General features: G+C 34.3%; 14 protein-coding genes across 14 annotated transcripts in view; 7 read left to right on the top strand and 7 right to left on the bottom strand.

Annotated features, from left to right (window-relative positions):
* Nucleotides 1–4,135, bottom strand: part of TRIADDRAFT_26322 (uncharacterized protein) — a gene marked incomplete at both ends in the record, with an annotated part of 10,463 nt that extends 6,328 nt beyond the window's left edge. Inside the window, 9 exons of the mRNA XM_002113248.1 lie at nt 1–165; nt 273–546; nt 611–778; nt 1,017–1,175; nt 1,347–1,496; nt 1,770–1,829; nt 2,286–2,334; nt 3,068–3,279; nt 4,013–4,135. The exon at nt 1–165 is cut by the window's left edge and continues 212 nt beyond it. Coding sequence (XP_002113284.1) covers nt 1–165; nt 273–546; nt 611–778; nt 1,017–1,175; nt 1,347–1,496; nt 1,770–1,829; nt 2,286–2,334; nt 3,068–3,279; nt 4,013–4,135 — 1,360 coding nt within the window. The remainder of the gene's footprint in view (nt 166–272; nt 547–610; nt 779–1,016; nt 1,176–1,346; nt 1,497–1,769; nt 1,830–2,285; nt 2,335–3,067; nt 3,280–4,012) is intronic.
* A 4,262-nt stretch (nt 4,136–8,397) lies between these two features.
* TRIADDRAFT_26735 (uncharacterized protein) lies at nt 8,398–11,606 on the top strand (the record flags this gene model as incomplete). Its single annotated transcript, XM_002113605.1, has 10 exons — nt 8,398–8,589; nt 8,917–9,180; nt 9,455–9,543; nt 9,641–9,693; nt 9,946–10,017; nt 10,177–10,403; nt 10,540–10,709; nt 10,828–11,050; nt 11,156–11,299; nt 11,382–11,606. The coding sequence occupies 10 exons, from the start codon at nt 8,398–8,400 to the stop codon at nt 11,604–11,606; spliced, it is 1,659 nt and encodes a 552-aa protein (XP_002113641.1).
* A 688-nt stretch (nt 11,607–12,294) lies between these two features.
* On the bottom strand, nt 12,295–13,350 carry TRIADDRAFT_3259 (uncharacterized protein; the record flags this gene model as incomplete). The annotated part of the gene is made up of 1 exon (XM_002113247.1): nt 12,295–13,350. A coding segment is annotated over one exon (1,056 nt), but the record flags the coding sequence as incomplete, so codon positions are not given.
* Nucleotides 13,351–14,736: 1,386 nt separating this feature from the next.
* On the top strand, nt 14,737–15,537 carry TRIADDRAFT_14906 (uncharacterized protein; the record flags this gene model as incomplete). Its single annotated transcript, XM_002113604.1, has 1 exon — nt 14,737–15,537. A coding segment is annotated over one exon (801 nt), but the record flags the coding sequence as incomplete, so codon positions are not given.
* Nucleotides 15,538–17,655: 2,118 nt separating this feature from the next.
* TRIADDRAFT_57273 (uncharacterized protein) lies at nt 17,656–22,741 on the bottom strand (the record flags this gene model as incomplete). The annotated part of the gene is made up of 20 exons (XM_002113246.1): nt 17,656–17,747; nt 17,886–17,941; nt 18,037–18,148; nt 18,271–18,367; nt 18,438–18,630; nt 18,762–18,898; nt 19,041–19,339; nt 19,462–19,663; nt 19,760–19,828; nt 19,949–20,094; nt 20,179–20,243; nt 20,342–20,474; nt 20,616–20,945; nt 21,057–21,121; nt 21,240–21,355; nt 21,434–21,559; nt 21,688–21,748; nt 21,868–21,958; nt 22,072–22,139; nt 22,398–22,741. The coding sequence occupies 20 exons, from the start codon at nt 22,739–22,741 to the stop codon at nt 17,656–17,658; spliced, it is 2,802 nt and encodes a 933-aa protein (XP_002113282.1).
* A 13,645-nt stretch (nt 22,742–36,386) lies between these two features.
* Nucleotides 36,387–37,669, top strand: TRIADDRAFT_26517 (uncharacterized protein; the record flags this gene model as incomplete). The annotated part of the gene is made up of 3 exons (XM_002113603.1): nt 36,387–36,704; nt 36,932–37,209; nt 37,360–37,669. The coding sequence occupies 3 exons, from the start codon at nt 36,387–36,389 to the stop codon at nt 37,667–37,669; spliced, it is 906 nt and encodes a 301-aa protein (XP_002113639.1).
* A 625-nt stretch (nt 37,670–38,294) lies between these two features.
* On the bottom strand, nt 38,295–40,269 carry TRIADDRAFT_57271 (uncharacterized protein; the record flags this gene model as incomplete). The annotated part of the gene is made up of 7 exons (XM_002113245.1): nt 38,295–38,337; nt 38,577–38,641; nt 38,796–38,847; nt 39,000–39,152; nt 39,242–39,309; nt 39,613–39,703; nt 40,043–40,269. The coding sequence occupies 7 exons, from the start codon at nt 40,267–40,269 to the stop codon at nt 38,295–38,297; spliced, it is 699 nt and encodes a 232-aa protein (XP_002113281.1).
* A 2,300-nt stretch (nt 40,270–42,569) lies between these two features.
* Nucleotides 42,570–43,511, top strand: TRIADDRAFT_57270 (uncharacterized protein; the record flags this gene model as incomplete). The annotated part of the gene is made up of 1 exon (XM_002113602.1): nt 42,570–43,511. The coding sequence occupies one exon, from the start codon at nt 42,570–42,572 to the stop codon at nt 43,509–43,511; it is 942 nt and encodes a 313-aa protein (XP_002113638.1).
* A 215-nt stretch (nt 43,512–43,726) lies between these two features.
* On the bottom strand, nt 43,727–48,042 carry TRIADDRAFT_57269 (uncharacterized protein; the record flags this gene model as incomplete). Its single annotated transcript, XM_002113244.1, has 18 exons — nt 43,727–43,841; nt 43,933–43,990; nt 44,071–44,143; nt 44,232–44,261; nt 44,349–44,477; nt 44,546–44,605; nt 44,701–44,870; nt 44,958–45,047; nt 45,123–45,237; nt 45,358–45,419; nt 45,497–45,577; nt 45,656–45,695; nt 45,783–45,898; nt 45,984–46,124; nt 46,647–46,751; nt 46,883–46,985; nt 47,623–47,762; nt 48,024–48,042. The coding sequence occupies 18 exons, from the start codon at nt 48,040–48,042 to the stop codon at nt 43,727–43,729; spliced, it is 1,647 nt and encodes a 548-aa protein (XP_002113280.1).
* A 953-nt stretch (nt 48,043–48,995) lies between these two features.
* TRIADDRAFT_57268 (uncharacterized protein) lies at nt 48,996–55,759 on the top strand (the record flags this gene model as incomplete). The annotated part of the gene is made up of 27 exons (XM_002113601.1): nt 48,996–49,061; nt 49,316–49,384; nt 49,567–49,644; nt 49,731–49,834; nt 49,891–50,020; nt 50,117–50,197; nt 50,273–50,350; nt 50,427–50,471; nt 50,557–50,680; nt 50,796–50,871; nt 50,976–51,044; nt 51,289–51,421; nt 51,521–51,576; nt 51,831–51,890; nt 52,053–52,132; nt 52,214–52,353; nt 52,514–52,687; nt 52,768–52,911; nt 53,116–53,198; nt 53,294–53,360; nt 53,597–53,668; nt 54,053–54,144; nt 54,242–54,370; nt 54,537–54,642; nt 55,011–55,101; nt 55,251–55,385; nt 55,527–55,759. 27 exons carry the CDS (start codon nt 48,996–48,998, stop codon nt 55,757–55,759), a joined length of 2,715 nt encoding a protein of 904 aa, XP_002113637.1.
* Nucleotides 55,760–56,876: 1,117 nt separating this feature from the next.
* On the bottom strand, nt 56,877–59,187 carry TRIADDRAFT_57267 (uncharacterized protein; the record flags this gene model as incomplete). Its single annotated transcript, XM_002113243.1, has 3 exons — nt 56,877–57,271; nt 57,434–57,821; nt 58,165–59,187. The coding sequence occupies 3 exons, from the start codon at nt 59,185–59,187 to the stop codon at nt 56,877–56,879; spliced, it is 1,806 nt and encodes a 601-aa protein (XP_002113279.1).
* A 2,489-nt stretch (nt 59,188–61,676) lies between these two features.
* Nucleotides 61,677–64,026, top strand: TRIADDRAFT_57266 (uncharacterized protein; the record flags this gene model as incomplete). The annotated part of the gene is made up of 5 exons (XM_002113600.1): nt 61,677–61,743; nt 62,168–62,235; nt 63,357–63,523; nt 63,777–63,880; nt 63,983–64,026. 5 exons carry the CDS (start codon nt 61,677–61,679, stop codon nt 64,024–64,026), a joined length of 450 nt encoding a protein of 149 aa, XP_002113636.1.
* Nucleotides 64,027–65,203: 1,177 nt separating this feature from the next.
* TRIADDRAFT_57265 (uncharacterized protein) lies at nt 65,204–68,354 on the bottom strand (the record flags this gene model as incomplete). Its single annotated transcript, XM_002113242.1, has 6 exons — nt 65,204–65,353; nt 65,619–65,759; nt 65,974–66,067; nt 66,239–66,291; nt 66,599–66,687; nt 68,150–68,354. 6 exons carry the CDS (start codon nt 68,352–68,354, stop codon nt 65,204–65,206), a joined length of 732 nt encoding a protein of 243 aa, XP_002113278.1.
* A 1,259-nt stretch (nt 68,355–69,613) lies between these two features.
* Nucleotides 69,614–71,722, top strand: TRIADDRAFT_57264 (uncharacterized protein; the record flags this gene model as incomplete). Its single annotated transcript, XM_002113599.1, has 3 exons — nt 69,614–70,367; nt 70,830–71,038; nt 71,396–71,722. 3 exons carry the CDS (start codon nt 69,614–69,616, stop codon nt 71,720–71,722), a joined length of 1,290 nt encoding a protein of 429 aa, XP_002113635.1.
* Nucleotides 71,723–72,089: the final 367 nt, after the last annotated feature.

The raw sequence follows: 72,089 nt of genomic DNA, 5'->3' as shown, positions 1-72,089 counted from the left end.
TTGGTAATAGCATTACAGAGCTTATTGATTCTAAGACAGTATTACTACCAGTATTGGTACTTTCCGTTAAGAACGGATTCGAGATAGTGCCTAAGGATTGGATTAAATTCCCAACCTCAAGCAAGCCGCACACAAGAACATGCGAAAGGCCAATAAATTCGGAACCTACAATTTTTAATAAAAAAAATGAAAGAATAAATTTGTATTCAAACCGTTGCACAATTGACATTAGCCAGTAAAATCCAATTAGTGCCAAATATCCTTGAATTTACCACTATCACTATCGCTAAGCGATAGAGCAGAATTTGCTTTCTTGAAAATGATATTAAACAGCTCCCTAACAGCTACCAACTGAGAGGACTCTCCAAGCATTTTATTAAGTACATTTCTGAGTATGAAAAGGATGCATTGCCTAAGATATACAGCCTGAACATGACTAGATGCAGCCTTCGGCATAGATACAATTTCTATGACATGATTAATTATTTTTGACATATTTTGCTCAATCCATCTTCTACCCATTAGTTTAAAGAAGGCTACATAACCCTATGAATTTAAAAATACGTTATTAGCATTTGCACTCCAATACAATCGCTTTCATTAATCATACCTGAGCAACACCCACACGAACTTCTGAAGCTGTATTACCCTTTAGTGATTCACTACTGCCGCTTTTTAGAAAACCAGTTCCAGTTTTCATAAAGCCAGCAGACAGCAAATTTAGTACATCATCCAACGAAGCACGCTTAGTTTTGGTAGAAACACTGCGGATAGGAGCCTTAAAATTTAATTGAAAAGATATTTACTACACAGATTTAACTTTATGTAATATTACAAGTGATAATATAATTAGGCCAAATTTATCAACAAAAATAGAGATAAAAACAAGTTTAGTAATGTTGTAGCCAGTGGAAGTACAAATTCATAGAATTGTTATAACTGTACATTTCCTGTAAGATTACAAATTTAAAATTTTTTTATCATAGTATGCGTACTGCAAATTCTAAGAGTCATACCATATGCTGAGTCATGGCAGCAAGTTGGCCTAATAATTCCGCAACTGCACAGCGCACATCATAATTTGAACCTTCTAGAACACGAAAGCATAACGATACCATATTATCTAGCTCTGTAGTATATAAGAACGGAGCTTCCTTTGCCATAGCAATGGCCACCTTTTCAGAAAAATATACTTAATTAGGGCTCAAACATACCGTGCATACACTTACATAGTCAATGATACAAAAGAGATCGTACTAAGTATAGATTAAATCAGCAGAACTGCATTAAAAGGGTAAAATTTTAATGATATCGAAATTGCATAAATAGGTCTCTCTGTTACTTACGTTTATACTTGCGGCACGTACAATTAATGCACGATCACAAGCATAATATTTAATAGCTTTATAAATATCTTTATACACGGAAGATGCTGAAGCCCCCAGATCGGATAAAATTTTTTCTAATGCAACCATAACTTCACGACGACCTTCCGCCTGAATTAACAGTTCAAAGCTCATTAGTTTACACAGAGGTAGTGTACGTTACCTAATAAGTTTACCGTATTATTGATAGTCTTATTTAAGCAAAGATACTATAAATGAAAGTTAATTTATAAGTTGTAATAGTCAAACATTGAGAATGATTTAAGGTAGAAAGATAAAGTAATTTTGAAACGATTATTTTATATTAAATTTTTGCAATATTTGCTTAAATATTTATTAAATTATAGCAATTACTGTATCTACATTTATAACTTATTAGAATACCTCTGCTACTTTCAAGTATCGAAGTAGAGATTGTACAGCATCATTTAGGGTGAATCCAAACTAAGACGATCAGAAAAAGTATAATGGTTTAAATATCATAATAATTCATATGATTCAAAGAAAGTTTGTTCATTGTAAAATACACAAATACATATATCAAGTTTTAGACTAATTTTTGATACATTACAGTGACTTGTATCCCTTTATTGCAATAGTAGATCGTCAATAAGTTGTGCACAGTGTTACCTAATCATTACATCACCTGCTATATAGATATATCTCGGCTACACTGATGAGAAGGGACGTTTATACTTTTAATGATTATAGCGATTAACTAGCAATGACATGCTACTAGAACTCACGAAGTAATATTGTTTCTTACTCAATGAATTATTAATGATCAATTATATCCAATAATTTGTCCAAGATAGTTTTATGATACAAAAAATAATTAATACATGCAATACTATCTTACTATACTCATATGTCAACAAATTTTATTACGGAGAAGCTTACCATTTTGCCCATTTTCTCATATAAACATCCAATACAAATCACTGCTGCTCTATAATGAGGTGAAAAAGGAATTAATTAGATGCATTCAAGAATGATTTATATCTTGGTCAATTTGAGAAGAGCTTTATTTCATTTCAATTCTTTCGCCATACTGTATTAACAAGAAAGCCATTAAGACTTAGCTTATACAGATATAATTAGTTATACTGTATTATACCTTGCAGTTGTTTTAAAATTGAGTTTTTATTGTAATGTACTTATCACAATGTGAATGAACTAGACTATTACATTAGCAGATTTAGAATAACATTATTGAATTGAACTTTAGACATTTGATTTAAATTATAGAGTACATGAATGAGCAGCAATATATACTATATATTATCATCATTATGCAATTCATCTGGTCATAAAGGGTTATTTACAGACTATTTTACTCAATGAGAAAGAAAGCTTAGAGTAATACTAGGCAATTACAATGACAGGCGATGCAGTATCGATGTATTAGTATTACAAGTACTTTAACTAGATTAACGAAGAAACGGGCGATGGACAATATTGTACTTTACTCTATGCATGTTCTGTGCATCTTTTGTACCTCTGTCCAATCTAGATTCTAGAGTATAGTACAGTATTGTGTTTAATCGATAATTAATTTATATACCGTAGGCGAATAGGTATGGAAATGTAGGGCAAGATTTGTATAACCTTTAGCAACTATTATAAGACAAAGTTGATTTCGACTTATGTTATACTATTGCATGAATTAATTAAGTACTTACAATTTACTACCAAGGATATTAGTTGAATCATCTTTTAGGCGCATAATATCGACACAGTAATTGATCGACTCTAATAATCGAGATGTATCTCCAACACTGTAAACTGTTGCCAAACATTTACCAAGTAAATGAAGAACAGGTTGACCAACAGGTTCAGTAAATAGAGATTGCAAAGTTTCGACAATCTCTTTCTGTTTAGGCTTGATATTAGCCTTGAATAAAACAAGTTTGAATGCATGTTATTGGTATTTCAAGAGAATTTTATCAATCATCCTTGATCATCATTGATAGGATATGTGTCAAGGTAAAAATTTACAATTTAGTTCAATTTGGCTAGTTTAAAATGACTGCAATCTACCGTAAATGAGCGTCATATATTATTAATTTACGGTGATGATCCACTACCAGGAATGATTACGTCTTGTATAATATGATCAAGTGGCGGAGAAGGCATACTTTAGAGGTCAGTAAAAGACAAATATGGTATGGAAACTAGTAGCATCAACATCATCCTCCATTGAAATTGGAGATTACTTCTGTTTAAGTAATCTCGCAGTCGATACAAGTTCCATGACTTTCACTACTGTTGACTATGAATACATGAACAAGCAGATAGAGTCTTTTACTAGATTGTATGCAATGTTCTTTCCTGCCTCCATCAACACAATACTACATCCACTCTACAGTAGTCTACAAGATGTCGATGAATAAAAACACTGTTGTGGAAATACTGTCATCTTCAAAGCAAAGGGAGAAATTCAATTTCCTGCCGATGTTTTTGATCTTATAACTGCCTAGTGATGATTGATCGACATTCAAGAATGGATCACTATAATCATATTGAAGATGAACTCTTTCCATTTAGCTTAAGAAATAGCGTAACATCTATGTATCCTATCAGTGGGCTACCTCCTACAAGAAGACACCCTATCGTTACCGTCCTACCTTGGGTGCTGCTATAAGCCATTGATGTAAATTTTGCAACCATTGGCAGGCATAACTTGATCGTTTTTCACCTGGTAAATTCTCATATTCCTTTTTATTAAGCGGTAGGAATCCTCTTTCCATGATTGTTGCAGTCTATTTGGTAATATTATTGATTTAATCTTAGTTAATGTTGATATTCCAGGATTAGGTAGGAAATTTTCGTCTCCATGCAGACGGCTTGAACACGATCCACATTGAACTGACGTGCAACGTCCAGTCAGTCCATAGACTCGCTTCGATACGATGGTTGAAGCGATCGTCGAGTGAATGATGCGTGACGGTAGAGTAAGCTGTACAATGGACGACTTCCCAGTTGATAGAAATCGTATGCCCATGGACGTTCAGCGTGCGCACACTAGCAAGATGAGACAGCAGACGCTACACTACCACGCCGCCCACTACCTCTGCTACGCGTCACCTTGATGCGACACACCTGGCAGACTGTCGCACCGACTCTAGTGTTGACAGTCATAGATGGAGGATATTAGTAAGGGTAGTGTTCCATGTATAGCAGCATAGACTAGTCGATACTATGCTCGAGTAGACAGACTCCAATCATCTCCAGTGGTCGTCCATGGCAAGTCAAGCCAAGCCCGGGGGTCAAGGCTCTCTGTACAGTTGGGCAAGAAAGACTCTGGCAAGATTTCTCTCTCAAAATGAAGCCGCAATTCGCGAAATTTTCCCTCTACTAATAAAAAAAACAAGTCTTGCCAAGCCGGTCAAGACTCTGTACAGTTAGGCACGAATGACTCCGGGAAGCTTTCTCTCTCAAAATGAAGCCGTAATTCAAAATTTTCCCTCCACTAAAAACAACAACAACGTCAACCCAAGCCGGAGGTCAAGACTCTGTATAGTTAGGCACGAATGACTCCGGGAAGATTTTTCTCTCAAAATGAAGTCGCAATTCGAAATTTTCCCTCTACTAATAAAAAAAAACAAGTCTAGCTAAGCCGGTCAAGACTCTGTACAGTTAGGCACGAATGACTCCGGGAACATTTCTCTCTCAAAATGAAGCCGTAATTCAAAATTTTCTCTCTATTAAAAACAAACAACAACAACGTCAAGCCAAACCGGTCAAGACGCTGTACAGTTAGGCACGAACGACTCCAGCAAGATTTCTTTCTCAAAATGAAGCCACAATTCAAAATTTTCCCCTATACTAAAAAATAATAACACGGCAGGGACTACTCAACTAAGATTTCTCTCCTCAAATTGGAGGGGAGAAATCATAGTGAAGTACTTCCTGGTACAGTACTATACTGTTAGGGGCTTTTAATGGCTCAAAACAACCTGGAACAAAGTGGAGAGTGGGAGACAAGGAGTAGAACTATGATGGAGTCAGACTCACTTGGCTACATTTTGCCGATCAGATGAGGAGAAAGAAATTAGTATTTCACTGAAATTAGGCCGTAGGTGTTACTTTGTATACTGGCTTTTGCGATGAGAATTGGGTATTTGCTAGAACTTTGATGTATAATACAGTCAAGGATTTGGGAAAAAATTCATGATTATTTTCCTTATGTCCCTGCAGCATACACTATAGCAACTACAAAATTGGAGTATTTCAATGCAAGAAGGTGCTTCCTTTAGCCACTCTTGTTACATAAAAGTGCATTACTCTTATTACACACCACCTTTGGAGTAAGAACTTTAGATATTTCAAAAAAAATCTAGTACATTACTCCTTATGACCCTATATAGCAACTACAAAATTGATTTATGTAAGGTATAAGTATTCACGATCTGTAATTATACTATTAGAGGTATTCCCGAGCCGCTCATGGAACTAAGAAAAATGAACATTTCACAGAATGTTAAGGCATTGGATCTAATCTAAACATCTGCAGATTGGGCCTCGACGAACGTATTGTACATCGACGCATATAGTGTGTCGGTAGTTTACTGTGATAACTTCAACATTCCATCCATTTTTGGGTTTATGAAGACGATAGTCATATCGTATTCAACAAGATGGTACAAGAGGATAACAAGTCAGAAACGATCCAGTAACCTTATGCTGCAAAACAAATAAAAACAAGTACGATCGTATCGTAGGAAAAAAATAATAAATCAATAAAATCAGGATGGGCCAGGCCAGGACTGGTGGACGAGTATCGATTCGTAGTCCAGCATGATTATATCATTAATGATGTTAGCTTGAGTTACTATAAAATGTTTGCATACTGTCGATGAAAATATGCTGTGTAAATAACGTTAGTATTGATGCGTAGAATGACATGATTTCACCTATTGAGTGGCTGATCTTAGACTCTACGTCTACACTATTTGCTATTTGCATGCTGCTAGTGAAAATGTGGATATCGAGCTGTCTAGCATGGAATGATTTCATCTAATGAACCCAGACCTTAGCCAAGTCTATGCATAGTACGCATATAAGAGTATATGCACTATTGTATGTTGATGGCGAATATTCTTGAGCCGTCTAGTATGGAATGATTTCATTCACTGAATCCCAGACCATAAAGGTTATCTATCTGTACGATGTTTTAGCCCTGCATGTCTACAAGTATGTATTCATTATTGGCGTATTCTTGGTGAAAATATTGGCAATTAATATGGAATGATTTCATTCATGGAATCCGGTAGACCTTCATGTCAATGCAAAGTCATGGACCACCAGAAGAATACCAAAGATTTCTTCTAGTCATCCACAGCATCGTATTCGCAACGAATATCCAACACTATCTACAGTATGGATTCAATTCATTCGGTCTGTTATTTGCTAGCAGCTTCCATACTCGTCCATGCACTTTTGCATACTCCTAAACACTTATGAAATCAATCAATAATGTATTGGTATTGAGCAATTTAGTATAAGATAACTAACAGCTTCCATACTCGTCCATGTATTTTTGCATGCTATTAACTCTTGATGAAATCAATCAATATTGGTATTAAGCAGTTTAGTATAAGATAACTAACAGCTTCCATACTCGTCCATGTACTTTTGCATGCTATTAACTCTTGATGAAATCAATCAATATTGGTATTAAGCAGTTTAGTATTAGATAACTAACAGCTTCCATACTCGTCCATGTACTTTTGCATGCTATTAACTCTTGATGAAATCAATCTATATTGGTATTGAGCAGTTTAGTATAAGATAACTAACAGCTTCCATACTCGTCCATGCACTTTTGCATGCTCCTAATGACTTATGAAATCAATCAATAATGTATTACGGTATAAAGTTACTAAACCTCTGCCAGGTCTATCAAATGATAATGCTATCTGTTAAATGAGCACATTATCGTAAACCGTCAGCAAAGCGACGGGAGTTTGCACTAGTGACTTGTGAAATCAATCAATAATGTATTGGTATTGAGCAGTTTCGTATAAGATAACTAACAGCTTCCATATTCGTCCATGCATTTTTGCATGCTATTAACCCTTGATGAAATCAATCAATATTGGTATTGAGCAGTTTCGTATAAGATAACTAGCAGCTTCCATACTCGTCTATGCACTTTTGTATGCTATTAACCCCTAATGAAATCAATACTGTACTGGTATTGGGCAGTTTAGTATAAACAGCTAGCAACTTCCATACTCGTCCATGCACTTTTGCATGCTATTAACCCCTAATGAAATCAATCAATCAATACTGCACTGGTATTGGGCAGTTTAGTATAAACAGCTAGCAACTTCCATACTCGTCCATGCACTTTTGCATGCTATTAACCCCTAATGAAATCAATCAATCAATACTGCACTGGTATTGGGCAGTTTAGTATAAACAGCTAGCAACTTCCATACTCGTCCATGCACTTTTGCATGCTATTAACCCCTAATGAAATCAATCAATCAATACTGCACTGGTATTGGGCAGTTTAGTATAAACAGCTAGCAACTTCCATACTCGTCCATGCACTTTTGCATGCCATGAAAAATAATTTATACATAATTCTATATCATCAATTAATTAGTCTTGATTTTTACGATCAGCAGTTTAGTATGGAATGATTTCATTCATGGAGTATCGTTGATTATACCGTAGTAGTACAGTAACAGTATTGGGACCATAGTTGTAACCAACGACTCTTTCGGTACTATACGATTTGCTTGTACACTCACTAAATGTACAGTTCTGTACGGCATCAGACAGAGTTTTGGAGGTTGCAGCTGGCCTTGTTTACAGTAAAATAGCGAAGAAGATCAGCGCAAAGCACTTCTGCTTGCTGCAGATACTATCGTAACCACTAATCCAAGAGAGAACCAGCGAACAGACTTGTGGTCATCGCACAACTTGAGAATTGTCATATTCTATTGGAAGTGATAGTGCACACCGATTCATTTGAAAGCTTCTTTTAACCTTTCAATTCATGGAATTAGGCCAATTTCGATATTTCATCGGTGTTGATGTGGGCACAACCAGCGTAAGAGCTGCATTGATCGATCACAAAGGTTGTATCAAATGTAGAGCCACTCAATCGATACAAATATGGCAACCTAAAGAAGATTATTATCAACAATCTTCAGAAAATATCTGGCAAGCATGCTGCTTAGTAGTCAAGGTTTGTCAACAAATTCCCATCATGTTGATTAAATGTGTTGTTCGATAAGGCAATACGATATTAAGGAGCTTGTTGCAATCGTTGAAATCGCCAACCTGGCGTGGTAGTGGAACGGATTGTTTTTCGTGTTACAAGCAACGGTCTGCGTGTATATTCGAATAGATACTGATTAAATAAAATAACGATAATGTATGTAACGCATTCTGCTATGATGCATCACCACTCTAATGTGCATTTCATCGTAGTAAACAAGTATCACTGTTACAAATAGATCATTGAATCTCTTTATAGCATTGATTGCCATTTCTACTACCACTACGTATTTAGGAGGTGACACAAGGTATAGATCGAGATGCCATCGGTGGCATTGGCTTCGATGCTACATGTTCTATGGTAGTTCTAGACGAGCAATTACAACCTGTGACCATATCCCCAGATGCCAATCCTGATTGCAATATTGTAATGTGGTTAGATCATCGAGCTATTAAAGAAGCGGAATTAATCAATGCTACAGAGCATCATCTCCTAAGTTATTTAGGTGGTACGATATCACCTGAGATGCAAGCTCCTAAATTGCTATGGTTGAAAAAGGTAACATACACATAAGAACAGTAAACAGCTTAGTAGATAGTTTACGGTAACACATTGGTTTGAGTATTGCGATTACATAATGTGGAATGATGTACTATAATATATTGCATGTTTCTAAAATCGATGCACAGTACAGTACTACAGTACTCATAAAATGGATTACTGTACATCGCTGATGTAAACAAGGTATTACAAGATACAGATCATTACAATAATTACTATACATGCATGATAGCAATTGAAGAAAAAAAATTTTCATAAATGATCGCTTTAGAATTTACACAATCAATGCTGGAAGAAAGCAGCCCATTTCTTCGATTTGCCTGATTTCTTATCGTTTAAGGCAACTGGAGCTCTTACAAGGTTAACTAATCTATTCGCCATTTTAAACCTTATTAGTGTGACATAACTGTAACAAGTCGATAACTACCATTATGGTATCGATATTATATCAATTTAGATCTTTATGCTGCCTGGTTTGTAAATGGAATTACGAATATAAAGATAAGCAAGGTTAGCCGTTAATATTGTTGTAGATGAACGCTGATCAAATCAGTGTGTTTAAATCAGTCATCGTACAGTTTATGTTATGCTTATACACCGCAGTACAGTAAAGTAACTAATCCACTTGCATGCATAAAATATAGCCCAAGCTCGTATATAGGGGCAGATGATTTCTAAGTGAATGATTCTATTAATGCTAGGCAATAAATTTGCCCATGCAATTACTATACATTTTCTATTTAATAGACAATTTCATGGAAGGATGGCTTGACGATTTCTGGCAAACTATCGGTTTAGACGACTTCATTATTGAGAGCTATGAAAGGATTGGAGGTACATCAGTAACGAAATCCGTAGACAATTGCATCCCAAGATAAAATAATCACTTTGTTGATTATTTAACTAGTTAAACTGAAGTATATGTTAAATCATTGCATCCTACTATCCCTACTAAGTATGATATGCGAATATCTCATACTCTATTTTTATCAGGCAAGAATATTGCATTTCCTGGACAACCAATCGGAAAAGGCCTAACAGTCAAAGCTGCCTCAGAACTTGGCCTGGCGGTTGGTACTGCTGTAGGTGCGTCATTAGTTGATGCTTATGCTGGTTGCTTAGGGATAGCTGGGATCGATTTAACTAGAATGCAATGCAAGAATAAAGATTTAACGTCCCGATTATCTCTTATTTGTGGCACATCTACATGTCATATGGCGGTATGCTACTTTATAACCTAAACGTAGTTTATCAAAAAGTTTTAACTTTATCGATGCATTTCCTATCAATTACATTAAAATATTGTGCTGTAATCTAGTTCTTCAGCTACATCATCTTCCTTCTAACTGTATATAGATTACATCCAACCCTCATTATGTGGCCGGGGTCTGGGGACCTTTTAATAGTGTGATTTTACCAGGTTTATATTTAAATGAAGGAGGGCAAAGTGTCACCGGAAAGCTGGTTGATTTTATGATACAGAAACACCCCTTCTTTCCAACACTGAAGGAGCTTTCTCAAGAAAAGTTAGTGAATTAGAAGAAAACTTTATTAATGCAATACAGCCTACATTCGCATGATTGTTTAGTTATATTACAACTTGTAAAAGATATTCGCAGCGTAAAATTTCCATTTTTTTTACAGAAATACCAGTATATATGACTATCTCAATCAGTTCATTATTGATCAAGGTATTAAGAGTCATTGGGCCTATCTGACAACAAATATGCACATTCTTCCCGATTTTCATGGCAATCGGTCGCCAATAGCAAATCATAATCTAAAGGGAATGATTTGCGGATTAACCTTAGCATCAGAACTACACGATTTAGCTATCCAATATCTTTCAACCCTGCAGAGTCTAGCCGTAAGTTATTCCTCATTTAATTTATCGTGTACGCGTATATAAGAATAACGAGTCAATGTGATATGATAGTATTTATATTAACCAAAGTAACGTATTATACTTTAGTTTGGCACTAAACAAATCGTAGAAGCTATGACAAAAGATGGACACGAAATAAAGATATTACTAGCTTGTGGTGGACTAAGTAAAAATAGCCTCTTTCTTCGATGTCATGCTGATATAACCGGATGTCCCATCGTTTTAGGGAAAGTACGTAATTCATCCAAGCTATTTTGTTAGAAATGTGTTTAAACACTCTGTCCATAATAAAAAATTGTTGTTTAATCGATAGGAAGAAGATTCCGTTCTTTTAGGTTCTGCTATGTTGGGTGTATCAGCAGCCTTGCCCAAATACGATCTAAAGACTGTCATGGCGACATTTAGTTCAGCTGGTGAAATTATCCAACCTAACCTAGATATAGAACTGCAACGATACTACGCAAAGAAATACCAAATTTGCCTCCAAATGCAGCAAGATCAATTAAAGTATCTCTCTATTATAAATGAGGACAAATGAACGTTGATTAAAAGCTAGCATCAACATAAAAGTTGTACTAATCGAAATTACTGCAGTAATCTTTACCTGATGATTTGTAATTTCTTTATATGGCTTTGATCCTTACATCAAACTACAACACTATCCCGGATAGTTTTAATTTATCCGTATATATAATCACAGCGATGAAATAATACTTTTTATTTATTCTGATATATAATTATCGTGATATAAATTACGTAACAGATAAATACATTAAAAACATGATATTACAGCAATAATTCTACACATACCAACGTATAAGAATAAAATGATTGTAAAAAATTTGATTTTGTTGCAAGATTACCTCATAGTTGTATTGTATATGAATAACCCTATCAATAAATAGTACGTAAGAAATTGCACAGCTTAAGCTACTCAAATTTTTTTACTGCTCATATGTGTAGAAATTGCCTTAATATATACCAAAATATAATTATTATCCAAAATTATTAAAATGCAATGTAAAGGAAGATACCGGGTATTATAAGTGTAAAATTGCCGCTTAATGTCCCTATAGTTTTTAAGATTATTTTTCCCAGAGTAATATAATAACAATGGTGTTCATTTAACTTGATAGAAATCTATTCCGAGTAAAAATATATGTTAAACTAGCAAGGCGTGTTGTGATTTTATAAATCATCACTATTATTATGATCAAGACAAGAGCAACATCAATCATGTACAATTCGTACCATCTTAATTGCGATGCTGCAAGATTTAGATGACGCCCGCCATCGTGTCTTATTGCGAACTCAATCCAGTCTCCAACTTCTTCAACAGGTGTTCGGTTACCTGGTCTGTCTCTCATTATATTAGATATTGTAGAGCATTTCGTAGCCATCTCTGGATTCTTATACACCTTTAAAATGGCATCGTTTAAAGATTGTTCATTTAATTCCTTAAACAATACAATTTCTCCTATTCCAGCCGATTTAATTCGCTGAGCGTTAGATGGTTGATCTGCAAATAATGGCACCGCCACCATCGGCACTCCATGATATGCACTTTCATACATACTATTCAATCCACAATGAGTAACAAATAATTTACAATTTCTATGCGCTAATAAATCATTTTGTGGAAACCAAGATACCACTTTCACATTATCACCTAAATCATCAATCTGATGATGATATTTCCAAATGACCTTCATCGGCAATCGTGATAGTACACGACCTATAGCTTGAAAGTCAATAATATTATCCATTGCTTTGGAAACTAGCGTTCCAAAAGACACAATTGCGAAATCTTGACTATCATTATGTAATAACTCGGCAAAATCGCTCAATTCTTGGGGTAATTTTAAAGGAGCATGCGGTAACAAAGCTCCAACAACTTTAGTAGCCGGAGTGATAGGACGTGGATAATCTATAGCAAAATCTGTACTAACAATAAGCATACTAGGACGAAGTTGACCGTAACTTTTAAAGGATGAATTAACCAATTTTTCATACATTGCCTGTACAGACGGATCAAATGCGGATCTCAGTATAACCATAGCAACATAAGTAAGGCTATTATGAAGACGTTGAAAAAATGTCATCTTATTGGAATAATCTACTATCACAGTTGGAACGTAAGAAGGAGACGCAGGAATATGAAATAATCGACTTAACGATGGGTCGATAAAGCCAGCAGGGGAATAAGCAATGACTTTAGAAATATTCAAAATTCCATCCACTATGCCGCTGCATACTGAAGTAATATCTACTAATAGCAGATCTAGACCAAGGGAATAAATTTATAGTTAACAAGTTAGCTACGAATAAAATTTTAATAATCTAGGCATTACCATCAATTCGTAAATTAGACTACTACCTTTCTATAGAATTCTAGATATTCGACGGTGACATCGAATAATACGCTTAGATTATCAATTTATTGAAATCATTTCATTCAGCTCCAAAAGACTATTTCAAAGGTAAACAGGGAAAAGCTGAGATCTATATATTTAAGTGTTACAGGTTTTATGATTCACGACATGCCACTGAATCCATCTATTTAAGCAATTGTTAGAAGAAGAAAACGTGTTGCACAGCTATTTGCTTAATAAATAATTAATGAAACATGCAGTACTAGAGTTTCCATATAAGCGTACAGTAATCGTTATTATTATCGCTCTCGTTGACTTGGATATAAAGTTATATGCGATCACTACAACGATTGTGCCGGATGTGCAGTAGAAAATCACAATGCAATGTAAACCCCTATTAATACTTAACCTGCATCTTTTTTCAGCTGTAATACTGCTTCCATATCAGAAACGATACCATCACAACTACCAAACAATATTCCCATGCACTCCCAAGAAACATTCAATTTATTCTTGATGACCATTGAAATGCATTCGACATGTTGTTGAAATGAGGTAGTTGCTGGATACGGTACGATCTTGATACCCTTTACACTAGTATGGATCTTCTCGGCAGTAATTGATGATACCAATAACGAGAATTGATGTCCTCGTTGAGTCATTTCACGACCAATAGCCATAATATTTTCAGCATGACTAAACGACTCATGCGAGTAAGCGACAATTTTAGCTGCAAAAATGCCTTGACAACAGCATAGCATTATTAAGCATAACCATCCATTTACCTTGGCCATTCTATACACTACCAACACCTACTATTTTATACCCTTGCTACAGACTTACAGTAACGAAATAATGAAGTAAAATACGCCATCTATCTCATAGGCCATATTGAAATGGCATAAATGATGGATCCATTGGCGATTTCAATTTGTAACTAACCCTCGGACGGATGCAGCAAGATCGGGAGGAGGATTTGACGGATTCCTTCCTTTGGCAGTATACTGTACAATCCACTAATGCAATTGCTATACTACAGTATAGTCAGTGAACGTATCAAGGTTACTTTTCTTGCTGTTTTCTCACATAGTAGTAGTGGTAAAGGATACATAATACACTACACAGTATAGAATTTTCACTCTTGAATAAGTAGTACCATAAGCCTTCAGAAATTGGTAAGCTGCAGCCTTTAGCATATAAGCGCATCCAGAAATCACAACTGCCTGGAAAACCTTCAAGAATCAGAAAAATCTCGAGCAGAATCAAGAAAAAGATCCTGAAATGAAAGCCTCCGTTACCCCTTTAGCTACAAGTCAACGCCAATTTATTTTAAATGCTATCAAATCTGGCCAGCGCCTTGATAGTCGAAATTTATATGATTACAGGCCGATCAAGTTACAATTTGGTGTCGAATATGGAACTGCTGAAGTTAAGCTCGGTGCTAGTCGAGTTTTGGCTGTCACTACTTGCGAATTAATTCGACCTATTACACGCCCTGAAGAAGGAAGATTACTCTTTAATGTTGAATTATCACCGATGGCATCGCCTCTTAATCATTCTAACGATGTTATCGATCGTAGAATTGCATTAGAACGTCGTTTAGAGCAATGTTTTGTCGAATCTGCAGCCATCGATCTCGAATCGTTATGCGTTATAGCCGGTGAAAAGGTATGGTTTATCCGTGTCGCGATACATGTGTTAGATGATGTTGGCAATATCTTAGATTGCGCTAGCATTGCTGCAATAGCTTCTCTAGCACATTTTCGAAGGCCTCAAGTTACTGTTGTAGGAGAAGATGTAACCATTCATAACCGCAATGAAAAAGATTATATCCCTTTGAACATACATCATATGCCTTTATGCATCACTTTTGCATTTTTCCACGGTAATGGTTGCATGGCAATCGATCCAACTGATCAAGAAGAAGCGGTCATGGAGAGTAAATTAGTCATGGCATTAAATCGACATCGTGAAATTTGTACAATCCAATTTACTGGCGGTGTCACTTTAAAAGTAGACCAGGTTCTACATTGTTGTAATATTGCTTTAACGAAAGCCAATGAAATTATAAAGCTAGTCCAGCGCATGTTAAACGATCCGAATTTGAATATAGATAAGATGGATATAGAAGATGATCATGTCGTAAACACTGAAAACCAAGAGAGTAGAATCGAACTATCAGAATCCATCATTTCAGATAATAGTAAATTTAGTAATGATCAAAAACAAATTCCAGTAGAATCAATGACTGAAAAGGAAGATACCATTATTGTCAAAGATAATTATACAGCTGAAATTGGCCTTGGTGGGTCCTCAACCTGGGAAGTCGCCGATCAAGATGACAGCAACAACAAGGTTATACCTATAGCATATCAGCAAATAGCCCAGCGTGATCAAGACTTGTTTACAAAACAGCAGCAAACATTAGACAAAAAAAGTAATAAGATATCCAACACATCAGATGAGGAAATGAGCGAGAGTGATGAAGACGAAGTGATTATATTACAAGGAAACGATGTCATGATGGAAAGTATAGACAACGACGTCAAATCATCAAAGCGTGGCAAGAAAAACAAATTTCAACGCTGATTGCTAACAAAACTAAATAAGATAGGTAAAAAGCAAGAAATTATACGGCAATTAATTCAAAAGAGCATCTCTTGTTACATTCTAACTTTTCAACTACACTGTCATCTAGTGAGCTATTCTATACCCTGCATATACTGGCCTAGTAAATGCTTTTCCGAGGTTGTAAATAGGGGAAAAATATACGAGTAGATAGCAATCTAATTCATTGATATGTATCATAAGATGATATGTAGAGTGTATTCAAGGTCATTTTCTTCTTTATCGATATTACCGTTAACTACGTACTGTACAGGAATTAAAAAAATTTCGGATTGTATATGACGTTACAGTTATTCATTAAATGATTGCAATGATAATAAAATGACGATAAATCCTATTGGTGAATACTTGAAAGCATTTATTTGGCTATCATGAAGAAGAATATTATTTTTATAGTACGAGTATGCTTACAGATCTATAAACGAAACATTTCCAATTTGCAATATGTTAATAGCAAACAGTTATTTGATCAATCTTATCAATTATTCCACATATAAATTAAACCGAACATTTTAGTAGAGAAGTTAAAGGCCGTATGATGCACATCTGTAAAAATAGCACTGAAGTGCTATCCATGGATCATCTCCAGATACTGCCCATACGTATCAAAATAAATGAAAAAATAAGAATTCTTTTAATTTACCTATATATGGAGATACTGTATCCTGTGACATACTAACTTCTGATAATTAAAAATTGTGTGATTTAGTCGCATTTCTTGATGATGTAGCAATTCTACGGAGGTTGCTACAAGGCACTCTTTAGCTATTAACCCTATTATTAAACTAGGATTGCACGGAGTATACTTCTATTTATTATAATTGTATGGCGTTTCCATACAAGAAATACAAGGGTCTACAGCTTTGTAAATATCACGTAAGGAACACATCCTAAATACTGCATACCAATTATTGTAATTACATGTAAATTACAATATTTATGCCAATGCCAAGAAAGATACTCTGTAAATTCTTCACATAAACTCCATTCGAAACATCCGATATATAAATCAAATCAATGATCAGGTATTCAATATCGCCTTTATTACCAATATCCGCGGTTACATCTTTTAAATACCACTTAATATATATGTTACATACTTGTATATATACGTATGTATGAATAGGAATAATTATATATAATTATTATCATATCTATCTACAATCCAAGAAAAGTTTAGACCAAAAATAATCGATAGTCGCAACAGTAATTTATGCTGTATTCGGTTTAATCTTCACCTTTACCGATTATTTTAAGTTCTGAAGTCATATTCATTTATTACGGTACCGTACTTTAGATATAGAATATTTTTCTTACATAGTTTTTTGGTGACTATAAAGTATTACAAGGTAGGCATTGCGAGGTAAAGCATCGCCATATTGACTATTTTTTCTACATACTCACTTTGAAATTGTTAACATTACGTCAAATCATCAAATATATATATATATATATATTTACAATATAAACAGCTAAACGACTAAATAAATAACCATCAAGGATTAAAAGGTGGCTATAAGCGCGTTCTAAAATGACTATTGAATAATCCTAATTAAAATATCATATCCATAATATATCCATTCGGGCTCAATACTTTGTATCGATTAAATTTTGTACTTTTGCAACCAAAGTTCGTGCTTCATTTAATACCGCATTCATGTTATGTCGTTCTGCCATTTCTTTTCAAAACAAACAAATAAAAAAGTGTGAGTTGCATCGATCAATGAATCCGATCGCTAATAAAATTTTCGTGATACATTTACAAATTTAACTGTTATTATTCTATTAAACTTATGATTAATTTTATAGTTACATACCATTAAAGAACTTTATGATATCCGTAAAATCCATGTTATTATCCAGAATGATATATCTGTGTGTTGCATAAAATAATATTTCTTAATAATTGATATCGAGATAATAAGGGTAATACAGTAGCTCGGACAGGCTAAGTACAGTGATCACTACCTATAATTTTCGACCAATGCTAGAGCAATAAAAAGAACAAAATGTTCAGAAACACAATATCGAGCAGCCCAAATGCATTCCCATACCGAGAAGACATCATCATAAACGAGCTCTGAAATCATATCAACAAATACATATTTAGTAAAATAATTATGGCATATTTAAGCATTTAGACGATCATTGAGAAAATGATAGTGACATTTTCTTGTAGTTTATATATATAATCAATCTTACCTCGTTTAAAATCAAGTAAAAACCAACGGTAACAAAAGTAAAAATGCGTATAATCACCGTTCTGATGCATCAAATCGAACATTTCTGAATCCAATATCTAGCAGATAATTAGCCTGGATTACGCAATTTCAAAATGTATATATATCGCAGCAATGAAGATAACCAACCTGAATTAAAGAGCGCATATTTGCAAAGTGTGTATCCATACCACCACCATGCGGAAAATTTGATGCCATTCGATTCATCAGAAAGCAAAAGCAGCTGTAACTTTTCGGTTCATCATCGAATATTACTAATAATGGCGCAGCCAAATCGCACATTCCCTGTACGTAACCAATATCGAGATGTTCCCAAACAAAGCTATAAATTATAATCAATCATATGGAAGTAATTATTACTTCATTAACTCGGATATGATGCATAACATTTCAAACAATAAGAATAACTAGTTGATATCACCCTCGAAAGAAGCTTGGTTTTGTTATACTAACCTGCACATTATATTTCTTAATTTTTGTAAATTATTATGCTGATTATTGGGGGTAAAATACCAATAATTACGATCGCAACGCATTACATCCTTATCGATACGGTGCAAATTGCTAGAAAATATTTCCAAAACTTCCGACTAAAAGCAATCACAAATGAAATTAATCAATCCATATAGCATAAATACGACAATATAAATATTTCATAGTAGACATAAATCTTCTTTTCTGGTAATGATAACTGTAAAATGGAATATTAACGTCCACATTGACTATACTTACATTGAAAGAACCATTTGACGAAACGCTAACCCTTTCAAAAGAGCTGCTGCCTTTCCTTAGCAGTTTCACCTTTTTCTTAAAGCTATCTCCTTTACTTATTGTTGCATTATCTCTACTTTCGCTCGATGACATTCCGTTAGATTTGTTGTCAACCGATCCGAATGCACTATCAATTTCACTTCTATCGAGGGTATCAATACTAATGCTTGAATAACAATCAGAGTAGGGATCAAATTTGCTTAAAGATCTTGCATCAGCTTCATCTATTTCCTGATTTAAATCATTGGTACCATTAATTTCTAATGGACAATACAAAATTAACAGAAACGTAAAAATCAGATAAAATTGCAAATTTGCACTTTTACAATATAAAATGCAATAAAGCCACTAAATAATTTACTTCTATCATTATTGAAAATACCTTTATACTCTAACGACGAACTATCGTTATCTTGATCCATAAATATATCATCTTTGCCTTTTTCTTTACCTAACAAATAAGTCTCACAAGCTTGCCATTCATCTAAAATACGCCGGAAGGATTTTTCTGATGCTTTATCAATCATTTCTCTCTCATCTTCAGTTAATCCTACTTTGTAATGTCCAAGTAAGTAAGGCCACACCTTTAATTACAATTAGAGACAATCAACATAAAATCGGCATAGTAAAATATTGTAAAGTTAAGAATTTCATTAAAGGTTACTAAGGGTTTGTTTTACCTCCTTCCTTATACTATGTTCAACCCCTCCAAAGTAAGTGAGTTTCATGATTTCTTCTTCATCCTTGACCTATATGTCGACGTTTAAAAATGTAGCCAAGGCAAAATTTTTCAAAGTTTCGAATTATAGGACACTTCATTATACGTCGTTCTGATTAAGTACTAGCTTATATTATAATTTTTAACTTACCTTTCCGGAGCTATTCAGTTCTTTCCATACTTTTTCGGTGATACCAGCTGAGGTATTTGATGTTTGCGTTATAGAAATATTTTTTTCATGTACCAGCCCTGATAAATGGATTCTTACGGTTGATAGATGGCGACAGTAAGCGAGCCCTATTAAATCACAAAGTATGTATTTTAAAATCGGTCTATTAATAAAACTATGTAATACTTCTATATTGTTTATCTGGTCCTTACATCCATAGAAAGCTCGTGAAAGTAACTGAACTCTCATGCTATCGCATAGGGACTTTATTGATTGCCTAAAATAAAAATATCCGATATTTTTCCGATTTAGTCATACACAAGATATAAAAGTATATATATTTTATGCCCATTTGAACTTAACATTTATACTTACTTATCCGAAGAAGCCTGAAGATTATGTTCAGAAGTTGAATACATGTTTGCAAAAGGTTCTGCAGGTACATCTTTTACTTCTTCAGCATGCTTTTCTCTCAATAGCTTTGCAGCTGCTCTCCTTCGAGATAGCTCTATTTATAAACATATACCATTTCAAATGCAGATTTTGATAAAAAGTAGAAATATAGCATCAGTAAATTTAATATTTTGTTGTTTCTCAAACTACTAGGATAGTTCCTTGGTAGAAAATTTAAAAACTGAAACGAACTTACTAGTTTTTTTGGTTTCATTTGTAGTAATTATGCGAAACACAAAATTCATTAGTCCATCAGATCCCTTATCAGATGAGAGTTCTTTCAACAACCCTGAATAATCATCGCTGTTGATTCTGTCTTTGTTTTTTGCAGCAAATTTGCTGCTTCTCTTAGATCGTAAACCCCCACGTTTCTTTGTAAATAGCGGTGGATCAAATTTTCCATAGGGTAGAATGCCACTCTCCAAGCAAGACAAAAATGACAGCATCGCACCACCCTTTGGAAAAATAAACGGTTTATATTGCACTCCATCAAATCCAACCAAAATAACGGAGTTTTTATTGTTACCTAATACATTGATAAGCGAGAAGTAGAAATGATTAGCCCTTCAATTTAGAGAAGTGCTTTATATGCGAAACAATATATATACAACCTTGCAACTTAACTTTAGTAACTTACTTTGATGTACATGAAGGTAAATGATTTGACTAAAATCAATTGTCATAGCATATTCCCACAAAATACTGAAAATAAATTCCGAATTAGTATGAGACTTTATGAAAAATTGTGCACTACGTTTAGTAAACAAAATACGTTCTTTTACGATATTGTTCGTCAATGATATTATATTGTATGGTTTACTTTTCGTTATATTTCTCGCCAGCATTCATTAGCTGATTCGGAGTCCATTTCAGCAGCAAGTGAAGGTCTGTTTTGTGCAGTGATAAATATCCGGCAACAGGTTCCATACCATCTTTCTGTAGGTTTAGCAATAAATGAAAAATTGCTTAAAAAGCAAATAAAATTCCTGGGATTCCTATATTCATGTCACATACCGGCTGAGCAAGGACATTGTTTTTGCCGTACAGTAATGTTGCAGAACCGTTCTGGTGCATCGATTCTACATGATCTCTCGCGGAATATTTTGATCGAATATCATCCACAGATATTGCGCTATTCATCTAAAATATTTATATACAGACGAATTAAAATATGCAGAAACACTATACAAATTATAATTAAATTAACCGACAATATATACTCGTAACTATAATCCATGAAGGTTTTCAATGATTAGATGATACATTACCTTTCCTAGTGTAGGTTTCGTTTGGGAGTTCATCCTGGAGAACGATTCTGTAGAATGAATTCTAATTATTTTATAAACAGAAGGAAAAGTATACAAGTGTTAGTTATTACTGATTTCTGTTATGTAAATAGAATAAATTAAATGGTAATGCATGATGTCTACAGTTTCTATTGTGTCTACCTATCACGTTTAACTAGTTCTTCAGCAGATGGATCAGACCATACATTATCAGGAGTTTTCATACGAGTAAATTCAAGAGCGCATACACCGACTGTTATTTTAATATGCGAAATGATACTGATTAGTATGTAGCATATACTGTATATTACAATATCGCTTTTACATAAGAAATACATTATGATATCAGGCATATTAAATGCTTACCAATCAAGTTAACAAGTAAAGGGCCATCAACCGTGTGCAGCATCAAAGCTTCACTTTCATAGAATTTGCTAATATATTACGAAATAAGTGTTAATCTTGTATCATCAGCGCTAATATTTACGTCTTTGATATCTTTGATTTACTTTTAATTTTACAACATGCGAATCATTACGATCAATATAGCCAAGCCTATATTTCATGATATACAGTACGTACAGTTTTGAGTACATTACTATCTAGGCAATCTTATTCTATTTTATAGGTATTTTTATGAGGTATTTATGCCCGATTAAGTACTATCATTGCAATGCTGTTGATTCTAATACCTTGATACTCTCATTAATTCTTCTATAATTGGAATTAATTTCCTTTCCATCAGAGCTATCAAAATCCATCGATGCTTAGCCAGAGCTGGATGAATATGTGAAACACTTTTTTGTTTTTCGGAAATTTTACGCCTGGATTGGCTTAAGCTTGAATCACTTCTACCTCTGAAGCCCCCATCTTCCATATAACTCTTTTCTAGTAAGTTTGCAGCAAGCTGACTGTTCTTGCTAAGCTTTACTAACAGAGCATGTGATGATAGATTCCTTAGCCAACCGCCAGCTCTTTTCTTCAAGCCGTGAATTAGACAATTTTCAATACATTCTATCAAATTAATTGAATGCATTTAGACGAAAACTTTGTAAACTTTATCTAGGATATCATAACTTCTTTTGATAGAGACAGAAATTTGATGCTGCAATAGTCTTTCACTGGCTATATCCCAGTTTATACAATGCCGTATTTCATATCTATATGCGCATAATATAATAAACTCCTAATACAGCAAACAATTGTGGAGTAAAAAACTCAATTTTCAACAGCTTTGATGCATTTTCGATATGAACTGATGTACACGAGAATGAAAACACTGATACAATTCTAAATAGTCATATGTAACAGTAATATTAAGATGATCTCATCTATTTATTCTGATCATCAAGCTCTTGGTTTAGTTACTCTAATCTTAAATGTATAAATGATGGACAAAGCCCAAAGTACCGTATACGTATACTGTATAATGTATAGTATTATTCAAGATTTTCTGTAACAATAACAAATTCTCGACGTTCTTTTTAAAGGAATAAACCAATAATAGATTATACTTTATCGAGTGTTATACGTATACTTGATTATTATGACGACTAAATCCAAAGCGTTCACTATTACCAAGGACTACTATAGAACTTGTCAACATTATAGCACTGCACTCGCAAAGTCAAGCTATCTTACGCTTTATTCATCAAGTATGTTATACTTCATCATCATTACAACTGCATCCAAAACGTCCACTATTACCGTGCTATAGAACTTGAGCATTATAGCACTGCGCTTGCATAGTAAAGCTATCATACGCTCTATTATGAAGGCAATGAGAATACTATGATAAATACAGAATTTTTTTTCTTATTTTTGGCTAATTAAGGCAAATGAAGGAAAAGCTGTTACTTTCGTCTATGTATTGTTCAGAGCAGAGAAAAATTAATGCTATGTATGATGAAGAAAAAATGTAGGAAGATCAAAGCTGTAAACAGAGCATAATTAGCTATTCTACAAAGTACAATCAACATTTACACAGAATAAATCCCCCAATGTACTGTAGTACTGTTGTTTGATTGATAATATTGGATAAGAGTTAATTCTACTGAATAGTACGATTACCTACAATAATTATATTATACTCGCATGTAATTATTCGTGAACAAGATTCAATCTCTGTCAGTTATCCACCCATTCTTATTAGCAACCCAAAAATACAAAATTATTACAAGACCTACAAACATCATTCCCCATTTAATATAATTTACGCTTTTCTGTTAGCGTCCTCACATAATTACATTAAGTAACAGGTAATCATGAAGGTAATAGTGCTATACGACGTTACGCGTAGATTAATATAGAAATCCTAAACCACATATTTCCGTCGAGATTTGTCACTGTGAGCAAGACCAACCCTTAGTAAACGCAAAGTATCTGCATGATTTGGTCACTAAAACGACTAGTCATGATACCATCTAGAACTTAATATATTTGCGCGGTATATAATTAGCTACAAATTTTTATGTATGCATAGCAACTGTAACAAGAATAAGCTACAGTTTAGATCATCAACATGTCGAATACACCAACGATTTAGACGGATTCCAATTCAAATCAAGAAAGTTATAATATTTCACGGCGGGAAGAGAATTTAATTTGAAGGACCTAATCTTAAGTACTGTGTCTATTCTATCAGTTCAACTTTGCTCAAAGATCCAGTCATCACTCAGGTACCGAAGAAATAGCTTAAAATTAAGAACAGTCAATCGTATTTCACGGCAGAAAGAGATCTTCATTCGGAGGGCCTATTTTTACGTCCTGTGCGTATTCTATCAATTTAACTTGGCTTCAAGATTCATTCATCACCCTAGGGCCATAGAAACAGCTTCTTGTTCTCTCTCATCTATCCAAACCAACGAATACTCATAGCCCTGGTTACTATCATAGTTCATGATGATAAGTAACTAATCAAAACTTGACAAAAAATAATCATCTACGCATACATTAGCGATGGTGATAAGTAACTAATTACAACTTGACATAAATAATCCTCTAGGTATATATTAGCCAGTAAATACGGGATTCGTTTTTGTTTGATATTCTGTACACACACTACAGATCGCATAGTACTGACAATACTTATTTATTTTGAAAATTTTAAAAATTTAATAACTGTTAAATCAATAATCATTCATTTGAACTATTTCAGAAAGCGTAAGAATACTCCGTGTAACCGTTTACTTATAAAGCGTCGCTGTGCAATACAGTCAATATTCGTATAACATAATATACGTCGGTAGAGATTGATAAAAAGCTTTTAGGCTAATCAATATGGAGTCAATATCATCATTAAGGGAGATATAAAGCCTGCAGTTGATTACTTCCTGCGTAAAATTAGATTGTCTGTTTCTCAATACAGTATACTATACAAAATCTATTTTTTTTCTAATGTAGTCAAAAAGTCACAGCTGTCATTCGAAAACGAACAGTTGCATATTTACGTTAATAGATAGGGTTGATTGCCTTAAATTAATTTATGGCTATCCTTGTAATTATTCTTGGACAATCAATTCTAAACTAAAATAATAGGATGTAACCCTTAAGCCGAACTCATCATCTCAACTGAACCAAGGTTAAAAGGGTAATAATGTGTAGGCTAATGTCGTTTAGCCAATCTTGTAATTGCCGATAATACGAGTCGATTACCCCCATACATTATTATTATGATTAACTTTACTTCATTAATGTCTACTGTCCATGATGTTAACATTCAGTATGAAGGTACGCTAGCAATGTTAACAAATATCCATCGGGAATCAACACTCAAGTTACTCTACTTACCGAGAAGTCTATAGTCACACATAGACATTAAACATGCTAGCAAAGGATATTTGATATTCAAGTATACAGCGACAATTGGCATGATTTAACCGGTAGATCATATCTACCACAAGTTCAGATTGCCTATACAAAAAGCGTGTGATTGTAATAGTCCATGCACGAGATTCTACTCCATCTACAACACTGTCGTAGATCAAAGAATCAATAATGCTATATACGTAATTTGTACTTCCTGTTGGGCTATCATTTTTTCTTTACTCCATTGTACCATCTGCTACGCCTGTCTACAGACCAAATTCAATTCACTTCATTGATATGAATTATTAAAATTGACGTAAACTATTTTTATGCTACTTTGATGCTTGATAGGATAAGTAAAAAAGATGAAGGATATACGTATTATTTCAACTGTAATCAATCGGATTGGATACATCATCTCTAAAATCATAAAATGATAGTCCATGTACTTTACACATTAAAGAAGGTAATGCATCCTAACCTATTGTACTCTGCTTTTATTCTTGCTAAACTGTTTCCATTCGGTTAGAGAGGACTGTCTTATTGTATTATTACACATAAACGATACACTAATTTAGTGTTATTAGGCATATATTATACACTTTTTGTGATGTCCATTATTACTGTAGAAAGGCAAAACATGGCATTTCATAGACCCTGGTATACACTGAAAAAATGTAGTGTTATTAGCCATATACTGTACACTTTTTGTGATGTCCATTATTACTGTAGAAAGGCAAAACATGGCATTTCATAGACCCTGGTATACACTGAAAAAATGTAGTGTTATAAGGCATATACTGTACACTTTTTGTGACATCCATTATTACTGTAGAAAGGCAAAACATGGCATTTCATAGACCCTGGTATACACTGAAAAAATGTAGTGTTATTAGCCATATACTGTACACTTTTTGTGATGTCCATTATTACTGTAGAAAGGCAAAACATGGCATTTCATAGACCCTGGTATACACTGAAAAAATGTAGTGTTATTAGGCATATACTGTACACTTTTTGTGACATCCATTATTACTGTAGAAAGGCAAAACATGGCATTTCATAGACCCTGGTATACACTGAAAAAATGTAGTGTTATTAGGCATATATTATACACTTTTCGTGACATCCATTATTACTCTAGAAAGGCAAAACATCGCATTTCATAGACCCTGGTAAACACTGAAAAAATTAAGTATTGTACAATAATATCAGTAATCGATCAGCATTTTGGGGGGAAATCATCACCGAGGGTTTATCGTTGGCGTTTTGTTGTTTAATTCTGCACAGTGGAGTAGACTGCAGTGTACTTTTCTTGTTTTTCCTTTCTAATCGTACTTGCTTATGGTTTGTATAATTATATTGCATTTCATTGTGTCTACGATGCCATTCTTTCTCGTATTGATCCATGTGAATAATATTGGAATAGGTGGCCCTTAAGTAATCTAAACACCACCGATATCGATGACAGATTGTCTAGAGTTTGGAGTTACTAGCACAAATAGTTAAACTGAAAAATGATATCCACTACCTAGACTTGTGAAGTATACTGTCAAATCAATTTTCTCTAAAAGTCTTCCTTCCTATTCTCATTTGCCACGACTAAGTACACTGTACAAGTGGAAGAGGATGATAGATAGCCATTAAACCGTTTTCACTACTCAGTTACATAGCTATCCATTGTACAATGTATAGATTATTATCGATCAAAGACTGCCTACGATATTCTATTACTAGAATTACATGAGAAAAGCTTTATGTCAACATTTTTTACTACTATAATCCATCACCAGTAACTTGCTTCGTGTCAAAAGCTTGTGTCAACGTTTTTACTACTTTAGTCCATCACCAGTAACTTGCTTCGTGTCAAAAGCTTGTGTCAACGTTTTTACTACTTTAGTCCATCACCACTAACTTGCTTCGTGTCAAAAACTTGTGTCAACGTTTTTACTACTTTAGTCCATCACCAGTAACTTGCTTCGTGTCAACGTTTTTACTACTTTAGTCCACCACCACTAACTTGCTTCGTGTCAAAAACTTGTGTCAACGTTTTTACTACTTTAGTCCATCACCACTAACTTGCTTCGTATCAAAAACTTACGTCAACGCTTTTACTACTTTAACCCATCACCACTAACTTGCTTCTCTAGTCGAGAATTCTACGCCACCAGACCGATAATAATTTAATTGACTACATACTGGGGATAGCAATCAGGTTTAGCGCACATTGATTACTGTACTGTGAATTTTAGCCAACGGTAGCGATTCATTAAGCCATGGACTACTCAAAAAATAAAAATCGTTTTTATTAGCGGTCCATGATGAAGCCTTGCCCGTGGTCTTTTGATAGTGTCATGGCGTGACATCAAAACAAAAGTAAAATTTAATAAGGCATGCAGGTATGGGAGATATGAGTAATCTGCCTATCCGTATCTATGTCCTTTCTATCAATTTGTCAAGATTGAACATGGATAATCCATTAGCGTAATATACTACAGACTGATATCTTCATTAAGCACTTCAAACCCCAGGAGGCAAATTAAATCCATGTGCAATTCATTTGAAAAGGGGAACAAAAAGAAGTGCAATAATGTGAAATCAATCAAGCAACGCTAGAAAGCACAATCTGAATAATTGAATAGGATTCTAATCTCAGAGATTGTCAAGTCTTCAAATCGTTCTCATGCTGGCCATTTGGAATCATTTTAGCAGTCAATGACAACAGACCATTTTTATTCAGCATACGGACACAAGCATGGACGTATGGCCAGTCAACAATAAAAGTGATTTTAAATTCTTGGCCATACCCATACTGTTTAGACAATCCGTAGAGCCGTTTCGTTGTGGCGATCTCTTTCTGACTTGAAAGGCAGGAAGTCCTTCCGTGTTCAATAGTATCCGATCACGAAGGTATCCACAACACACTTTCAATTCTCAGTCGACTGTGTGAGAAATGTGTATCCCCCCGACGATCGCAACTAATCTTGTACTCAGTATATCAACTACGATCGTTCTCGATCCGCAAAAAGTTTGCACTTTAAGATCGAAAAAATGTGATTGACTGTACTGGTAAGTCCAGCGTGTGTATACCATCATTTGATGATGAATTTGAACGACATGAATAAAAGGAATTGGATGATTTGCATTCCAAAAAACTATCGCCAATAACACTATCACTTACTGCAAAAGGTGATCACCGTTCCACTGTCTTCGTGTATAAATTTTTTAGTTACAGCCTCTTCCATCAGCTGTTTCACCTACATTATGTAAGAAAAGTTGGTAAAATAATAATCAATATTCAAATAAAGAATATCATGATACAAAACAAACAATGGCCAAACACATTTTAATGTATTTTTAAAATGTTCATGACGGCAGAAAAAAATCATTGAAAAAAAAATCACGGTACAATTAGATAAGTGCTTGTACATGATGGATAGAGAAAGAGGAATAATTTGAAAAGAGATTATGATTATTATTACAGTGGCTTGATCTACTGTCTTTCATCCTTGTCGATAATTATGATTGATTCAAGTAACATGGATGATCAAATTGTTGGTACAATTCGCTTCGACCCAACTTTCGATTAGCGTGACAAATGATTTGGAAGAGTAACTTAACGGGCGATGAAATAACAATTATTTAGACATCAATCGATTGAGTCTCTATCGTATTTTTGTACCTTCATCGTCTGTTATGATCTATAATCAATACAAGTAGACTACGATGTTGATGTTCACAATCCTGTCATCAAGGCAAAGGTATGAAACTACATGGTGTACCTTGCTACGCTTTGATGAAAGATCTTGTAGTGAAATCGATGCAATAGCTGACTACATCAACCATTTGTACTACTAGTAATGCTAATCAACAAACTATCCTAGGAATAGACCATTAAAATACTGAATCCAACAAAATCAACCATAGTACAAACTGCATGCGATTGAAACTGACAAAAACGACTTTTAATTCAGTCATTTCCTTGTTGTACAAGTGTGTCGCTTTGGTGAACATGGAATAGCATAGCGCTACTACTGCAAATCCATAGTCAATGAAAGTACTGTATATCTCTTGTCAACAATCTACTTGTATGGAAGCGATTGATGCTACCGCTCTAAATTGTCAAGTATTGGCTGATGACATAAAGTGCTAAAATTGGAATGGATATCATCGGCCTCCTTGTACGTTCCATCCTAATGGATATCATCGGCCTCCTTGTACGTTCCATCCTAATGGATATCATCGGCCTCCTTGTACGTTCCATCCTAATCGATATCATCGGCCTCCTTGTACGTTCCATCCTAATGGATATCATCGGCCTCCTTGTACGTTCCATCCTAATCGATATCATCGGCCTCCTTGTACGTTCCATCCTAATGGATATCATCGGCCTCCTTGTACGTTCCATCCTAATCGATATCATCGGCCTCCTTGTACGTTCCATCCTAATCGATATCATCGGCCTCCTTGTACGTTCCATCCTAATCCATATCGTTGTCCCCCTTGTCCGTTGAATCCTAATCCATATCGTTGTCCTCCTTGTCCGTTCAATCGTAATCCATATCCTCCTCCTTGTACGTTGAATCCTCATCCATATCATCGTCCTCCTTGTACGTTCAATCTCAATCCATATCCTCCTCCTCTTCCTTGTACGTTCAATCTCAATCCCTATCCTCCTCCTCCTTGTACGTTCCATCTCCATCCCTATCGTCGTCTATGGTATTGCTAGCGTAGAATTGTATTTTCATCCTATTGACTTACCGCTTTTTTCACATTATTAAGCAACTCTTGGCGAGTTTTATATTCGGTGACTACGCGAGACATGATAACCGTTGTTTTCAATGGCAGTAGTCGATAGATTGGCGATCGGTGGCAACTTTCTGATCTTGTGCGTGCTATGAGTGCAGTGCAAATGAAGAACAACAGATTGATGTGGCTGCAATAAGGGTTTTGCAGTAGTCATAGTCCGTGGACTATTGAATTGAGCGCTATTCTCTCTACCCGCCGAGTACTGTGTTACATTCACTATTGCTGATGGTGATGGCAGGTATTGGATTTAGCAATACCCAATGGCGAGCATACGGCCATCATCAACAATAAAGTAATCGCTGCAAAATGCCTATAGTCAACAACTGATCAAATCACCTGATTGGAAAGGGATATGGCTTTCAAATGCTACTTGCGGTCCAATCTGGCCAGCACAGCTGCACTCGCTTCCATCTCCCTTTCCAACCTCCCATCTATACCAAACCTACTACGCATATCCGATGTTACGGTAATACCCCTCTTTTCAGTATGCAATCCTCCATCAAGATGGTCCTTTCTCTCTTCCAAAACAACATTTGAAAACAATGGCGCTGACTGCCATTTTGCCTAACATGGCCTGAAAATGCGATATTGTCGTTTAGCAATGGCACATTATGCCGCTAACAGTCGATAAATTATTTCTTTCCCAATACCAAATTGGAATTTGACTCCAATAATGAACCAATCAATCCAACACTGAGTACGATAGACTACAGTACAACAAAATCATCCTTCTTGCTCCGCTCAATATTTCAATTACAATGGCACACTATGCCGCTAACAGTAGATAAATTATTTCTTTTCCAATATCAAATTGGAATTTGACTCCAATAATGAACGAATCAATCCAACACTAAGTACGATAGACTACAGTAGAACAAAATCATCCTTCTTACTCCACTCAATATTTCAATTACAATGGCACACTATGCCGCTAACAGTAGATAAATTATTTCTTTTCCAATACCAAATTGGAATTTGACTCAGGGTTGAATCAATCAATCCAATACTGAGTACGATAGACTACAGTACAACAAAATCATCCTTCTTTCTCCACTCAATATTTCAATTACAATGGCACACTATGCCGCTAACAGTTGACAAATCATTTCTTTTCCAATACCAAACTGGAATTTGACTCCAAAATACCATATCCAAGCTTTGATGTCAGGGTTAATTAATCAATCAATCTAATACTGAGTACGATAGACTAATACAAAGCCATCCTTCTTTCTCCACTCAATATTTTCAATTGCAATGGCACACTATGCTGCTAAGAGTTGACAAATCATTTTTATCCAATATGAAATTGGAATTTGACTCCAAAATACCATATCCAAGCTTTTACGTCAGGCTTAATCAATCAATCCAATACTAAGTACGATAGACTACAGTAGAACAAAATCATCCTTCTTGCTCCACTCAATATTTCAATTGCAATGGCACACTATGCCGTGCGTAAGAGTAGACAAATCATTTTTATCGATATCGAAGCTTTTACGTTTCTCCACTCAATCGTTCAATTGAAATCAATAATTAAAAATCATCGACATTACAGCTCATTGCTAGACCAGTCATCAACTCTACAATTTATTTTTATCCCACATCATTTATCATACAGTTACCATACTCATCATCCATATTCATTCTCTTTCCGTAGCTTAACCAATGGTACTCATTGGAATAATTATTTTATCGGGTTGATCATTGTCAGCGGTTAAAAATTTCATTGACGCTTTAGGTAAGCATAAACGCAACACACAAAAGCCGCATTACATCGCAATTCGTCATCACTTTCACTAGTATTAGTCATCCAGTAACTATCATTACTTAATGATCAATGATGTATCTTTACTCCAACAGTTATGCATATATGTGAGCTTTCACAAGTCAACAAGAACACTCTAGTCAGCAAATTCACCAAAAACAATGTTTTATTATTATTATTATTATTCAATTTTTTTTTCCAACTTTAATGACAGTATCAAATTTCCTGTAAAACTATGTTTACAGTATATTGAGCATGAGTATCATCGTTGTAAATTCAATTTGTGTTAGTGGCTAGTGATAACTGCAACAATATGTCCACTAAATACGCTACATCATATTATGATGACTCGCCATATTACTGTATAGTAAAGTAAGTGGCCATCTCACGATCAAATCTTTTCCAGGATACACCATTTCATTCTTGCACTTATTATCACCAAGGTTACAAACAATTATATAACTATCTGTTAAAAATAGGAACCCCCATTTCTACATAAAACTACCATAGGCTTCCTAGGTTACATAGCTTACACAATAGCCTCGTTAAGCTATACTAACTATAAACTATTATCCAGTAAAATTGAATGCAACATCGAAAACAACTATCGCGAATGAATCAATTTCATATCACTACCAGTAGACTATTTTTACAAATAATTTGATGCTCTGTAAACCTATTCAAAAGCGTTACGAGTATGATGATATCGTACTAGTACTAGTGCCAATTTCAAGTAACTGGAATCATTCAAAAAAGAAATAATGACGGTACGAGTTAATACATCATACGAATTGATGCTGTATATAAACTTTTAAAATAACTCGATTAAAATTTAAATGAGTGCAGAGATCTCCCTTAAACAAACCAGTCCAATCATTGCATAGATAAATAGGCTGCTATGATGACACAATTTTAATATACTGTGAATGGATGATGGTGTACTTATACGCTTATGCAGGCCGTAGCAAAATTAAGTTGTAAGTCATCTAGCCTACAATGTAAGACGCGATGATTTAGTGGTGAAAGTTGATCATCTTTTGAACGATAGAGATGAAAGAATGAATAAGTAATCCCGACATGAAACATCAGTACACGCAGTCTATAGCGATTTCATGGCAGCACAGTCTTTCCATCGTTCATTTAATCCTTTAAGCATGCAATCTTTTATGATAATATTACGTAGGTAATTCGATTCTTAAAATCCACCGTATAAAAATGAAAGTAATATCCCTGCCAAAAAATCAATTCTAACTTTACATTTAACGATACCCAACGTTTCGCCATTGCTTTACAAAACTACATAATAGTCTTTGGTCTATATTATTAGAGTTTGTTTGCTATTCCTCTATTATGCTCTTATTCCAAAATTTGCCAATCTATCTCTATGCACTTGCTCTCTACTCATAGTAATATACGAGTATATGAAATTGGCATAGCCTTATTTGATTTTAATAACTTACGTCACAATCGAAAATTCCTAGAAGTTGTATTATCATAAATTTAAATTTAAATCCGATTAAAGAATTTTAATCAAACAATTACAGCATTACTATAAGAACGAGCTAAAATGCCAAACCACTACACAAGCCTATCAATGCAACGTTAGCATAAAAATAGGATAAAATAACAACATACGGCTTTACATGAATGACTCAAGACTTATACAGTTTGTAAATATCATCAAAAGCAGAGATTATTCAACAATATCAACTGTTAATATTGGCTAATAGTGCACGGCGATCATCAATTCATGCATATAGTATACATACAAATGTTGACAAAAGTACACCAATATATATCATGATACATATCATGATACAATGATATAAATAATGGTTCATATAGTGTCATGGCGGTATTAGCAAATTAGACTGTCTACCGTATAGTGTACGATCTAGCAATAATATCGCTCTTGTGCAACCAACAAGAATTTAATTTTTAAATGCTAACTCTGCCATAGTGCTTACCTGGAGCTTACCATATCATGAGTTAAGCAATCATAATACAGAGCACCATATGAGGTATTTCAGAAATTCCTCTCCGATTACGTAACACCGCGTACGTTTGGTATCAATTTCGCAATAATCAATTTTAATCCATTTTTTCCCCCTTAGTTTACATAATATGGTGCATCGCAGCTTAAAGATAATTCAATAATCACTAATTGTTTAAATTGCCATCCATTAGGGACAATGTAACTTTTCACATGTGTATTTTAAACTTGCAATATGTTTTAGTGACAAGTGTCTGGCTTTCATTTCAATCCAACCTTCAACAAATAAACTTTGTGTTGTCATTATGCAAAATACTGCTTTGGCTAGTGACTCATACAACAGAATAATCTACTGCATCGTCGAAGTTACCGAAAGCCCTACTAGATCATTTACCAATCATAAGAGAGAGACAAAAAAAACATACTACTATTGGTAATCTATTGCTGAGATACCTGCTCGCATAGAGCGCATATAACATATCAATCTATAGTATTTGTGGCCTTTCGCAGGCGACAAGCTCCCTCTAGTTGATTTCATTTCCTTCGAGATGATACTAGCGTTAACTTTGATACCACTCGAGATCGATGCACTTGTCCACTATCCAGTTTAGCAAGGTGATACCTACAAGTATGTGCATCAAGTCACGTCCCATATTAGTGTCCAAACACTGTCCATATTACAATAAGCAAATATGGACATATGAATCATTCATTTACAGATAAAGTCACTATCAGATACTTCCCTAAGCAGGGTACTTTAAAATAATGTTAGCAATCTTAAGCCACTCTATTCATTCGTTGACGTTATTACTAGGTTTTCAAGATTGATGCATATACGCGTATATTAAATCAACAATTAGAATTTAAATTTCCTGCTTAATGATGTAATGATGCAACGTTTATTGCTACCATATGGATTCTCCCGACCTACTGCATACTTCATAATACAGTAATACTCCGTGTTCGTTTAGCTTAACCAATATCATAATTCAATATTTCGCTCTCAACATTTCAACGATTCAACCTTTCCAATGCCTAGACTGGACAATCTGGAGTACACTTGGCACACACAGTGCAACACTCAGTCCAATGTCCTTCAAAGCTAATCCGAAAGCCGACTCGAGGGCGGGATTCGGGTTTAGAATTTCTGTAGTAATACAATGTTTGTATAGCGATTGCACTTATTTCGGGTTTGGAAATCAGCCATTTGATTGGGTTTGGCTTGCGTTTTCACTCCATTTAAAGGACTCTAAAAACTCCATTTATTTTGTTATTGTTAGTTGTTATTTTGCCGGGCAGTAAAAGATACTGTCTTATCAACTAAGGACTTCTTTTCCATTGTAAAAACACATCAAAAATAAAAGCACTATCCCGCACAAGGAGATGCGATCATGGCCTATCCAGGGATATACCTCTTCCATAACTGGCCCCATTCATCGCTCGACCGTTGATGAACGCTTTTGATGAGGGCAGCCATAGGAAATACCTTTTATAGAAGTGTCAATACAAGAAAAATTCCATTTTTCACTACGCAGAAAAACAATTATGACTGCATCAATGAAAGAGTTTACACACGGAAAATACGGATATACTCTCTGTATAGCTGATCAAAGTCATTTACTTTTATTTTACTTTATTTCATTCCACTAATAAATTACTTTACTGTACATGAGCGGGATGGCTTAAGCATGGCCGACCGGCGGCAGCTCTTAACTGTCATTACAGATCTTACCTGCGCCTGTAGACGTGTCACACTTTCATCGACGATCGGGCACGGTACGGTTCGATATGGCTAATAACAACATACCGGAAGCCCGGACACAGACCATTCATTCCATTGTGGTAGGTCTGACTATGAGGCTATGACATGGATTTGGGAAAATGCAGGCTGTCTGTCGGTCACATCTGTTGCCGGTGGAGACTGCTCGACTACCCAGGATGACGGATGCTTGCTTGTGTTCGCCATTGGAAACACATTTCTTCTCTTCTCTAAATTAATTCTCTTTTATCCCACTTGCTATTCGATTATTAATATACTTTACACTGTACACATGGTGAATTGTTATCTGTATGGCAAACTGCCAATAGTTTCTCGAGAAGAATTATTATACGAGTCATCATCGATTCATGATACGCGGTTAATGTACGTGTAATGGAGTAAAAATACCACGCTGTGTGAGGGATTGTGGCATTGCTAAAGCATTAGTGAAGGCAACGACATCTCGAATGGCTGATCATCGCAGTGACTATGGCCCTGCTACAGGTACACACAATAACTTACAGAACGATCATGGTCATAGCAGCCACATGACAAACAAACCTGTCAAGCTTATTGTCAATGGGGATGATCTTGGATACTGCATACCTAGAGATTGTGGAATAATCGAAAGTTTCTTGCAGGGAATGATAACGAGCACATCACTATTAGTGAATGGTCAATCTGCTCAATATGCAATCAAAGCATGTCGGAAACATGCAATCCCCATAGGATTGCATGCTAATTTAACTGAAGGAAAACCAGTCAATGATTATAATTACAAAACGTTAACGGATCATGATAACTTATTCTGGGGCAAGTTTGGATTTAGAGAACGTTTAACAAGCGGCGATATTTCCTTAGCTGAGGTATGTCGGTGATATTAAAACGATTCAATTATAGTCACTGAATTATAACAACATACTCGTACAGTGTATGAAACTGATACATTGATTGATACCTTGATACCATACTGTATCTACAATATGAAATAGTATACTGTACGTCGTATCTCAAGCTGGCCTGTATCTTAAACTAATAAATACGTAAAAGTTATTTAGGTGGTGGTTTTAATTTTTTCTTGTGCTTGCCATAGGTTGAGCATGAAATTGAGGCTCAGGTTGTATGGTTTATCAATCATGCCAAACAACTACCAACCCATGTCGACGGACATCAGCACTGCCATGTTTTACCTGGTATAAATAATGTATTCGCCTCAGTTATTAGCAAATTCGATATTAGGTGGACTCGTATGCCCGTCGAAAAAAATCTTGAGTCATGTAACTGGCTAACAGAAGCTCAAATTACATTCTATACCTCTGTCGTTCATGAAGCCATCAGTTCTAAAAGTGTGTTCGAGAACTACGGAGTAAAGTATGTCTACCAATTCAAATTATGGAACCTAATAGTAAAACGAGTTTAGAAGTGATGCAATGAATTTCTTCAAGAGATCTTAATGACGTGTAGAATGGCGTAATTTACATATCATTTACCTTTGATATTTTTCTAACTTTTGTATTATAGATATACTAATTACTTTGGAGGTTTAAGCCTGATGGGGATAAATTTAACGAAGCAGAGAATAATAGATTGGATCGATCAAATTATAAACGAAAAAGCAAATCATTCAGTGAACAATGACTCTGTTACATGCGAATTAATGGTTCATCCTGGATATCCATGTAAAGGTGATGGTGGCTGCGGGCAACCACCAGACAGCTTTTCGAAGTCTCCTGCAAGAGAGCACGAGATGGAAATGATGAAGGATAGGACTCTACGTACATTGCTACTACGGAAATGCGACTTTGTTAGCTATAAAACTTTACAACCTTGAGTCAACCATTACTTTGCTTATTCTTAATCTAATTCTACGGTACGATTCGCATAGACTTAAATCATCTTATCTAAAAGTATTACTTCTTTATCTTACCTAATGTCACTATTTTGAAATTATTGCGTTGCATATTGCGTAATATAAACGTTAACTTAACTTGATATAATTATCATTCATTCAAACTAATGTATTGCACTTGATTGTAACCCATATTGATTATCTATCCATTATTTAATGGTTAATCTCCACATTGATGTAACTTATTTACTTTTAACTAGACCATCAAATTATGTAACTGTCAGTCTTTTACAACATTCATGTATTTTACATGATTTTATCTCATACTATTATCCTGTTATTTTATTTATTTTAATTATCAATCATGTACGTTCACCCAGACTATAACTTTTACTTATCAACCATTCACATTCCTATAATTCACTTGACTATAACTCGTAATATCATTCATTACATTGGCTGGATTACTTTGTTCAAGTCAGTGAAAGCTTAAAATTGCTCTCTGTATGAGGAATGCAATAAGACCATACATCCACATACAATAGACAATTCATCTTACAAAATCAACATCTTATTTATTTATTAAGAAGTATATTAAATGAGAGTTTCATTTAAATGCAATAGATCCATGATCATATCTTAGATAATAACTATACAGATAGAGTTATTATTCAGATTTATATGTCGGAGAAGATAATTTTTCTTAATCTTGTACTCTATTTATACAATTAACTGATATACTGTATAACCAGTGTTGGACAATGACTATAAATGGATTGACTACGCTATTTCACATGAACAGACAACGTCCAACTGTTGCTAGAGTGGATGAGCCATACAGAAATCTAAGTTTTATCCAATTCTCTCCAATGTGTTAATCAACATATACCTTGAGAAGATAACGTACAATCGTCGGAACCAAACAAATTGACTAGCATGTGCTCGCATCGCTAACTATTGAATTCAAAACGATATAAAATATAGTCTTAAAGATAAAATAAATCAAATTTGCCGCATTTTGTTTTGTTGTCATGAAACTAATAAAGATGTACAATACATTTAAATGCTAACATGAAAATTTCGAGCAATGTTATCAGCCCTAACTTACTTGTGAGGCGATGCAACCTCCGAAAGAATTTATGCACACATAACTATTTCCTCTGTAATATTGAATATAAAAGAATATAAAAGTTGGCAATAGTACAAAATCAGTTTCTATTAGTATACCAGGAAACTGGAGTAAAATAGATCAATAACAAAATAATTGTATAAGCTGGTAGCTAGTAAATATTTATCGTGAAAGAAAACTAACTTTAGTAATATCGTCCAAATAATGTCCATAATACCAATATATTTGCGAATAACATTGACGCTTTTTAGAGCAAAAGCCTCTATCTGTGCTATACAGTCATCACTCTCTTCGTGGATTAGTTCACTTAAAAAAGCAGATAATAAATGCATATATCTATATGGTTAGTACGATTGAATGTTAAGATCTTGTATGCCGCTAAGACCATCTAAATTATAAGACTAGTAGATTACAGTAGCACCTACTTTAGAGCATGATAAAGTGAAATATGATTCGCATGACCAGAAACGCCATATTCATCAAAGGTAACAATCTACAAACAATACACAAACTCAGTAAGTGTTAAAAAAGTCTAGTCTTAACTTTATGCTAGTGTACTTGTGAAGGATTAGTGAGTGTACTATTGCAAGTCAAATAATCGCCATAGAATATTTTACATCTAGTTTATATTACTACTATGCATTCATAAAAGAATTGATGAAAATAGAAGCTTAGCATCATCCTGCTATTTATACAAATAAAGTAATATACTATGACACAACTACGTATAATAATTTTTTAACATCTATCCTATTCTCGCTATGATTAATGCACTAGTGTCTTATTCTAGACTAACCACATTTATTCGATGCTGACAAATTCTATCACGAAAAATTTTTTTCAACAATTTTTTATCCCAGTTTGCGTTTGGATCATCTTGTAGAAATCTGCAACATAATCAAGAATAGCTGCATTAATAATGATCAATCCTACGACGGGCCAGAGCATTACTCTTAACCTTATTTGAGATAAATTTCTGTACTAAAATAATAAATCTTTCGATCCCTACTTATTAAAAATGATTTCAATACGGTCTATTCCTAAAAATTTGCAACTTTTAATAAGTTCCTTTGGGCGGATCTTTCCCATTCCATGATAATCTCCTAATGCCAACATCATTTCAATAAGACTTTTCAACATTGTTGGTTTAGTTCAATAGCAGCATAATTAGCAAGGAAAGTATCCTACCGTCAGATATACAAAGCAGGTATACATTTTCAGCATACTTTGCCATAGCCTGAGCGCATGGTGAGAAAAACATGCATTCATCATCTGGATGTGCTATTACCAATAATACATTCTTTTGAGCTACAACTGTACACCAATCATTCAAATTTGTGGAATGATAAGCTAACATCATTACAACAACTATAAGCAATGAAACTTGAAACACCGATGTCGACGCGATCTTTACGATGAAGGTGTACAATCCGTAAGAAATATTGCCATCCATAGCGTCTATACTGTGTGCTATAAGATATAAGACGATAAGATATTTTATTTATTTATTAATTAATATAAATTGTAAACCGACCTACAGTGACTTAATTTGCAGTAGTCATCTCACTGTTTTCATTTCAATTTGTTAAATTATTTCATTTAAAATAGATAACATTGTACGATGCTCCAATTAATCAGGATATCTACAATGCAATACTATTCTGAACAATTTGTTTATATATAGATATATAGATGTTCCTCATTGTTCACCGATTGACATAATCAAAATTAAAAATTTTTTTAAATTCTGCATGCTCTACTCGAGCCATTCCTCCTCCTCTGCTATAACATTTTGCCAAGCACATATAGAGTGTTGGATCGAGTATATAGTACGCGTTCAATCGATCAACAGCGCTTTATTAGCTGAATAAGGGCTAAAGTAAATGAGATCAAGCACTCTGGTGATGTTATTTTAATTTTGGATCAAGGACTTTAAGTAAAATTATCATGAGATGTACTGTAGTGAAACACTTACTGTATTGATGCTAATAAATAAAAAGTAACCTACAGTACAGTATATCTCTTTCCTACATCCAAAGTAATATCGCTGGCCCTCTATATTATTGTCTAATCTAACACCATTGCATGTAAAAATTACCTGCTTCGATCTTTCAAATTTCCACTTCAACTTAATTTCGTCTTGCTAATTAAAAGGCTCTGCTCATTAGGAATAAAGTCTACGAGCTCCATGCTAGCGTCAACATTGGCTACGCGTAAAACTCATGATTGTCCTACTTGTACTCCTTGTGCATGTACTGTATAATTGAAATGATAATATGATTTGCTAATACATTATTTATCAATGTTATTGACAGTAATTAAGGATACCATGATGTCGATTACAGACAATCATCAATCAATCAAGCAGCAAGGAGGTGAATGAGTAGCACACTAGAGACCAATAAGACGCACCAGTTCCTCCAAACGGTCCCAATCAACAATAGGATTGTATGAAGCATCGGTCCCGATACACACGTGATGAGGCAACACTCCACAGTGTACAGTGTACAGTACTGTGCACTACCTACAGTACAGGAAGCAAAGTACTGTACTACATCATTGATACTACTTCTTCAATCGGTTAATCTGTTATGGAGCCAATGGAGGTGATTAACTCGTTATGGACATTTGTATACAGTAGTTTATGACCACGGACATGGACTACGAGAAGGTCTTCTTCCAGTAGACTATGCCATGGACTATTTGCAACTTCCTTCTTCTTTATTCTAGCATGCAATCAGGGACGTATAATTTTGTCATGTTGACATCATGGGGGAAATGCACTCGAGGCAAGAGGGGAGCTAGATAATCGAGTAGCCCAGGACCTAACCATGGACTTCCAGAAAAGAAAACAACTACAGTAGTACTTGTCTAGGAGTCCATGACCTAACGCATAACTCATATGGTTTACCTAAATACTGTACAGCACTGCACTGCTGAACGAGTGATGGAAAGTGGCCGTTGAGTGCAAAGAAAGGTGCGCATACCTTTAAATGTACTCCACGTTGACAGGAAACAGTCGTCCTTCGGTATACTCAAAATATGCAAGCAGACGACTGTATTTTTGCTCGTCATTTCAACTGGAACGTATATCTGAGAATATAGACTATACTGGCTACGATTGCTATGCAAAGGAGCTGCTGGATTGCGTATGTACAAAAGAGTAAACAGTTCACTATGCCAACACTGTGCATTTTTCTTGTCGTTTTAGAATACTGTACTGGGTGTACTACTGAAACTACCGTGCGCTTTAATATAAGAAGACTTGAATGACAATCGCTTATAGTATAGCGTACGATTGTAGAGCTACGCTGCAGTTAAAATGACCAATAAATAATCACTCTACTCCCTTCTATAGACAACGCTGAGCTTTGCGTCCTTATCCCCAGTGATTGTGACCTGCCTTGACTTGCTCGGGCAGCCGGAGGCTTCTTGTTGTCATCGAGACCATACCACGTCGGGCAATTATACTGTAGTGTACATATATAGCAATCAAATGCAGACTTGGAGATTTGTTTATGCCGAGAAAAACCCAAAATATGGAATCTTTTGCATGTTTTTTTTATAATATTATCACATTAGATGCTCTAGTATAGTTGATTACTTCATTCCAGATTCTACAAACTTGGTTAGCCATCAAATTATTGCAGGTGGAGGAATTATCCAGTCATCACTACAAAATCTGCAGCCCTGCAAAGGGGTGAAATACTCGTAGAGCTACCCCTTATCTTTCAACCTAAACTTTACGCATATATGGATCTTAATCGATTACACTTCTCTTCTTTACCTGAAAGTATTATCTTGTACATATTTACACTTTTAGATATCCATAGTTTGGCTCGAGCAGCCAAAGTGAACAAGCAATGGAAGCGTATATCGTACGATCGATTTCTTTGGACTTCGGTCTATTTAGATGATTGTAAACTAAGTAAACGTAAATTATGGAAGTTAATTCGAGCTCGATTCGATGAAAACTTGAAGGTTCTACATATAAAACCGTCGCTCAAGTCCGAAAAAGAAGTTGTATCTGATGCTATCTTCCATCACTTAAACTCTGTTTCGCCTGGATTACAACAACTGGATTTGTTACATTGCGACCTCAAAAGTTTACGTGCAATTCAATTACCTCGAACTCTAGTATCACTCGATTTAGCTCATAGTGCATTACCAGCTAACTGGTTTTCACAACTATCTAAAGAAAACTTCCTACCCTTGCTAGAAGAATTAAATTTATCTAATTGTTCGCGCATAGATAATAAAGAATTATGTAACATCGCTAGGATAAAATCTCTACGCCAATTAAATCTGTCACACTGTTACCGCATAACCAATAGTGGCATTCAGATTTTATGTGAAAATTTAAAAGATTTGTCAGAATTCAAAATTGGTGGATGCCCTAGAGTTAGCGAAATAGCGTTGGCATCTATTAATCGTTATCTGAAAAAATTGCGAACATTAGATGTTAGCAATTGTAATCGCATATCGGATCGAGGACTTAATCTTATTATTGGAATGAAAACTATTCGTTGTGTCGATATTTCCCATATCAAGACTGTTACCGAAACTACTATACTCAATCTATGTCGAGCAATCCCGCTAACCAATTTAACAGTTATCAACTGTGGATTATCATCAGAGTGTATTCAAACTGCAAACTGTTACTTGCCAGAAAATAGCCAAATCATCAATCGTTAACTAGCTATTATAAGGTTAACATGGCAAAAATAATTTATTACTTGCTTAATTAAAGTCATTAACTCAACTTATAATTTGCATACAAAATAGAGATGTTATCTTAAATCGGTTTTGTAGTTTATAAATGATCGAAAGTGTTTTTGATAACAATTGCAACTGAAATAAAATGGCAACATCCTCGTATAGCACAAAATTTCTCTAGCAATTTCAGTACATCATTCTTTTTTCTGTTTATCTTTACGCTGTCTATATAAAAATCTAATTGCATGATACAATGATTGTAAGATAGGTAAGCTGATTGGTAAAAAAAGTGGCACGTAAACGGCAAACCTATACCGGACAACAACGAGATTTATGTTACAATCATCGAGACAGCCGTAATAAATTAGCAATATTCTGGTTATCAATTTACTTAACTTACTTCTGATCACTAGGGAAATATAATAGTTCAAGCAATGATGCATCAAAAAATGCTTTTTCTATTATAATAGGAAGAAAAAACACAAAATATTACCAAATGCACCGATAAAAAACAAATCATCACTACAATGGTATTAACCTGAATTTGTAACAGCAGTTTTTGAATGAGCGAATGCTCTAGCATTATCTCCACTTTTCATAAAGTCTAAACTCTATAAACAAAATAAATTCAGTAACGAATCGTAGAAGAGAACGTATAGTTTACTCTAATAGATTGGTAGGTGACAAACAATCGAAAACCTTGTGTAATTCTTCAATTGAAAGATTAATCTATAAAAATAAGAATTTCATCAGAACAATTACAACAGACTACGAGTATAAACAGGCAGATTTTATATATTCTTTAAGAAACCATACCAACTCTTTTATCCTATCACTTATTACAATATTAGTAATTTCTTCTAAAAGTTTTGCTAATGAAGTGAGAGTCTGATTTGCTGATGCTACATTTTCGAGAGTTCTACGCCTCAGAAGGCAACTGTATTCCTGCAAGCATTATTTTATAAAATTATTTGCACCAATGAATTAAAGTGAATAAAATTTCGAAGAATTACCCATTTTGATAAGCCAACGTCTGATTTACCAAATTCTAATCGTTTATCGCCAGACATCGACTATAAAAATGTTTGCAATAATTAAAACTTATTTTAATTGCCCATCTTTACTATCCCCTAAAAAATATCTAATCGGTAGAACGTAGATTGCTTACAATCTTTGGAATTCCAAGTAGTAGCTTTAAGTGCGCGACGAAAATGTCCATAGCTTCTTTCAAATCAACTTCATAAACTTTCGAAGTATTTAAAGCGTTGTGCGCTTTACTATCAATTATGAAACCTCCCCATCTCGGACTAATGAAGGAGTAGGTCATACGGCTATCATCTATAAATAGTATTATAAAAGCCATGCAAAGTAATTACCCTGATGTTAAAACACTGTATTACAGTATTCGAGTAAACACTTTATTACTTTTTGACGTTCGTATATGCAAATTTTTAAATTTTGTCTCCGGTACGTATAATATAAAATTAGCGGCAGGATTATTAGTGGCATGAGAACCTAAAGAATCAATTAAAAAATAGATGTCTTGATATTCAGCAATGATATCATTTATGCGGCAGCAAAGAAATTAACCTAATCTTGATTCGATCGAGTTGATAACTCTTGGCAATAATCTTGGAGTCAGATAGTACGATCCGGTTGCAGAATCCTGTGAAGGCCTTATAGATAACCCACTGTAATATAACACCTATTACGAACGAGATAAAGTATACCATTACTGGCTATAAACGTGAAAGGATCTACATGGTCAATATTTTATAGTATAACTTATTCGAATATATTCAATACATGACATAGCACAGTGTACCTGCGAATCAATAGTAAAACTACTAAAATCCTTTAAAGCTTTCAGAAAAGGATCTAAATAAACTGTGAAAATATGAAGTAGGTGTTTAAAATAATAATCGTCAAGTTATGTTCATAATTTCAATTGGGAAAATTTATACTTCTAATAGCATCCGCTATCTTCCATTTTGCTATTAAATTATGTGGTTCAGGATTGATAAGAGTAAATGATAGCTGATAAGCTGTAAGAAAAAGATATGCATAATTTAATAAACTATATCTAGGCCATCCTATAGATGTATAGAAGTGCGAAGTCTTACAGTCCGTTGATCTGATCGCTCGCATACTTTCTACATCGGCCTATTTTTAAAAGTTCAGCGATTAGAAATAAACTACTACGGTTCTTGATAAATAAGGAAGTATTACAGGTCAATAAATGAAGCTAACTTTTTTCTCACGAAACCCAAGAATAGATGTAACTGTATTCCTTAATACTTTCTCATTAACATAAATATCCTTGACCACAAGCTGAATCTTTGTTGCAAAGCTCTCATATCTTTCACCTAATAAAATAATTTAAATTAGCTTATAAAAACAATCCAATCCAACAAAATGCAATAAAAATTCCCAACACTGACGGGCACTTACCATCGTTGAGTACAATGAATGTAGAATAGTAACTTCCTACGTAGATGCGATTTATGGGAGACTTTATTTGACTGGGTCGCAACAAATAGAAACGAAATCCTTGAGATTCCGGATTTAATGCGCCAAGTTTACGATCCAATTCTACAATATTGAAAAAAACAATTCAGTGACTGATTATGATCATACCCTATTACTGAATTTAAAGTAAGTAAAAGAGATTTTCTAGAAATGAATCGAGATAGATATAAACACATCACAACCTAATAGTTATATCAGAACAATATGGTATATCATATAGTCATCATTTTACAATTTGGTTTACGTATCCATAATAATTCTACAATTTTTCCTGGCATGTACAGGTATATAATGTCTTTCATTTAGATATAGATATCATACATAAGTTATCGTGTAAATAAATTCATTCTTTTCTGGGTTGATAAGAAATTGAATCACAAAGGCGCTCCATTAAGTTTACATAATCGACATGTTAATATGAAGAGCATATCCAATAATAGAGATTTGGGTGGTTATTACTATTCTACTGATAAAAAATACAGCAATTTTACATTGGAACTATCAAATACTACACTAAAAACTGACTAGGTCGAGTACTAATACTATTAGCATACATACAGTAGATACTATACTGGCTATACTGACCATTTAGTGCGATTAAATTCTCTTTAACTATTTCCATTTCCATTTCGTTACCCACTCTCGTTGTAATAATATAATCTATGATAGTCATATTATCAGAACTGGCCGCTGTATAAAACGGATGGAATGGTTAATAAGTGGATTTAGCATAACAATATAATTAGTAGAAATTAATAATTCTTCATTTTTATGATTGCTGTATTCTGTGACATCATACAGGAGTTATAGACCCTACTTACACTTTAAGTTAGCTTTCAGTAGCTCCGACAGTTTTGTGGACTCTTCCGTGACACCTTCTCCCTTAGTTAGCCATACTACTTCAACGGGTACAACACTTTGCGGCTATAATAACAGGAGCAATAAGTACACACTTTAAAATAAGAACTTAAAGAATGATTTACGATATTAGCAGCAATGATGGACCATTATAATCACCAAAAATTGACAGTATTATAAATGCTATAGCTTTCAAATAATGATACCGTGAGATAGAGCCATTATAATACCATAGAATTGTATGCTTTAGCTTGTCATTTGCTATTCATACTTAAAGTGTACTAATGTCTGCTCTAATCTATTATATAATATTTGCACTAATAGAATTAATTTGCAGCTACTATACTCTGCAGGTAGTGACTGATTTACAATATCGTAAGAGCTTTTGCCTAATATATAATGTAGCCATCAGCACAACATACTGTATAAAATGCAATAGTACAGTTCTAAAGTGCTGTATCAACTTTATTACACTGTACTTACAAAGTCATTATTTACAACTAGTAAGTAATGAATAAAATATTACGGTATAAATTTTTGGTTATAACTGACGTAGCTTATCGAAGAGAAATAAAGTGCATTTTATAACCAGGCAATGCTTACTGGATAATACTCTTTAATTAAATATAACAGTCTTAGTTACTAATATAAGGACCGTAGCTACATATTTACATACTGTACGCGTATATTTATATAACATCACCTGTAGAAATGCCAACTGGGCTATTCTATTGTACGGCAATGGAGCTCGATAGACTTCGGTAGTTACCCACCATAGCGGTACCCCAAGGACTATAATAACCACGCCAACCGCTATCGATGTATATGCTAAGCTCAATTTTCCTACAAATATCAGAGTAGAGTTTGAACTGTACAATAAAGTTATAAGCTCGAGACATCAATCGTAATAGCATAAAATCAAGTCTTTCAAATAAAGTAGTAAAACTAGATGAAGTCTATGCACACTTTCCAGTTTACTATAAATATAGGAACAGTTTCTACTACTGTATTTAGTCTTTAGTACTATTAGTAAACAACACTATTCTACATGGTAGCTGAATCCCATTAACGATTTTGCAAGTCTTTATTTTCAATCATACCAACCTTGATTATCATCGGTCATGATTTGTGCTTCCTATAGATCTCTGTACTTGCTGGCTACCAAAACTAATGGTAATATCGATTCGATGCTTTACTATTGTATATAAACGTGACTAGTAACTGAAAATAATAATAACTACCCAATATGTGCGAATATCTTGGCGATATAGACAGTATACTGCATATATATATTCCAATTTGATCGACCGGTTCTGTGATTCAATGATTTGTTTAACAAAACTACCTGACGTCAAAACTGTAGTCTACTCACTTAAAGAACCATTAAAAATGTTTTAACGATAATAGCTGCAATACTCCATATGACAGCATTAGTTTATTGCAGATTTGCAAGTAGATTTGCTTTTCTAACTATTAAATTCCACCAATTTCAACTTGCAGATTCAGCCATAACAAGTGGGAAAGACCCCAGCTGAAACGTAGGCTATACTGTATACTACTGTGATACCAATGCAGTACCACCCTACTACAGTAATTAATACGGTAAATCTTAGTTTGCTATACACTGTTCCATACACTACTAGCGTACTACTTCAAGTCTATGGCTTGGCCAAACGAGACAGCATTATTACTAAAATGGATCTGGTCTGGAGGCCTTGGATTCTCTGCCAGTAAGAAGCCATTATCACGCATGCGTAAAAATTGCCTAAGGATTATGCCTATTTGCAACGTAACCATGACGACTATGCTGCAGATTGGCCTACAACTCTCTTTAGCTATTAGTTGTAGCAGAGCCAAACTTTCTTCTATGTGACGACTATAAACATTACTACGTAAGAAGCATCCATTTAATCGTCCCTTCTATCTGTACAGTTATCACCAAGATTTAACCATCGCAGAATACGTTTGCTAAATATCAGTTTTAGAAATACATTGTATAACAACAGTATCTCAGACTTGTCGAATCATACTTGCTAATAATACAACTATAAGACTTTCATAAAGCCTTTATCATAAATGGATACTAAAAATCAAGAAAATTCGACCTCAGACAATCCTACTGCTACCGCCAGTAATGCTTTGGTAAGGCAAAGACCATCGAGTCGTAGTTATTGTTAGCCAGTCAATAATGTAAAGTAAAAAGGACAAGTCCATACAGTACGCCAAATACAAACGAGCGTGGTTCGACTAATATCACATTAAAATAGATTGCAATATTGTCTATTTATAATATTTAATGATGGAATTTTAGTCATAACTGTAATAACCTAAAATTACAACCTCTATATATCGATTTCTTTTATTTTAATATTGCTTATATTTAAACTTACGACTAGAACTTGATGTGGTCGTTTGGGATAAATAGAAATATCCCAGTGGTTAATATGGCTTCTGATGATAGAAAGGTAATGTTATAAACAAAATACCAAATTAAAACACGCTATTATTTGTAGTATCTATCAAATACACCAAACCTTGATCACATCTAAACTTGGTCTATATTTTCACTTACGACAAACATTGCAATACACATCTATAACTTGTATATACATATACAATTTAATCCATCAATTTATTCGATATGCAGATTGTCCTCTATGCCACTGCTCATACTGGGGTATTATACGATTACGAGACCAATAAGCAACAACTTCTGCAAGGACATGTTAGTATAAAATTAGCATGATTAATCACCTTAAAATCGTATACTAACATGTAGATATATGGTGACATTGTTATAATATCAATCAGTGCAACAGTATATCATGCATTTGCGTAAGCAACGATAAACGTTGGGTTGCCATTGCTGATCAAGGAAAAGATCCAACCATTGTTATTTGGGATGCTCAAAACATGTAAGTCAACCCTATTCAAAATACTTTTTAACTACATAGTTTCACAATATCCTAAGGCTTATCTATCTTGATGATACCAGAGTTCCAGTGCAAACCTTTTTTGATCCTCATAAAAACGGTGTTTTGGCAATGACGTTATCAAATGATTCGAAATATCTAGCAACATTGAGTGCATCTCAACCACAGGTAACTTCTGTCATATAAAGAGCATAGACCCTCAGAATTAGATCATTAAATTTCTTATTTCGATCTACTTTTTATTTTTGATAATTTCTGCGGTAGGAACTTTGTGTCTGGGATTGGACTTCTGCGGATAACAACTTATTACATACATTGCAGCTAGATGAGGATATCCCATTACAAGTAATTATTGCCTTTCATTTGTAATTCTTCAGTTTGTAATTAGTCTGATTATTGATCGCTTAACTACTTCTTTAGACACATATATCTTTCAGACCAGATGATAATCGCATGTTGATTAGTAATAGCGAACGTCAAGTAGTATTTTATTCATGGGTAAGTTTAAGTCAAAACCAATTTTTTAATGTTTGTAGTGCATATACAAGTTTAAAATTTATTTTTACCATTATAGCAATTTAATGAACTACTTTACGATGTCCCATCATTAACTGATAAGGTATGCTAGCATAATATTGCAATTACAATGATCAATTTGTTTAATTTGTTTAATTTGTTTAATTTCATTGATTACATTAACACAGGATTTCAATAGAACCGTTGGCAATTATTGTCAATCAGTATTCATACGTAATGTTATCCGAGCTTTTACAGCAACGAGTGTCGGTAATATTGTTGTTTGGGATAATAAAGGAAAGGATAAAAGAGGTTAATTATGTAATATAAAATAGAGATATCATAAATTTATGGTTACATCAAATATATCAATAATAATTTCTATCAATACTTTACTTGGCTTTATTAAATTTATATTCATTCTCAGGCTTACCGCTAAAGAAAGCTTTGAAAATTGTTCGTGTACAAGAAAAAGCAATTACCTACTTAACTACAATCGGAAAGTAAGTTATAGAAGACTACAATAATAAATAGATGTTTACATTTATTGCTACAAAGCAGTTGATATCAAAGTTAACCTATTCATTTACATCATAATTTTCTACAGTTATATTGTGACCGGTGATTGCTTGGGCCATGTTAAATTTTATGATACCGAAATGAGACTAACGAACTGGTAAGTTAACAGATAACTATTTTCTGATATTGGCATTAACTTCTCTTTCAATATACAATCATCTACATTTTACTTCTAGGTTTAACAACATAAACGCTGGACCAATTAACTCTATTTCCTTTGCCAGTAACCTCTCTAAAACGTAATTATTTTTCTACGAGTATAATACCAGCTAATTATTATATAAACTATAAATGATAACTACATCTTGATAATGAATTATTTATATTTGAATCATTCCTAGTGTTGATCTCGAACGTAACGAATACCCAAGAGACGCAACCATCCATGGGAGTACATTTGTAATCCCAAATTTTATTGTTTCAACAAGTCTAGCTCAAATCGCACATATTGTATCAGATGGTAGTCATGTGGAGGTAAACATAACTATTTTATCCTTACGTGAAACTGCTACAATTTGCGATAACTATAATGTTACCGTTCTTGATTTTAATCGGCAAATATTTTTCTTAAAGATTCTTATTAAAGGGCATGATACCGCTATAAATGCATTAGCAACTCATCCAACAGAGTGAGTATTAAATAGCTATAGTACAATTCCATGGATATTTTCGTCAACTTTGTCCGTCAACGATAGCCGATTTAAATAAAAATTGCTGAAATCTTTTATGCATTGAATTGATCTTTTATTAAACGGTTGCAAGATTTCTCGTACTCTACACATTATCACTATGTCAAAATAATTTACATAAAAAAGGGATATAAAAATTGTAAAATTTCAACAAATAATCCTAATCGTTTCATTTTTTCTTCAAATTTTGATAGACCGCGACTAGCAATTGGAAGTAATTCTGCCACTCTTGAAATATGGAATTATAATACCAAGTAAGTAACATGATTAGGAACTAAATTATATTATATCCTTAAGTCAGTAAGAATTTGAGGTAATCAATGAATGATAATGAGTTCGCTGATGGCGAAATTTCACTTATTGCAAGGACTGAAGAAGTTAATATATTGATATCTTTAAATTAATTCAATTTTCAGGCAAATTTTACGCAATAGAATTTTTGATAAGCCAACCTTAATTCAGTGTATTGCTTTCGATCCTAAAGGGGCTTTCATTGGTAAGACAGAGCTACAAGCGTTTTAGATGTAACTCTAGTCATTTTTTGATAATAATGTTTAAAATTTATTTGGATTATTAGCTTGTGGCTTTACAAATGGAATAATTAGAATTATGGATGCAATTACATTGGAGGATTTGCCTCAAGCAATCTTCAAATATAGTAAAGATAGCATTAGCCATGCCTGCTTCTCTCATGATTGCAAATATCTAGCTACCGCGGTAAATAGTAGAATTTCGATTAAATTTTGCTACAGAATTACCGAGATTCATTAGTAGTAAATTTAATCCATATTCTTAGATCTTTTAAATGCATATTTTTTCCTCCATCGTAGTAAATACTGTGGTTATTTACAATTAGCGTATTATTTATACCAATTAGGATGATGACTTTGCAGTATCGGTTTATAAATCACAATTAAAAAATAAAGATGAACCATGGGTATATTTAGGCAGACAACGAGCCCACTACAAATCTATCAAAGGCTTAATGTTTGGCATCGCTTTAGATACTAATTTGCCTCGATTAATTTCTATTGGCAAAGATCGTGTCCTTGTAAGTACAAACAGAAACTATAATATTCAACTGCACAGTATAAGACTAAGTGACCATTTTATAATATTCATTGCGAATAGGTGGAATATGATCTCAATAAAAGCAGTAAAGATGACTTACAAATGCTGAGCACTGACAGAATTGAACAGAGTGCTATACCAACATGTATTACTTGGTATCCTCCGATTACTAAGGAGAATTTCTTACTACTTGCTAATGATCAGGTATCACATTCAAATGCTGAAAAATAGATTTATCAATAAGCTATGGCAATTTTAATCTTTTTACTATCTAACTTCTATTTAGATCTATATTTAGCTTACAAACTTCATAATCATTCATAGCAGAATCTATATTGAGATAGAAATGATATTGCGTATTTAAAAATCCTCTAAATTCTATGTATAATATTGATTTACCTATTCTAGTTTAAGTTGAAATTATACAATTCAACTACAAAGATGTGTCGTAAGACATTACTAGGACCAACTTATGGTAGTCCATTGCAAAAGTAAGATCTTAGCAATGTGATATCATTTACTTTATCCATGCTATGGTAACAAAAATAGAATTTAATCTTTACTCCTAATATAAATTTTAACATAGAATGGAAATATTACTACAAGAAAATCCTAATGGGAATCGTTATTTGGCTTTTATTACTAATGATAAGGTAAGAATCTTTTATTTTTTATTTATAATTAGTCCCTCATTTAAAGGGATCTCTTAGGATGAAAACTTTACTTATATATACATATGTTGTAGCTCCATTAACAAGTATTATAGAGTTAGCGAATTTTGATACCAATGATAGTATTAATTCAAATTTAGATCAACCCAGTAGCAGAAAATTAAAAATTTGTAGGCCATCTATATTTTGGTTAAAGGTTGTTATTATTTGCTATGAAGGTTGGTTTACAAATATTACCAATTGACGGTAACCCTCATCGAACAATGGCTCTAATGGCCCATCCTGGTCGTGTAAGAGATATTTCTACTATATATATATATCATCATGCTTAAATAGTACTAATCATTGACTAATTAATGAAAAGTGCATTTATATCAACAATCATACGCAAATAATTCTCGTGTCATACGTTAAGTTTAAATACGCGAATCTACAGCAAATCTCAGCTCCTGTAAAATATTCTGTCCCAACTTTTCCATTAGATAAATTATTACTGCTATAAATAAACCCGTATAAGCATTTTTAATTTAAATTCATATTACGTAAACCATTGAAGTATCGCCGAACAATTTCGTAAATACATATAAACTCCTCAGTATTCTGAACGTTCTTAAATTGAACTAAAATCTTTTACCTTTGTGAAGACGGACTAAGATAAAATTTAATTCTGACAGGTTACCAATATGGCTTGTTCTTATGATGGTCAGCATATTTTCACCTCAGGCGGTTCAGATTCTACAGTTTTTATGTGGAAAACCAATATCGAGTAAGTCATGATAAACATTTTATAGAAATAAAATCAATCTTACTAAACTAATCCTAGCAGTTACATATCAATTATTAATGGGATTTCTACTGTACAGAGCTCTCGAAGCAGCTGTTCATCTTGGCGGCGAAGATATGGTACCATTCTATAATTTAATGGATGGAGGCCGAGAGGGTGAACTCTTCGCCGAACTGGAAAACTATTTCTACTATGCCCAGATTAGAACGTAAGTCTTTTTATTTATTTAATTTAATCATCTGTAGTTGCTTTTTAAACTAGCATTTGCATTAAAATCTAATAATTGATAAGGATCTAAAGTGATCATAGTTCATCTTAATCTATACTTGTATACGGTCAATGTTAATGTAAATTGGACATTACGTTATTTTCAGTCAAGGTATCGACACCATGGAGTCGAGAAAAGTCTCAACTAAAGTTGCATTGAGACAAATACCTTACATTATGCGAGCTTTAGGTTTCTATCCTACCGAACAAGAGGTAAACCCATACTTATTTACTACTACTGAGAATAGTTATTTATTTGGTAAATTGCTACCGTACTTTCCTCGATACTAGCCTTGCACGCTCAAAACACAATTGTAATCTTCTTGCTCAAGAGGATTAGTTGTGCTTCGTTCTCATACGAATGTCCAGAATTAAGTATTGGCTCATAATTGTCTATCTCCATATAGTTAATAAAGCAACTCATTAGATTAACCTCAGCATTAACTATCTATTTTAGTATAGTAATACAAAATATAGTTTCTTGATGCATTAATTTACGTATTATTAAATTTTTCGTAGATGAAGTCATTTTGTTTTCTTACTCTGATTTAATTAATCATGAAATTTACTTTTATTAACAGATTGATGATATGGTCAATGAAATTAAATTCAGTGAATACATTGAAACTGAAAAATTTGTTGAAGAAATAGACCTAGAATCTTTAATTAAGTGTAAGATATTTCCTATGATTAACTAAAATAAAACTTGATTAAAATGAAACATCGATTTACATTAGCCTAAATCTTCCTTAGAGATACGCCATAAATATACATATATATGAATAGATTAGTTTAGAATAATATAATCCTTTACTTTTTAGTGTACATTAATCATCGACCGGCTTTCGGTATACCACCTGGTCGTCTAAATGAGGTATTTAAAATCCTTGGCATTGAACAGAATGGTCAATACACTATCGATCGAGGAGATTTACTAAAAGTATTGCAGAGCAAAGGTAAATCTATATAACATTATTAAGCATTTTTATATTTATTAATAAACTAAACTTACAGTGTACAACTCAATCTGTTAAAACTAAAATACAACAGATATGGCCAAAAATGTACTTACGACTTAATTATTTTGACTAATATAGGCGAGCATATTACTGAATCTGAGCTAGCAGAATGCTTTGGAACTCTGTTAGGATACTCTGATATTGGTGGAAGTCTGGAAACTGCCTCTTACTATCCGACCGATAATAGTGAAACATTATTGGAAGAGCAGCTATCTGAAAACATATCAGCTAATACATTTGCAGAGCAGGTGCTTGGCTTTCCTATATCCGTCGATCAAACTGAAACTCAAAATGAAGCTAATTCTAATTAAATTCTGCCTAATTCATATATATCTATGGTATCTTACGTATTTCTAAACAATTATTCAAACTTGCGTAGTAATGTATCATAACATATCATAACCTTTAAATTTTTAACAAATTCATTATTGCATTGCCATTGATGATACTTGTAAAATAATATTTAAATATTTTAACAATATCCTTCTGTAACCATTGTAATAGAGTTTAAGATCAATCATTAACTGTAATTGCTTGGAACTTAAGTACTGAACATTTTCCTGCACGATTGCTAAAAATAAGTAATTAAGTGTAGCGTATTCGGCTTGCTGTAGATAAATTTACAATAAATTTCATATAAGATTTTATGATTTGAGGTAAAATTTGATTACTACAGTTAAAAAAGACGCGTCAAGATCTCAAAATTAATTTAACTGTAAGCTAGCGTACGAGTAATGTCTATATTAATGATATTAGGAACACTAGTCCAATATAATATCAACTCTTCAAAGGACTTGCATGTCAAGATTAATTTTAAATCCTACGCTTACAGAAATATTTCGTAAAATATGTTTATTTCTAATCGTAGACATAAAGAATAACTTCTACTAAACTCAGATATCATATTCAGAATTAAGACATTATAAGTCTTACTTAATAAAATAATGATTTGAGAACAAAATCTAAAGGTTTCTCAATATAATCTCAGGAGTTAAAACTTTAGTAGTGAGCATTAGTAAAATCGATTTTTACATTAAGCTTATTTACAAACAAGTTTAAACATTTTAGGCGTACTATTATCTTTTCAATTCTATTAGAAGTTCAACACAATTTCTTATACGAATTTTAGGACGCCAAACTATGGACGAATTGATTATTGTAAGGTTGAAATTAATAGTCAGTTATTCTATTTTAGTACTCTAATCGCGTAAAGATATCCTTATGAGTACGGGATAGATGATATTTCTTCTTGTTGAAATATAAATTCTGTTAAAACACTGTCAGAATGACTCCGTAAGAATATCGTATTTCGTTAGCTGTATACGATGACATAGACGACCCTCTCGATTCTTGTAATCATCAACATTGTAAATAAGGGTAATTAAATGCAATTAAAGTTGAAATATTGATATTTTAGATTAAAATAATTCATGTCACTATGCCACTATCGTTCACATGGCTATTAACGCGATCATTGATGTACAACCCAGATTGCGTTACATCCTTATTCGATGTAACTTTAGCACTAGAAGTTACATTGAGAACATCAATATTGTACTTTATGTCAAAAATTATAAAGATGACTATAGTTAAAAATATCATAGCCGCTAAAATGAGAAAATAGGTGTCAAGTCGTGAATTTTCAAACACTCCCATACCAGGCGTGTTTCGAACACGACTAATCAATTTCAATAAATCAACACTACGTAATATTGCTAAGACGCCAAGCCCAAGAAAATATCCAACTCCAGTCATGAGGTCAAAGAATCCCATGACAGTACCTTGTAAATGAGGAGGTGCCCGTGAGTAGGCAAATTTCATAGCTATAATTAAGATATAAGTATAGTTTACTCATAAATTAATCATGTAGATCCTATCAATGTGTCAATATAACAAATAAAGATTCTATTTATTTTATCTAAAATATTCTAGAGTGAAGAGTTGATATGTATAAACGATTTGATGCAATATCAGGAGTTACACACCTGTTACCGACGCAAACATTTCACTAAACCCAATAAAGATATACTGAGGTATTTGCCAGTATACCCAAACATCTGAAGCTTGAACAAGGATATCACCGATTTGTTGATTTAATACGCCATAACTTGAACGAATCACTTCCAATTCAGCCGCCCATAATACCGAAATAAAAGCAAACACTAAACCAATTACAAAACGTATTGAGACAGTAATAGGTCTATCTAGCCTTTCGAAATAAGGATATATAAATCGATCGAGCACCGGTAAAAAGGCTAAAATAACGAAGATATCGAATAGCGATAACCAAGCTACAGGGATTACAAAACTGGGATGAGTGTTTTGAGGATAAAGCTTCAAATGAAGGGCTTGCAGTAAGTAAGTACTCTGCATCTACAGGGGAGATATGACGCATTGATTAGTATTATTGACGTGATAAAAATTGATGTTAAAGCAAAAGATGATTCATTTTAAAAAGTGAAAATAGTAACAGCAACTACTGTATATTAATGTCTCTATAAAAAACTAGACAATTACAGCTTCGAACTGTAGTCAAAAAGCGTCGAGTTATATTCTTTCAATATATCGATGCTAAGGATAGTCAATCTTTAAGTGTACTTAGCTCAAGATGAGTACTTGTAAATAAATATCACTATACTTAAAATGATAACAATTAATAGGTTACTTGTGTTAGCAATCCTAGCAATGGTATCATTGATAAGGGTTAAGATGTTACCTGGGAATACGCGGCCCAAAAAGGGAGTAATGATATAAAAATAATGGCAATTTTCTTAATATTTTTGATTTCAGCTTCATTGATGGCACTATTGGTTGGATTACCGCTATGTTCTGGGTTACTTATTAGTCGTTCTGGAGTTGATGGCGGAATTAAGTGGCTACTGTTATGAGCGTTATCATAGTCAGTAGGCGTAGGACGATGATGATCGACATCATGACGGGAAGAACGCAGACTGAAGCAACAACAGCGTCGCGCAAGCAAACGGAGAGTCTGTCCAACTCGATTGGATGGACGATGATGTAGATGATAAATATTATGACTACTTAGAAATGCAACAATAGCCAACAGCATACAAGTCACCAAGATGAGATAGGAAACGAAAAATCTCTCTTGCTTTTGCTGCATGTACGCTACTATTAGATAAGCCAATAATGATCCAAGATTAATGGACCAATAAAACCAATTGAAGAAACTTTGAGTCACCGCTTCCTTACTTCTACCGGAACGATTACGTTTGACCTGTTCAGCACCAAAAGGTGGTAAATTGGACTTGACTAATCCACAACCAATAGCAACAAGAAATAATCCGCTAATGATTAATGGCTTGATTGGAAAATGTTTATGCTGATATTGAGGGAAATAATTGGGTATGCTTGCAATAGGAAACAAGGCGATGCCTACAGCATAAGTTATTAAACCGAGAATAATTGCTTTATAACGACCAACATAGGCATCGGCAAACCAGCCACCAAAAAAGCACATGAAAAATTTAACACCATTGAAGCTATTTTGTATTAATATGGAGTAGTAGCTAGATACATTGAGAGAATTCGTTAAAGAAAGGTAAATGACTAAATTGGCAGTAAGGCCATAGTAGGTCATTCTTTCCAGGGTTTCGGTCAAAAGAATGGATGCATAAATTCTTCTTTTATTCCATTTGGTACGAGATGTAGAAGAGTTGTGATTGCTTGTATGATTACCAATGAGAGGAGTAGTTTCTGAATTCGGATTAGAAGCCATCATTGGATATCGATTGCGCTATAGTCTACTTGTAAACTAAAGATAAGTCGAAGTACAAGATGTTGATTAAGTTATTCTACGACAGTGGTGTTGGTATCATGTCAATCCAAATTTGGCTTTTCTACCAAACGTAGAATTAATTTGGTCTTACTTTGTCCAGTTTATATTGGATGTCAATTTCATACAATAAGCTTCAAGGCAATTAGAACTTGAGAGTACGAACTAACTCTAGAGCGGTTATCAGCTGCCAAAATAGCGGAACGATGAATAGGCAAATTCTGTAAAATACATGCATTTGGGTTAGCATTGGCAGTGAATAAATTCGTCTTGGAGGTTATCACACCTGATGTCAAATCGACACCTCTAGGTAGTTTTATTTAAGGTTGAAAAGGTGGGAAGGCAAAAAAAGTTGCAGGACATCAAAATAATAAATCATTTTGGCAGTACAGTATATACTATCGGTTGGAATTTGCATATCATTGATGATGCGTACAGTATATTGACTTTGTCAAGTCGATCAATGACTACCCGAACGATAATGAACTGGTTGAGAAATTTGACTGTCCAAAATGGAATACAATTATCGCCTTTACTACCGGTAGTCAGGCGAAGAACAAGAAAAATTGCATATTCCCTAAAGTCTACACAAACATTGCAGCAACTGGATTACGTATCAATGTATGGAATACGCATAGGCCTACCTTTTACACTACGATTCTTGACTTGGCGTATGTGGAAGCGCTTTAAAATGGTGATAACTTAAGCCGATTATATCGTTACCCAAGTATCGTTGTCGATTGCTATTTGAATAAACTACTTAATAACGCGCTTCTTGCTATTCTATCACCCGTAAACTAGTTTAGCGATTGACAACTTCATCATCACCGGTAGAAATGGCCCTTTCTCTTCACTCTGTCTCTTTCCTGGTGATTGCAGAATGAATTTGGCCTCGTTTTACCAGGAGAACTTGCCAATAGAAATGGATAAAGTTGGTCCGATCGGCAATCGCTGCAGCAATCGGATGGAAAAATGGTCGATGAAAAAAAAATCAACAAGAAATTTATTTTTATGTCATCGGCCGCCTGCTTTGATGACACCTGATCTGAGCATGACTGTACCGAGCATGACTGTACTGAGCATGACAGTGCGGTACTACCGATTACCACGAACAGTACAGGATGGTACTGTACCGTACAGTGTACAGTGTACAGTATACTGTAGTTCTGGGTGTACTGTACTGTACAAGAGGACAGCACACTGAGTACAGTACAATACTGCTGACAGTCTGTACTCATTAGACCTGAGAACGGTTCGGTCCGGTTCAATCCCTTTCTGATCTACTGTATAAATTGATATTTTTTCCATTTTTTATTTCGATATTTGAATTTTTACACATCTAAGCTATCGATTGATACCAAATTTGTCTAATTTGGTCATAATATTACGTTTTCATATCATTTCAATCATCGTAGATTTTTTATGAGACACCCTGTAGTCTGTAGTACTCTTGCTAAAATCAATTATCGTCAATCATTCTAAATCAGGTTGAATACCGCCATTCGGTGTATTGATCAATAGAGCAGGGGTCTGGCTGCTACCCTGATCAAATCAACTGTCGTCAATCATTCCAAATCAGGTTGAATACCGTAGATTCGGGGTTTTGATCCATATTTTCCCATCCATATAGCAGCGTTAGCAGTGGTCTGGTACCCCTTGTAAAATCAGTTATCGTACATCATTCCAAATTAAATTGAAGACGTCATTCCGTGCTTTGATCAATATTTTCCCATCAATATACTGTACTGTAGGGGTCTGCTACTCTGGTCAAATCAAGTATCGTCAATCATCCCAAATCAGATTTATAGCATAACTCGTACTGTCCTGGAGTGAATATTATGATTCGGATGTTATTATTATCAAAATCGTGAACCAAGTGCACCCGTCTGTCAGTCGGTCGTAACCCCCAATCAGTCGCAACGCGCAAGCCCGGTGACAGCAGAGTTCTCTTCTCTTAGCCAATGTAAATGAAATTTCCAGTGTGAGTGCTGTTATGTATGGGTTCAAATTTAGACCTGAGAAAGGTTCGGTTCGGTCCAATACCTTCATGATCTATATGTTCAATAAGAGTCCATCGTTTGCTGAGCTCTGAGCCAAGGTGGAGCAAGGTGAAAGAAAGCCATCCTACAGAAATAATAGACGCATATACATTGTATCCATATTGGGAATAGAAATACTACGCATATAAAAGAGTAATCAATTCGCTGTTGCTGCTGTGCAGGTATGCATCGTTTTGTTAATACCTTTATGATCTATATGTTCAATAAGAGTCCATCATTTGCTGAGCTCTGAGCCAGGGTGGAGCAAGGTGAAAGAAAGCCATCCTACAGAAATAATAGACGCATATACATTGTATCCATATTTGGGAATAGGAATACTACGCATATAAAAGAGTAATCAATTCGCTATTGCTGCTGTGCAGGTATGCATCGATGGCTGTTAAACCTTCCGCAAATCTTGGCAAAGCCTTTCAACTGCCACATCCGTTCAATAGCTGCGGTAAGTGGCGATACTTTATCATAAACAACGAGTAATCGTATGTTACCTTAATGCCAATAGTCAAGTGCATTCGACAAATCCCTCCATCATTCTCCAATAGTTTTGATACTATATTGGCAAGAAGCCTAACAATTACCACCGTCTAACATTGGATTCCATACGTGTAGACGATGGAAGTAATATTTCCTTATCGCTATTTCTTTCACTTTATCCAATGACGTAATCTTCTGAGTGGAAAAGAAAAGTGATAGAAGGATGATTCTATTATAGAATAGGATATACAAGTCAGATTGCTTTATTATGTAACGTATCCAATAGTAACATTATTGTTTGTTTTGAACGGTATCCTTTTAAAATTGATCTTAGATAGTTATTATAATTATATAATAGTATACAATCCATGTATTCTCGATCTTAATTCCAGTTTATATACAGATTCCTCCTCAACCAACATGGTCTATAAATGAATATTGGGAAAGAAACCCAAACAAGGTTTGTATTGTACAAACACGAGGTGTTCATGCACTATTAAAAGGGGTCCTGAAGGTTTCTATGCACTATGCTTTCCTCACGTCTAGACGATAATTTATTTTTGCAAAATTCGCTTGTCAGCCTGTGTTTATCTTGAGCAGTAGTTGATTGATGTACAAGTAGTTTATAAACCTTCCAGTATACCAACTCGGATGCAATGCATCGTAAACTGTAATTCCTAGTTTTCCCCTCAAAATTCGCTTGTCAGACTGTGTTTATCTTGAGCAGTAGTTGATTGATGTACAAGTAGTTTATAAACCTTCCAGTATACCAACTCGGATGCAATACATCGTAAACTGTAATTCCTAGTTTTTCCCTCAAAATTCGCTTGTCAGCCTGTGTTTATCTTGAGCAGTAGTTGATTGATGTACAAGTAGTTTATAAACCTTCCAGTATACCAACTCGGATGCAATACATCGTAAACTGTAATTCCTATTTTATTCCCTCAAAATTGATACAGGCTCCCTAATAAAGAGTATACCACTTGATGTCAATGCATAACCATTATTGTATGAACATTGGACAGTACAGTATATACTGTGCTAAAAATATGCAATTACACGTCTTACCGTACTGTAGTATGGAGGTAAAAGAGAAAAATTTCACAATATCATTCTAAAGTTCTACAGTATATACAGTACAGTAGTTGCGCCAACGTATCGAATGAACGAGTTCATTTGTATTTGACAACTTGCTCCTTCATAAGTATATAAGTAAAGTATATAACTGTAAGTCATTTTATGAAAACGAGCCTGTAAGGCTATAACTTCCCTTTAACTTATAAGGATCTTGCTTATGTTGTTTGTAAGATCTACGTATTTATACAGTAGACAATAATACTTCACTGGCCTACAATCCGTCCCAGCAAAGTCATTTTATCTGATACAGGATTTCTTATTTTATGCGTACATGTAATATTCATTTGTAATCGCGGAATCACCTACAGTACTTGCAGCATATATTATTGCCTTCTTAAGTTTGTGGGATGGCCTGACATGAAACAAGCGTTGCGATATACGCGTAATTCTGTTACGTGTCTCCAATTATTACATCTAATCTACTTTAAAATTTGCTTATTACAGCAATATCTAGATGAAAGTGACACAACATATTTAGAAGAGTTAACTCTGACTCCAATTGAAAAACATCAAGCATTGGAGAAATTAAATACCATTATATCCGCAGCAGATCGCCTCCAAGAAGTTGATACCAAGAATGTCGATCCTATGTACACCTGTGTCGATGAAAGGTACAGTATGCAAGCTGATAATATATATTTAATCGATTTGTCACTGTATTAACCATTCATGACGTTGGTATCATAGCATTCCTGCTATCAATAACTATTGCTATTAAGAAGTTGTAATCAATCAATGTAACCTTGCCTAACTAAGTTCGCAATTTATTTACTTCATAAATGAAATGTGAAGTAGCTGTTCTTAAGAAATTATTGTTCTTCGACAATTTTGAAGATAAAATATTGCGTTATTAATATCTTGTAGAGAAATGTACATGAATTCTGGTCAAGATGGAGAAACTGTAAACAAAGAAGAAATATTAGGAAATGCTCACAAAATATTTCAAGACTACTTTACCGCTCCTACAAGTAAGATACTAGAACTAAAGTCAAACTGTACATAACGGCAATTTATTACATGGATTCAAACTCTGAAGATTATATTATTAATAGCTGTTAAATTATGTGTAGGCGAGAAAATGCGTAGCTCTAGCGATTTAAACGCTAAAGAATGACCAAGCTTTAATTGGCAAGCTTTTTTATCTATATTTCCAATAAATCATCACTTGTTTGATAACTGCAGTTCATGATGCATGCTTGTAAATAAATTAATCGTGGCTTTCATTTAATATATGAAGAGGCTCAAACTAGCATAACTCAATAAGTCAAAAATTTCTAAAATGTTCTATTATTTAATTGGCATCCTTGGATTAAAACTGTATATTATCTACCGATTAACTAGGAATACAAATTTATTATGTGAATCTTTACGATCGTTTTTCGTGCATTATTCTATCTGTGGATACTTAGGTCGATTTCTATTCTAAGAAAGCTCTACTTTCACTTCGTCAATCCCACTACAAACCTATGATGCGTTGTATAATGATGAGTAAAATTCTATACATACGTGTACAGTATTACAGTTACTATAAACTTAAGCTTACGCTTTAAAGTTGGCTTTCAGTTCATCGGTTTCAGGTGTATCATCAATACCTGCCCAAATTGCCGAGTGTGCTGTTGCATTTCACTTTAGATATTAGCAGTAATATCGGTTTTACGGTATCTACGTCATCTAATTAATAACTAGCAGAAAACACCTACTTGTCAGGCAGTTAAATCTGCATATTGCATGACAATCCTATAAGGCTACAATATATGTACAGTATATCGAAAGTATTACACTCTTAATGTCATTCAATGATAAATGTCTATCCATTTTAGAGAAGAGAAATCTCATCTGAGGAAATATTATATCGATCGCTACTGAAGGTAGTGCCATATGGAGGTACATGTTGAAATATAATGCTCTAATATAATTAACATTCCGCTGCCACGAGCACCATTTGAACCATTGAGTAACGGCTGTGAAAGAGCGTTCAAAAATCTTGATACAAAATAATACTCGATACATTTCGTAGCTGGCTGATTAGCAGTAATTACAAACCTATTATACATAACATAGATCGTAGCCCAGTATCCTAATTTAAATGATATAATTTACTTGCATAGCATAAAGAAATTTATTGTAATGAAATTAACAATGTCGAAGAGGACAGCGTACAGCGGAAGTACGTATTCAAGTTAATTATATCATACATCTGAATAATTAATTGAACTTAGCACTGGATATTCAAATTAATTATGTATCGATAAAAAATGTTATAAAATTAGACTGTGATGAATAATAACTTATTATTCCGCTTTAAAGAAATCACGGACAGTTTGCAAAAACTTATAATACTCCGAATGCTCCAATACATCACAAAAATCCTTCAACTGTTGGCCAAAATTATGATCTATTCCTCGGTCTCTCAAGCTATTATATATAACCTCGTAAAATTCCTATAAAAGAAAAATGTAGCAAAATCAGATTTTGAAGGCCTCCATGTGTAACGGCAGTCAATCATATGTTTTAAATCCAAAATTGCACAGTGAAAGCAATAACTTGATTGAAAACTGTATTTATTATATTAGCTCCTAGTATTACCGCTATATTTGCAATGGATATCGTATCAAGTGCTACTCTGTTACTACATTAGCGTATATACAGTAAGTATAAATTGCAAAAAAAGATCATTGCATAGAATATCAATGACAACAATCCTACCGAATCTTGATTCTCAGCTCGGGTACAGTATGCATTTTTTTCGTCAACACCGTTAGGAAGAACGTAAATCTCATTCAAAGAAAACGGGGTATCTGGAGTACTCTCCGTATCGATTGAGCAGTGAATAAATATCCTATCTCCCTAAAGTAAAGAGAACGTTAGTCCCCAATCTATTGCCAGTTATTCAAGTGATGCAGAATTGCTTATACCAATCTTTTCTTTATTTCAACTGAAAATACTGGCATAAATGATACCTAAAGACCGAAAGAATCGCACGATACATTAATATACCTTTCATTATAAAATCTTATCGAAAATATTACACCATCTACTCTACGCAATATCATTGTCTTACACCATCTATATCGTCCTCATCCACATTCTCGTCAGGATCAAATTCCGGTATATTTGATTCCACGTTATCATTGATATCCATAGTAACAGTTATACTAAATGAAAATGAATTAGTGTATTAGCAAGTCTCGCTGGGTCCTGTGTCATACGATATCGTTGTAAGTGTACTATAAGTTGATGTTTTGTTAACTTAATAGTTTCACTACATTATTACTAAAAACCTCCGATCAAAGGATGTAATTGATGATTATAAAATATTAGCTTACCTTTCGTTATTTAGCTCTCGACAAAAAGTTGCACGAGTCCCTTGTATTTCACACTACGATTTCAATTAGAGGCAGAATAAATCGTACATGAATACTATGTTCATGATCATTACCTATCACTTACTATCCAATGCAGAATATTTAAAATTTACATCTCATAATCAACTTTTACGTTTCTATCTAAAATGTTAGCAATTAGACCATTAGATCAACACATGACGTAGCAAAAATATCGTAGCTGATAATCCTGATCGTACTAGGTAATTTGAGCAAACGTGCTTAAGAACACAGAGGTAGTTAGAGAAAGCTGTTTCAAAGACTAATCATAATTATAATCAGATGTATTCTTTAAAATCTAACTTTAAAATTCTTTATCGTTGGGAGATTTGATAATGCTTGGGATTCCAGTTCAATTTCTCGATTGAAATAGTCAACTGCCTGCACATCACCTTAAAATAATATCAATTAGATGTCAAAAATTTTAAAACCAATCCTACATAAGACAGAATGATAGAATATTGTACTGTACACTAACAAAATTTCTAGAAATCTGCATTACTTTCAGGATATCTCCTATCCCCTATGCTTGAATACATACTGCATATATCGATCACAACTACGAATGCTATGATCTTTAAATAGAGATTGTAGAAACTTTTGAGGCGCTACATTATTTCTTTTCATTTACTCGTACTGTATGTTAGATTGGATAGGTTATGCTACAGTATAATAGATATCGTGAAATTCAATATTTTAAATATTTTTGTATACAGCACCTACAGTACATTATTCCATAGTATTTAAAATTATATGTAACCAATGCGGTCTATGTCTACCGGTCAGTATTGCTTACAAAATTGCTGGTAACTAATATTGACACGTGAAGATACAATTCGATCGGTGATTTACTGTACAGTATTTCGCAACCTTTAATCCAATTCTTATCATACCTACAGTACAGTAATGTTAATGATAGATCTGAATTTGCTGTAGAAAGATTAACTAAATGATCATTAGCTTGATTTAGACAGCGTAGAAAATTATTACCGTTTTACAAATAGATATTCACAAACAGTAACAATGTAAATGTGTATAGAATGAAGGAAAAAGCTGCAATATCTCATAACGTTCAGAAAAAACGAAAGTCAGTAAATTCATGTTAGGCCTTTCAATGGCACAGGAAAGCATTCCATCACAATCTAAGAAGGAAAAAGCTAATACTGATTAAACTACTGCCCCCATACTGGTAACTGATAGCATGCAAAGACATCAAGTGCAATACTTTAAGCGAACAATGCCAATAATAACTGCTTCAATCACCGGCTGCAGTATTATATTTATCCATGACCATGCGTTCAGCATGGCATTGCATCATGCTACCGGTGCTAGAATTTCAAAATATCATTGATACCTAGTGATACCTAATGGAATCATAGATAATTTTAATTAGCAAATAGCTACAACATGCTGCGATGGTAAACGGCAAGCTAACGCTCTGCAAAGGTAAGTACTATGATAGACTTTGCATCAACTTGAAATACAAGTATGCGTTCTACCAGCAATAGACGAAGTCAATGGTGCAGCCTGCATGACGGCAGCTCGATGGTATTTGCTATTTCTATCTGCTGACACATGCTGTCATACAGTTATACAGTACTGTATGTAGGTATACGGTATATGAATACTGTCGCCTGCAGGCCATGCTTTGCATTGTGCAATGTCCATTTACCTTCTACAAGTCGTTGATTGCACTTGCTATCATTGATATTTTAGCGTTTTAGTAAAGTATGCCCCAAAGGATATAAGGTGTATTTAAATGCTTGCAAACTCGTTTGGTAATGATATACGCGTACGTAGATCGAAATTTCTATCTTTGCATGCTGTGCAATGTTCATACTGTACTGTACTTACTTTGAGAGGCGAGGAGACGTCTCGGTAAGAATTGATAATTTTGGGCTTGTGGTGGTAGCCGAAAAACAGAGGTTGAGTTATCCAATAAACTGCTACGTAAATACTTGCTGGCTACTGAAGAACTAACATGGAACGACCTAGTAAATGATCGTTGTACAGTAGAATAGAGTAATCGGCTGGACATCACTTGGAGAATTTTCGACATTTTTCCGGCGTGCAGCAATTCTCATCAGAGCTTTGGCAAGTGCGTGTTGAACTTGTCTACAGTACAGTATTACAGTACAGTATATCTTACTGTACAGTACAAAGTCTACAGTACCAAAAGGTCTTTCTACAGTATTGTACTGTAGTATGAATATTTAGCTCAGCCATTCAGTCTTGGACACAGTCAAATACTGTACAGTAGGGGTGCTTACGAGCACCTTGGTCCTTGTGAAGTTAGGACTCTGTAGTCTGTACTGTGCACTCAGTGTCGCTGCAGCCTGCAGTTGTTCTTAGCTATTGCTTCACTCATAGTGTACTATAATATATACTGTGTAAAGAGCAGTTTCAGCAAAGTCTACGAAAAATCCTATGATGAAGTGGTTGGGTTCAGGCCTTTAAAATCATGTATGGTATCTCTCAATAATAGTCAATACTGTATATTGCAATGACAGTAAGGAGCATATTGAGGATGACGTTCGCGGTTAAAACTAACCACTGACATACTGTACTATAAAGACGAGCAGCAGGGAAATGACTCGCGTGGACTAGTACAGTACTACTTACAGAGTTACAGTACTATGCTGTACAGTGTATAGTACAGTACAGTACAGTACTGTACTGTAGGTCAGTCATTCAGTCTTGGACTGTAAGCACGTTGGTCCTTGTGCAGTTAGGACTCTGTAGTCTGTACCTGTATTGTACAGTACACTTGTACAGTACAGTACACTCAGTGTCGCTGCAGCCTGCAGTTGTTCTAAGCTGTTGCTTCACTCATAGTAATACATACTGTGTCAAGAGCAGTTTCAGCCAAGTCTACGAAAAATCCTATGATGAAGTGGTGGAGTCCAGGCCTTTAAAATCACGTATTGTATCTCTCAATAATGGTCAATACTGTATATTGCAATGACAATAAGGAGCATATTGTGGATGGCGTTCGCGTTTAAAACTAACCACTGACATACTAAAAAGACGAGCAACAGGGAAATGACTCGTGGACAACTTACAGTACTGTAAGTACAGTACAGTACAACGTACTGTAAACATTGCTTGTAGCGCCTGTGACGTACAGTACAGTACAGTACAGTACAGTACAGTATGGTACTGGTACTGCCGTGGGTGTTGCCTATGGAGGAGGTAAAGAAAGAAAGAGAAGAAAAATCATTTAAGTTGGCTGAAACATATATAACATACACCCCCATCGACACGTTAGCCACAATTGCTGGATGCATCCAGTGTCGAAGAAGGTAGAAGGGAATCATCATGTCAGAAATAGATCGATCTCATGTAGCATTGGCAGTATCTGCTGCTGCTGGTGGCTATATTTTGTATTCGTTGATGAAATCAAGGGGTGAACAAGATCAAGCAGACGTCAAAAGTAAATTTGGTAAAGAAATCCGTCAAAATGACTTTTGTTATAGCCAACATTTGTTTATATTGGATCATGGATCGTACGGTGGAGTACCAAGGCAGGTACTTAAAGTGAAGAGTAAATATGAAGAAATTGCAGAAAAAAATCCTTTCCAATGGAATTTAAATGAAGTACTTCATCATTGGCGAGCTAGTATTGCTCGCGTAGCAGAGCTAGTTGGATCATCAAGTAACAATTTGACTTTTGTTCTAAATGCAACAGCAGGTGTCATGACAGCTCTTAGGTCGACCAACTTTACTCCTAATGATGGTATCTTAATCAATAACTTAACCTATACCTCCATGCAGTATGCCGCTCAACAAATAGCGGAAGAGACGGGTTGTAAGGTATATTCTGTCAATTTTACTTTTCCCATTCGTCATTCGCAAGAGATTGTGAACAGCTACCGACAAATGTTTGACGAGCATCCAGATATTAAATTTGCCATCATAGATTACATAGTAAGCCCCACTGCTATGCTAATGCCTATAAAACCGATCATAAAATTGGCTAGAGAAAGAAACATTATATCTTTTATTGATGGAGCTCATGCGCCAGGTCAAATTGAACTACATCTTGACGAACTTGGGTGTGACTACTTTACAGGTTTGGACGTTTACTCCACATCCTCCTAAGAGTAGTGGCAGTGCTAGGACTTGTTGCATTAATTATTACACGTACAGTGTATAAGTACACATTGACAATATTTTATAGTATCCGCAATAACATAGGATATGTTATATTCTACATTACTGCTTTCTTGTGCGTCATAACTTTTACCTAACTTCAAGATATAGTTGAGTTGAGTTTGTTTTATACTGGCTAAAGGATAACTGTTAGAGGATGCATGTGTTTCACTTGAGACTCCTAGTTCACTTCTACTATATTTCAACTATTTCTAAAATTGGATCACAACGATATTAATATCATAATCTAGGGCTAAATTTATTATTACCCATATTTTGAATCGCTATATTATAGTTGTAGTATTTACAATTAACAATATCTCACACTACGGAAAGCATCTCGCGCTATTATTTATTCACAGTTTAACTTGTCTTTTAACAGGAAATATGCACAAATGGGCATTTACTCCGCGTGGCTGTGCTATCTTTTATGCTAATTCAACCGTTATATCACAAACACACTCTTTAATAGTCTCCCATTATCGTTATAAAGGATTTGAGCTGGACTTTTATCGCCAAGGTACTAGGGATTATTCTTCCCAGATTTGTGCCGGTGCCGGAGTTGATTACTTGCATAGCTTAGGAGGATTGGTGAGTAGCCGTAACCCGTACAATATCATTGCATACGAGTACTTTTCATGTATTTTATAAATAATAAGGCAAAATATAAACTTCAGTCCACAATTTACTGACTGCTAATAGGAATCAAGAGTTAATACTCATTGATTTAGCTGCTATAAAATGTACATTCCAGTTGTAGATTACAGTGCTATGCCTATCAAACGTACTATTAGTTATGTAAGGTTGACATCATTTTCTCGAATCGCATGAGAATATCACCTACCGGGTACTGTATGCCTGTATAAGTTGCTTTCTAGCTTAGATTAATATTCAAGATTGGTCTGCAATATAACTGAACTAAGGAATGAATTATTGTTGCTTCCGTAGAGCGAAATTCGAAACTACAATATGAAGTTACGAGAAGAGGCCATGAATTACATAGAACGCGAACTGAAAGGAGCGCGTCGGCTTCAAATTCCTCCAGATATGGTTGCTCCATTTATGGGTGTATTCGAATTACCAGACCATAAATACGATCTAACTGAAGATGGAGTAGTGAAATTGAGAAATGATCTATATAAGAAGCATTGGATAGAAGTTAGCATAAAACTGATACAACAGAAACTTTATTGTCGCTTTTCCATTCACGTGTATACGGTTATGGATGACATTGTACATTTAGTTAACGCTCTTAAAGATGTCTTACGTAGCTAGCAAAGACAACTTACGAGTAATATAAAATATAGACGCTAGCGAATATTGTGTTTTGTTATAATACGGGATTTTTTCACTATATTTGTATGCACTATCGTATTGCAGTTATAGTGTAGCTAAAGTACTATAAATTAATAACTTGCAATACTTTTTACAACGTCTTTTTTATGTAAAAGTTGTTGCATTATGTGGCGAACTCAGTTTATTTTTCAAGCATAACTGAATTAAATTCTAAATTCTAACAAAATGATATAAACAAACTATCAAAAAGATTTCGAATAGATCCTACATATTTACACTATAAATCCTGTGTCTACTGCGTAGTATCTGATAATTAATTAATTGATCAATATCCAAGCAAGATCAT

This window comes from Trichoplax adhaerens, genomic scaffold, assembly GCF_000150275.1.
Source record: "Trichoplax adhaerens TRIADscaffold_6 genomic scaffold, whole genome shotgun sequence".
Taxonomy (NCBI): Eukaryota; Metazoa; Placozoa; class Uniplacotomia; order Trichoplacea; family Trichoplacidae; genus Trichoplax; species Trichoplax adhaerens.
The sequence above is the reverse complement of the archived record's forward strand: the minus strand, read 5'-3'. Positions and strand labels throughout refer to the sequence as shown.